General features: G+C 35.0%; 1 protein-coding gene across 1 annotated transcript; it reads right to left on the reverse strand.

The window, feature by feature from the left end:
* Nucleotides 1–2,441: 2,441 nt before the first annotated feature.
* On the reverse strand, nt 2,442–33,913 carry LOC149568372 (uncharacterized). The gene is made up of 10 exons (XM_089821315.1): nt 33,661–33,913; nt 29,674–29,745; nt 28,223–29,347; nt 27,524–28,105; nt 26,337–26,398; nt 26,076–26,162; nt 25,766–25,868; nt 14,301–14,372; nt 3,729–3,839; nt 2,442–3,546 (listed from the first exon to the last, which is right to left on the reverse strand). Exons 2-10 carry the CDS (start codon nt 29,743–29,745, stop codon nt 3,073–3,075), a joined length of 2,688 nt encoding a protein of 895 aa, XP_089677441.1. The 5' UTR covers nt 33,661–33,913; the 3' UTR covers nt 2,442–3,072.
* Between the last annotated feature and the right edge of the window lie 38,176 nt (nt 33,914–72,089).

Raw genomic sequence — 72,089 nt, forward strand, 5'->3', positions numbered from 1 at the left:
GATTCAGCCTCACCTGTGAAAGGTTCCACACTTGGAAGTTGATTCAATGTTTCACAAGGTTGCTTGGGGCTCACATTTCAAGCATGGGATGCCAACTTCTGTAATAACAATAATCTAAGGGCTTCACAATATACAATATGGAAAAGAACATAAATCCATAATATTTACTAGTAACTAGACATAATATAAATATTTTTCAACAATCAACAACAAATCTACCATTTTATTTGTAGTTGTTTGATACCTACACCCAATAGAGTATTTAAGGATAATACAATAATGCGTCTATAACAAAAATCTTTAGAAGCAAATGGCATCTTGTTGGTTTAATTTGATGAGATGAGAACACAACAAAATAAATAGCAAAATTTAGAGAAATTGAAAAAAAACAAGCTTAATATTTTGAAGATGCAATATGAACCAAATTCATAGCTCTCTAAATAATTTGCAAATTGCCATTTTTTTTCGGAAGGTTGAAAGTAACGGGTTCAATATTCAAAAAGGTGCTATCATATTGCAATCATGTAAGAATAGTTGTAACTATTTAAAAGCATCATCAAGCCTATCCTTGATAGCAAGAGGACCTATTCACAAAGAGAATATTCATCGACACAAAACTTATCCCATACTTCTTTTGCAATCCTACAATGCATTGTTTTCACATATCCAAGATCCTAGCAACCACATAGTAGGTGACATCAATCTTTACAATATTCAAGAGATACAAAATGTAGACCATTGGGACTGATTGCGCCACTTTATGATTTGATCAACTTCATAATTTCTTCATACAGTATCTATGTTCTTCAATAATGATTGAGATGCAACTCACATTATCGTTCACACATCTACTACACCTCATTCATAATGCTATCAGACTTGACACAAGTTTTTTTACTAGGAACAGACCTAGATCAAGTATATATATGAACCACCACAATAGTTTTATTTACATGTTAGCCTAGAGAGATGATTGAGATGGCAACTCACATTATCATCACACATCTACTACGTCTCATTCATTATGCTATCAAGAGTTCACACAAGTAGTTTTATTAGGAAAAAACCAGATCAAGTACATAAATGAAGTACCACAATAGTTTCATTCTCATGTCAAGCTATAGAGATTAATTCACTAGTTAATCAGCCATAAGAATAACCCTTACCCAAACATGTAATAGGCCAAGTCCAAACCCACGTGTTACTCTAGATAAGATAAGATGAGATAGATAAGATAATATTATTAATGTCCAACAAAAGACCACAACATGGGTCTATGGGTCTGGAAGCTTACACCAAGAAAAAGTAGACAAACAGAGCACCAAATGGTGTCCACAAAAGAGCAAGCACAACAAAAGAAAAAAAAAAGCAAGAGACATCATGGAAAAGATTAAGTATCCGTCCTCACAAGGAAAAGTCCAACAGCGATTGATCTGTGTGGCCACCAGAGGCCTTGTGATGACACAGTTGCATAGCCCAATGTAGACTTATTTGGTTCCTAACTGTCTTCCACGCACAATCTTTGATGAGCACATGTTACAAACTTTCGATACATCAATCCAAAGCACCAACCTTGTCAATCAACTCAAATATGCATTATGATATAAAAAAACATATTGCAACTAATCTCGTCAACATACTCCTTTTCGTTGTAGTTACATGTTGCAACTAATCTCGCCAACATAACTTTTCGTTGTAGTTCCATCACTCCATTAAAAAATCATTTTAAGTGTTGCCTTTGAAACTATATGCCACCATAAAAGCTCTTCTCCATCAATCATCTGACTAATGCTTCTCTATTTGTATATGAAATACAGGTTAAAAGGGGACACGAACATATCAATTCGTTTCACGTTACTAAAACAAAAACGAGTAAAAAGAAATGGCGTTCATCTTCAATTGATTCCTTATTTTGATGATATTAATTTTGCTTTCTCGATCAGTTTTCCTTTATTAAATGATATTCGCCTTGATTTTTCAGACGTATTGGTTTGTATAGAATGCTGAATGAAACGTTTCGCGAAATTACATCTAATATGAATTCAAAATGTATTATATACTAATATAAGGTGAAATTTGCTTTTATGCAAATATCTTTCTGTATATGCAAATATCTTTGCTCGACTCAAAAAACAAAAAATTTATTGTTTTGTAAATAAACGTATACTAATGTTTAGCATGTTTCTATTTTAAAAACTAATTTAAATTACAGTTAAAGTGACAAAGTCTATATTATAAATTAGCTGAATGCAAAACTTCTAAATATAGAAAACGAGAAATGAAAAAAACATAATATTGTTACAAGTCACAGCAGAAAACATGCAAACATGATATATGTTGGTAAAGATAAACTCAACATCAGCACTTCTATAATTCTGAAAGCCCTTTTGAGATTACCAGCAATAAGAGAAAAATGCACTCCTCCAGACCGCAAGCCAATATTCAATAATAAACAAATTTCAAAACGCATGCCAATATTCAATAATTTACACATTTAAAATCGCTATTGAACAGATATGACTACACCAATAAAAGACAAACAGATCTTTCAGAATATGACCTGCAATTGACCCTTTTGTAAAGGCCATCACAGCAAAAGCTCATCAGTGGACTAGCAGCATTCAAATGGCAGAGATCTGATATATGACCCACTGTATTATACAACGGCAAGCCACTTACCAAATCCCATGTGCCTATCTACTAATGTCCTTGGATGTATGAGAATAAGTATAGATAAATTCCAATGAGTACCAGATCTCACCAAATATGTGGTCTCAAAACTTCTCATGTATTGATTATAGCATTTATCCAGACAAGGAGACAATCTGTATACCTAGAAGAAATTGTCACTATAGAGTTACCTTCAGCTCTAGCTTAACATATTCCACTCCATCGAAACTTCTGAGACCATTGAGAAGGGTCAACGATTGGCGATCATTCCTTTGCCACTAAATGCTACGAGCAAAGGAAATGAATGTTTCTACGCTCTTTTGAAGAAAGGAACTCTTCAAAATGGTATGGGTATTAGTGCCGTTTTTATCCTTGCTGCGTTGTTCATCAATTTTGCATTTTTCAAATTTGTGCATCTTCAGTTGAATCCATATCCTGAGATTCATTCAGAACTTTGGGAATTGTATCTGTACTCATGGCAGGCACAGTGCTTTCTTTAGAAGGATATGGATCTTCCACACAACTGGTACTTACCAATTTGACACCTTCCGTTTCAAATTTTTTTAAAGAGATTTGACCTTCAGAATGATGTTTGCCTTCTGTTTTACTGAAACCGTTACAAAGCACGTGTCTTGATTCCTTCTTCAACTGGGGCCTTGGAGAGCTTGGTACCTTCTTAGACAATGAACTGCTATTTGTAGCTGGCAAAGTGTCTCTATTTCTACCTGACACATAAATATGTCTCTCTCCCAGGCCGTTGTTCTTGTTCTCTTGATCAGATACAGGCTTAAAAGTCTGCAGGGACTTGCTCAGAATTGTTCCATGGCTTGTATTCTTCCTTCCGAACCTTGGAGACTTTGCAAAAGTTGGTGGAATCTTATAACAAATATTACAAACAAAATACTGTCAGAAAATACAGCAACTAAGTACATTTAACCGTACTGATTTTTGGAAAAGGTGGTATATGCAAGAACGTTAAACTTAATATACAAAGCATCTAATAGAAGTCAAAAATATGGTGGTACATATGCAGGAATGCAAGGTCCAACAGTCTGCACCTTTTTTATTTCTGCCATGGGAGGACCTCCTTCATGATAGAAGTTAGGCATTGGAGTGGCCTTGAATTTCAAGTTCTTGCGCAATTTTTTCAATTCAGCATCCTTTTCTTCCTGCAAGAGGATTACCAAACGAAGTATATCAACAAAACGAGCACACACGGTATAAGTTACAAAAACCTGAATCAATCGAATTTTGAGCTAAGTGCTAGCACGGATACAACAAAAAGAGACCATGCCATCTATTGCAAGAGAAGGCATCACTCCCTTGCATAAACAACACAATAAATGATCCAAAAGCATCATATAAACATGAAGGTTTGTAATGTGAGGTAATGAACATGAGAAGCGTGTATATATTATTATTATGTAATACATGCACTTAATTGTACGCTAATCTGGTTGAGACTGGAATAGGTAAGGTTGCTTGGTCGCCTTTCCAACTTGTATTCCTGGTCTTTCAATTGAAATTGTTGCATCACTTTTCCTCAGGCTCTCCAGAGTTCACAGTTTGTAGAGCGAAGTGGAAGACTTTTGCGAGATGAAGTATCTCATTCTTTTAGCCGGGCATACCCTAGCCACTTTGTACTTGTCTTTTCAGGCCACAGGTGTCATTTTTCGGGTTGCTTTTTCCCCCACTCTAGAGTTTTCAGAATTAATATTTCTCCCAATTTTGTGGTGAAAGTTTTCCTTAATTATTTGCATTGAAATTATTACTATTAATTCCAGGCAATATACTGTTCATTTGATGTTAATTGAACCATAGAATAAGGCTTATAATATGCACACTTCCCACAATACTAGGGATCAACAAATTCTCTTCCATAACAACGAATTAGCAATTTAAGTAAAGGTCAAACATAAGATTAATTTCAAAGTTTCCAAAAATGACATGATTTGAAATTGAAATATTTTCGAGAGAAGAAAATTGCTTGATTTGAATAATTGTTGTGGAAACACTGTACATCTTAGATGTTCTTAAAAACTCAATTGTATGGTAGCTCTTCGAGCTTTCGGGACATAAAATAATAAATATACATATTTTCCCTGATGCTTTGTCTCTTAAAGTGCCTATTGTAATTATTAGGGCACTTATGTCTTTATGTGTGGCATTTTTGGGAAGACATGAAACCCTTTCAGGTTCAATCATTCAGATTTTGTTTCTGACTCCCTATGCCTCGAGCACCAAAGTATCCTTCCTCTCATGTCATTAATAGCAGAGAACATTGCTTTTGCTTACGTCCTATTTCCTAAATAGTCTTTGTTTGAATTCAAAGAAACCAAATGATGGTGACGCAGGCAAAGGATGAATAACTAGGGCCAAAGGCTCACCTAGCTATCCAAACCACCCTGCAAGAGTTAACACAACGGAAGCAAACATAAAGAACAACAACCAAATGAGGAAAAAGAGTGAAATACTTTTATTGATTCATCAAAACATCTTCATACATGCCCAGTTGTAAGGCCTTCTAGGTTACAGTCAATTACAAAATACATTCACATTGAAAGATCCAACTGCAAATTCGCACTTTCAGTTCTGCTCTACAATCTGCTCCCAAAAACTTGCCTAACTCTAAGCCTAAACAGTCTATATATACTTGCCAAAACGACTTAAAAATTATTCTAGAACATTACATAAGAGGAGGGCCAACCCAACAACAGTCTGGACACATCCCAAGAAAAGAACTTAACATAAATGTTGTGATTGAAAATAGATCCTGCAAGTCGGCTCGCAAAAATCACGTCCAAATACTAACACCCGACATACACTGGGTAACTCAGCACATGAAGAAACACTCAGCATACACTGGGTAACTCGACACATGAAGAGTCACTCGACATACACTGGATAACTCGACACATGAAGAAATTGCTACAGTAACTCGGCATATGAAGGAATTGCTACAGTAACTTGGCACATGAAGGACTGCTAGGTACATGAAGGAACTGCTAGGCACCAATTTGCAGAATGAACAAAAATGAGCAGGATAACAAGGCAACCCAGGATGCTCCTGCATCAAACAATCGGGGTTGAAAGAAATGATTCTCCTGAATCATTGAGATGTCACAACCTGAGCTGAATCCAACTCAAATTGAGAAATTCATGAAGCATCTTCAATAGGTCTATTCTTCCACTTCACCAAATATTCATAGTAATCTTTTCCTCTTGTGCTCTTGCCAACTCTCTGATCCAATATCTATTCAACTTCTTCAATCTGCTTCTTAGGATAATCATCTGATACAACAACTTCATCCTCTGATTCATGATACTTATACAAATCAGCAATATTGAATATAAGAGATATATCCATGTCATCAGGTAACTCAACTTCATAAGCATTACCACTGTCAAACTTCTTCAAGATCTTACAAGGTCCAAATTTCTTGATCTTCAGCTTACTGTATGTTCCAACTGAGAATCTTCTTTTCTTCAAATGAACCATCACCTCATCACCAATTTGAAAATCATTGTTTCTTCTAGACTGATCAGCATTCTCTTCATACTTCCGATTACTTTGTTCCAACCTCAACTTCACTTCCTTATGCAAAGACTCCATAAAATCAGCAAATTCTTCTCCTACAGCACTTCTCTTTTCTTCACCAGCAACTTCTCTCAAATTTGATACACCTCTAGTATGCATTCCAGTAACAATCTCAAAAGGTGTCTTCCCTATACTCCTATTCACAGTATTATTATATACAAATTCAACTTGTGTCAATATCATCTCTCAATTACTTGGCTTATTCCCAACTTAACATCTTAGCAAATTACGCAAACGTCTATTCACAACCTCTGTCTAACCATTTGTTTGTGGATGGAATGTAGAACTAAACTTCAATTAAGTACCCAACTTCTTCCACAAAGTGTTCCAAAAGTAGCCAACAAATTTACTCTCTGTCAAAAATAATACTTCTTGGTAATCCATGCAATCTCACAATCTCTTTAAAGAAAAGTTCAGCAACATGCTCAGCATCTAATGTCTTCTTACATGGTATGAAATGAGTCATCTTAGAAAATCTGTCCACTACAACAAATATGGAATCATACCCTTTCACTGTCTTAGGCAATCCAAGAACAAAATCTTACTGATGTCAATCCAAAGTTTCTCAGGAACAGTAATAGGTGCATACAAACCAGTATTTTGACTCACCCTTTTTGCAACTTGACAAACTCCACAACTCTTTACAAATTTATGAACATCCTTGTACATTTGTGGCCAATAATACTTCTCTTTCAGCAAACTCAATGTCTTATCAATTCCAAAATGTCCAACCAATCCACCACTGTGTTTTTTTTTAATCAGATTCAACCTCATAGAAATTCTAGGAATACACAACTGAATGCCTTTGAACAACATGCCTTCTTGAATGAAATACTCATCATACTTACTTATGTGATCTGTCAGATTTGGTGCTCTGCACTCTCTCCATGCCTCAAAAAAATCAGGATCAGCATCATACAACTCTTTCATTTCATCAAAACCAAGAACTTCAACCTTCATTTCAGTCAACAAAGAATGTCTTCTACTCAATGCATCAACAACTATGTTAGTAACTCCACTCTTATGCTTGATCACAAATGGTTCAACCCACTTCATGTCTCTGATTCAATTTATGTTAACTTCCCAAGTATTGTAAAGCTTAATGATCAGAATACAACACAAACTCCTTAGGAATCAAATAATGTCTCCACTTCTTCAATGCTTGAACAATGACATAAAATTCTTGATCATACACAGAATACTTACTTTTAGCATCATTCAACTTTTTACTAAAGAAAGCAACAGGCTTACCTTCTTGACTTAATACAGCTCCTATTGCATTACCACTCGCATCACATTCAACTTGAAATACTTTATTGAAATCAAGCAAAGCCAATACAAGTAATTCAGCAACTTTTTGTTTCAAAATCTCAAAACTCTTATCAGCTCCATGTGTCCACTTGAATTCCTTTTTATCTCCCCTCATTGTCTTAGTCATAGCATTACAAACAACACTGAAATTCTTTATGAACTTTCTATAAAAACTAGGCAAATCATGAAATGATCTTACCTCACCCACATTCTCAGATGTAGGCCATTCCAAAATTGCTTTAACCTTCTCAGGATCCATCTTGAATCCATCAACTAAAATCACAAATCTCAAATACACAATCTCCTCTTGTATAAAAGAACATTTTTTCAAATTAATCAGCAACTTTTCCTCTTTTAATCTTTGCAATACTTGTCTAATATGCTCAAGATGTTCTTCCTTAGTCTTACTGAATATCAGAATATCATCTAAATAAACAATCACAAACTTACCCAAAAATCTTTTCAGAACTTCATTCATCAACCTCATGAAAGTACTAGGTGCATTAGTCAAACCAAAAGGCATAACCAACCATTCATACAAACCATCTTTTGTTTTGACAGCAGTTTTTTATTCATCACCTTCTCTGATTTTGATCTGATGACAGCCACTCTTCAAATCAACCTTGGTAAAATACTTTGCTCCACTCAAACAATCCATTATGTCATCCATCCTCGGCATAGGAAACCTATATTTCACTATTATCTTGTTAATGGCTCTAGAATCAATACACATTCTCCATTCTCCATTCTTTTTAGGTGCTAATACAGCAGGTACAGCACATGGACTCAAGCTTTCTCTGATCAAACCTTTCTGCAACAACTCATGCACTTGTTTGTTAAGTTCTTCATTCTCTACAGATGTCAATCTATATGGTGCTTTGTTTGGCAAACTAGCTCCAAGAATCAGATCCATACAATGACTTATACTTCTTACCAGAGGTAAACCATCAGGAATATCATCAGCAATAATGTCTTTATACTAATTCAGCAATTCTATAATTTCTACTGGTACTCGGCTATCACTATCTATTGTCACTCGATCATTACTAGCTTCTACTGCTCAGTCATTACTACCAACACTCGGTCCTCTAGGAACTATGACAAAACAAACTTGATTCCTTTTCATTTCCTTTTCAAATTGTTTCCCATTAACCATGCAAATTTTTACAGTAGCACAATTAACCTCATCTGGACTTTCAATCAAAGGCAGAAATGTTTGTTTCTTCCCATTTACCCAAAGAGTATATTGATTCAATCTTCCATTATGTACAGCATATCTATCATATTGCCAAGGTCTACCCAACAAAATATGACAACAATCTATGGGCATAATATCACGCAAAACTTCAAAATAATGTTCAATTTTGAACTTTACAAGGCATTGCTCACTTACCAATATCTTAAGCTCATCTTTGATCCATGAAACATGATAGGGTTTGGGATCTTTCAGCCTTTGCAACTGCAACTTTGTAACCAGCTCTTCCGATGCCAAATTTGTAGAACTCCCACTATCAATGATCACTTTGCAGCATTTTTCAACCATCTTACATCTTGTCTTGAAAAGATTTCTCCTTAAAACAAGTTCCTCGTCACTTCCCTTATTACATAAGGTTCTTCTCACCATCAGATTTTCTCTAGCCTCAAGTCCACTTGGTGAACCCTCATCATCTCCTTAAATCACAGCATTTTTGTTACCTTGCCTACTTTTAGAGGATCTACATTCAAAAGATCTATGTCTCTTGTTACCACATCTGAAACAATTACCATGAAATCCACCTCTAGAATAAGAATTACCTCTTCCTCGGTAAGAACTAGTGCCTCCTCGGTAAGAACTACCACTTTTCCATTCGGTCTTGCCTTTGTCATCATTCTTCCATTCAGATTTGCCTTTATCTTGCACAGAACTTTCAGATCTGCCACCTTCACCATAAGATCTACCTCTACCTCTTTGGAATCTGCCACCTCTACCTCTTTGTCTTTGTTCATGCTTCTTTGTCAAGATCTCCTCAACTTTCAAGGCATATTGATATGCTTCTTCCACACTTTCCAACTTCACAAATCTTATTTCATCTTGTATTCCAGATCTCAATCCATTAATGTACCTTGCAATTTTCTCAACATCATCATCCACATGTCCAGATCTGATGTCCAATCTATAGAATTCCTCGGTATATTCTTTCATAGTCATGTCCTTTTGTTTCAAATTTTGCATATTTCTCAACAAGCTAACTTCGTAATCAGCAGGAAGGAATTTGTTCTTTACCTTGTTCACCATCTTTGGCCAAGTTCTGATCTTCTCCTTTCCTCTCCTTTGTCTATCAGTTTGCAAGTGCTCCGACCATAGTGATGCATGACCTTTCAACCTAATGACTGCAATCTTCACCTTTCTGTTATCAGGAGTGTTTTCATACTCGAAGAACTTCTCCATATCAGAGATCCAATCCAACATAACATTGGCATCGAATTTTTCATCATAAGGAACAACTTCTATAGTAGGCTTTGAATTTGCCCTAGACAACACTCACAACAATCTTTTCTCATCTTGATCTTCTTCAGATTCCGGATTATGGTTTGGTGCTGCTGCTTCATCGTCACTTACATCATCAAGATGTGCTCCTCTCCTCTAAGTTGTCTCCACAGCATCTAATCTGGCTGCAATTTGTCTCAACTGATCTAATATAGCATTATCAATATTATTTCCTCTACTACGAACCATCTTTACAAATCAGGTTCCTGCACGATCGTAACCCTCTGCAATTTATAGGTCAAATCCGCAGATCTACAACCCTACAACCAAATCTGAATCAGGGTTCTACACGATCCAATCTCCACAAGGATGAACCTCAAGCTCTGATACCAACTGATGCAGGCAAAGGATGAATAACTAGGGCCAATGGGTCACCCAGCTATCTAAACCACCCTACAAGAGTTAACACAATGGAAGCAAACACAAGGAACAGCAACCAAAGGAGGAAGAAGAGTGAAATACTTTTATTGATTCATCAAAACATCTTCATACATGCCCAGCTGTAAGGCCTTCTGGGTTACAGCCAATTACAAAATACATTCACATTGAAATATCCAACTACAAATTCGGACTTTCAGTTCTACTCTACAATCTGCTCCCAAAAACTTGCCTATCTCTAAGCCTAAACACTCTATATATACTTGCCAAAACGGCTTACAATGGTTTGGACACATCTCAAGAGAAGATCTTAACATAAATGTCGTGATCGAAAATAAATCTCGCAAGTTGGCTCGTAGAAATCATGTCCAAATACTGACACTCGGCATACACTGGGTAACTCGGCACATGAAGAAACACTTGGCATACACTGGGTAACTCGGCACATGAAGAGTCATTCGGCATACATTGGGTAACTCTGCACATGAAGGAATTGCTCCAATAACTCGGCACATGAAGGACTACTAGGCACATGAAGGAACTGCTAGGCACATGAAGGTCTGCTAGGCACAAATTTGCAGAATGAACAAAAATGAGCAGGATAACAAGGCAACCAAGGATGCTCCTACATCAGATGGAAGTAGACGATTAATGTGTTGGCTGATCTATTCGAATTTCAAAACAATTTTTGAATATGAGAATCCCCTATTTGTTAAATTATTTTTAATTAGTAGTTACATGTATGCATCAAATTAAATGTCCATGACTTTGATGTAGCTATGCTTTGAATCAAAAGTGGTGAAGGATGAATTAGATTTAAAACAATGGAAGATTTAACATCAAGTTAGCCACAATAAGCTGCCATATATGTAAGATTTATCCTCAAGACAATCATGATATCTGTGATATTTTGGTTTTCAATGAAGGCGTTGCGCTAGTAATAATTTAGTCAAACTATCGAAAACTTAAAACATTATTATCATCAGGTTACAAAACCCAAAGGCATTCATAATAAAGTCCCTTAGTTCCATTGTTTACTTCACAGATTTTCTGCCCCCGTGTAATTTTTTACAGTTTAAATGCCAAGTGTATCACAGCCTCTAATGAAACTTCACCTTAGAAAGCTCAAATTAATGGATTGTTCTGTCTCATACCATAGGATACCTTCAAATCACTGAGTCATTTCCATCTATTCTATTTGTATCTCTCCCTCTCTCTATACTCTAAGTTCTCTGTCCCTCTCCCTCTCCCTCTCCCTCTACCTATCTCTCTAGCCCTCTCTCGCAACTCTAATCCCTCTATCTCCCCTCTTTGTCTTGCTCTCTCCTCTACCTATCTCTTTATGCTCCCCCCTTTTCTCTTTCTTTTCTATCTATCTCTTCCCCCACCCCACTTCTACCTATCTTTATCCTGTTTCTAAATATCCACATTTATCCCTACGTCAATCCCTTCATTTCCCCTATATCTCTCTCCCTTTACCCCTCTAGCCCTCTCTCCTATCTCTAATTTCTCTCTCCCTATCTCCCCTAATTCTCTCATTCCCTCCTCTACCTAGCTCTTTATATCCCCCTCCTTTTCTTGTCACTCTCTTCTCTACCTATCTCTTTCCCTCTCCTCCACTTCTACCAATCTCTATCTCTTTCTCCACTTTCCTCTCTTATCTCCACACTAATCCCCTCCCTCAAGCCCTTTCTATTCCCTCTCTATTCCTACCACCATCTCCCTTTCTCTTCCAAAATATTTTCCTCTCCCTCTTTCTTTTTTTATATCTCTATACATTTCTCTCTATCTCTTCATCTATTTATATATCTCCCTCTCCCTCTTCCTCCTTTGTATGTCTATCACTTTACATCACCGTCTATATTTCTTTATTTAGTCCTCTTCCTCTACAATCTCTACCTCTCCCTCTTTATATTTCCTACCTCTCTCTACCTTTATCTCACCTTCTACCTCATTCCATCTCTCTATCTATTGGTCTCCCTCCACCCCCCTCGTTTCATTTTCATCTCTACCTCTATCTTCTTCACTTCATATATCTAAACATCTCTCCCTCTCCCTCTCCCTAGAAGTCTACATCTAATCTCTTATCCTCTCTAGATCTTTGTCTCTCCATATCTCTTCTTCCATCTCACCCTCTATCTTCTTCACTTCATATATCTAAACATCTCTCCCTCTCCCTCTTCCTCTCCCTAGAAATCTATATCTAATCTCCTATCCTCTTTAGATTTTTGTCTCTCCACACAAAATTATTAAATATACTATCTATCTATCTCTCTCTACTACTCGTATGAAAAATAGATGAAATTTCGATCTTACTGAACTTCCAAACCTCTTCAATGAAGTCATTGCACACCAAATTGCAATTAGTATTAACAAAATATTTGAATATATTAATAAAATTATAAATAAATTATATATAAAGATAAATATTAATTGATAACATTAAATTTAATAATCATTTATATATTAGATGATTTAAAATTTAAATTTAATAACAAGCATAATATTAAAAATATTATTAAACAAATATTAATTCCATCCTCTTTATTTCTTGAAAACTTATTTAGAAGCCATTGTATTTATTAACATGCTTATCTTTTAAATAAATCTACACAAAATAATAAAATAAGTTTATACTATAATTTTAGTATTGCTTTATTAATAATATTAATATTTAAATCAAACAGTACGCCTTTCACTAGAATTTAATTACAATGATTAAATAGAATTGATGTGATATTAAAAACTAAAATTAGTCTGAGTACATAAAATAAAATAAATTATAAATAAAGTACATAATATATAAAATATAATTATTAAATATTTAAAAATTGATTCTAATGTAGAAGTGATTTTTTAATTTAAAAGTATTTTAAACAGAATATTTAGGTATATTATTAATAATATGCATTTCTAATTCTTGTCACCTGTAAAACCAAAGACAAAAGGGAAAAGAGACACGAAATAGAGCACAACTCCGCTTGTCATACACTTACATTTCAGAGTTCTTTTCAATTAATGTATTAAAGTCTAAATATTTTATTGTTTTAAATTTTAAATATTACTTTTAATATGGTACATTCCCTAGGTTGCCCAGAATTAGTGCAAGCAAAATTCACTAGGTTGCCCAGAATTAGTGCACAACTCTGCTTGTGATTAGAATTTGGAAGAAAATTACGGTTTTTGTTACATTTTAGAGTGTTTTATCAATTAATGTATGTCTATATATTTTTATTGTTTTAAATATAAATTTGAATATGGTACATCCACTAGGTAGCCCACAACTCTGCTTAAGTTGAAGTTTTTGTTATATTTTAGAGTTTTTTCTAAGATTAATTTGAAAATAGTAACATTCACTAGATGGCCGATTAGACAACTCTGCTTGAGCTTACACTAAAAAATTAGGATTTTCAATACATTTTTAGAGGTTTTTTAATTAATGTATTAAATTCTACATATTTTATTGTTTTAAATATTAATTTGAATATGGTACATTCACAAGGTCGCGGAGAATTAGAGAACAACTCTGCTTGCGATTAGACTTTGAAAGAAAATTAAGGTATTCTTTATGTTCTAGAGTTTATTTTCCAATTAATGTATTGAATTCTACATATTTTACTGTTTTAAATATTAATTTGAATATGGTACGTTCACTTGGTTGCCTAATCTAAATGTATCAGCAGTATCATACCAATAATCAGAGGGGATGGCATCCCTGATACCCTTTGTTTTAAAGCTTTTGTAATTAATAATGTAATTGAAATATTTGTGACAACTCCTAATACTTAAGATGATAAAAATGAATCACAGGCAAACCTGTGTCTTTGCTTGCAATTGGTTCTTCTCTGCTTCCTTCGCACTGATCTTCTCTTCCAGTTTCGTATAAAACTAGCATTAAAAATAAATTATTCTGTAAGACAATTTGCATATAAATTTTCATAATCCCTCAATAAAAAATGTTAAATTAATGGAGAAAACGGTTTCCTAAATAAGCAATGACATATGATATTTATTAAAATAGCCAACACTATCTAATTAAAATAGCTTGCCTATTCCATCACTGCTCCTGTAATAAAGGATTTATTTGATTCGCAGAATGTAATGCAACATGCTTCTCCGCAAAACACCAAAAAGGTTTAGGAAGATCTTAAATTATAAAAAGGTTCAGGAAGATTTTAAAATTATCATAACGTTAAACTAGAAGGTTTATCACTTTTGTTAAATGCAAACAATGAATTTCTAGAACAAAATTTGCATGATAACATATGTTTAGTAAAACAGGGCACAAGAAATATTAGGGATGACAAATAAATTAAATAAAGAAAATATTAGTCAAAGGGCTCTTGGTCTATTGGTGAATTTGAAAGGCTCACAAAGAACCCACCAGGGGATCAAGTCTTGCTGAGTGCAAGGCCCCTGACATCTAAAAGGGATGAGGCTGGGATTGTACCCCGGGCAAATTTGGCAGAATGGATAACTCTCAGTCCTTGGTTCTTAACCAAAGAGACTAGGCGAAAAAAGCTGAATGGTGTCCATCAAAAAAAAAGAAAAAAAGAAAAAATCTCAAAAGTAAACTAAAGAAGTTTGAATTTTATTTCTATAAATTGAGGTTAAAATGTACAAATGAGCTAACAATCATAACTGAAAAATATCAAAATGACCTACTCTAACTAATGTTAATTTTTTACTAATTTTATGCAATTGAAAATATATGCACTGTGATTGAAATAAGTTCAGTCACTCTTAAGGAACTTATTCTATATACATATTTGTAAGCAAACAAAAACAAACTTGTTACATGTTGCATAATAAAAAATTTATCACAGATGGACCGACTGACATTATGAATGAGAGATTGTCCTCCTTCCCTCTTCCCCTCCTAGGTTTCCTCTACTTGCTTGCAAATGTAAATTGTAAAATGACAAAATGCTAAGTGTAAAATCATAAAATTTAAACAGAGAAGTATTTGTTGGATCCCAAATTTTCTGTTCATACTTCGACAGAGATTGTTACACTCAAGGCCAGGGATATGTTGTTCCTGAAGGTGGAAAGACCGGCCCATCAACAAAACTGAGTAACAACGGACCAATTGCAAAGAGTGGTAATTTTTTCTTCACGTGGGGCACAGCTAGACCCAAGAAAGTGTTCTACGATGTATTCTTTAATTTTAATCACAGGTGCAGATATACAAACTAAAATGACTGCAGTAGTATCCAATGTACGCCTAATCCCAAAAGATGCCACTAGATCAAGAACTAACCTACTGCTCATATAGACAACGTAAATGCTAGGAGTGGATAATCTTTGGGCTCAGGTAAACCCAAGAAGGTATTCTTAGAGGTGATCTTCAACAAAATTTAATCACAAGTGAAGATACAAACCAAAAACACTACAGTAGTATCCAATGGACACCTAGTCCTGAAAGATGACAATAGATCAAGGGACTAAACTACAGCGTATATAACCTCGATTAAGCTGATGAAATTATGCAAGACATGAATACTTAAAAATAAAATTCTAAGGCTCACTGGAGATATCCCATTGGGAATAATACTCAATAATAAAATCTATGTATGTATGTATACTCATTACAGTAAAGAAAGCTATTATACACGAAATTCAATTTATGATCGATTAAATGCTACCCAATATTTATATTAATTAACATCAAGATATCAGCAGGCTGAGTTTATTACATCCCCTTTCCTTTTTCCTTATTCTTCCCGCCAATGGTCCCTACTGGAGGACTTTACTCTGACCCTTAAATCTCGAGTTAAAAGGTGGCAACAATTGAACTTGACCAGTCATGTCTTTGCATCCCTTTATAATTATTGCTAATCCCTTTATTATATCATTGTCTATCCCATTGATATTATTCACCATGCTTGGTTAATGATTGATGTTCATCAATTTTTTATTATCGCATCTAATAATTAGTGAATCTCTGTATTGTTCTGTTAACAATGCTACATATTATCTTAAGGCAAATAGTTGTTACCGCTTTACCCAAGATAGTCAATGACATTGAACTTTTGCATGTCTACTAGTTTCCAACTACAGTCACTGATCTTAATCAAGGCCACGATATTTGGTGTTTTCATTTGTCTGTGTTGATTAAGTGTTACGTATTACACTCCACCAAAGAGGGCCTGGTTAGCATTGATAGAATCTTTGCCCCTGCATAGTCAATTTCTTTCCAAGAATCCTTCCTAGTCTTTGTTGTTTTGAATGTTCACCTAGTTGTACAGCTTCCTTGTTGGTTGGTTGTCAATGGTGTTATCTTTAAGTGATGATTCATAGTAATAAAGGATGAATGTGTCTTTCAACCCAAAATTTGAATTTTGCGTCTTGTAAAGACTTCCCAAAATTGTGATGTGGGATAGGAATACCTTGATTAGGTTTTTTAAGTAGGGGATGTGAGATAATGATAGCATGGTGTTCTTCATTTTCTACTGTTGAAAGCATATTTAAATCTACACCTTTAAGATGAACAAAGACTTGAGCAAGAAAACTCTCCAATAATAGTTGCAGGATCAAATCTAGTCATTACTGGCACATTGGGTTGTATAAGAAGGTAAACGAGAGTGAACTGCGTGAAGTGTGAAGATGTGAAATTTCAAAGGTTGGGGGTCAGGCATACCTCCTAACCCTTGCCAAAGGAAAGCAAATCATAATGCCTCACATGATTAACTCCAAAAATATTTATGAACGAAACCATGAAGAGTTGGGGATTGTTGATACCACAAAATCCATAATGCTCAGCATGCTAAAAAAAGGTAGGTGTAAACTCGCAAACCCATTAAGATACAATACCACAAATTTTGGAGATCAAAAGCCAGGTATACTTCATAGCCCATACCCAAAACAAGTATATGCAGCAAAGTGTAGAAAGTCTAGAATAAAGAATACCAAAAAACTCATATCCAGAAGAATGTGTATAAAAGCATAACTGAAATGACAACTCTAACAAATAACATACTGAGAAAAACCAGGAATCAGGGATCAATGATAACAGGAGATTCATCCCTCACGGCATGGAAGCAAAAGGATGAACATAAAAGTAACTCCAAAAGGCAACTTAGTGTAAAGTGTTGAACTGCAAAGATTTGAGGAAGAACCAAATCTCTGATGACAGAAAGTCTAGGATAAAGAATACCACAAAACCCATATCCAGAAGAATGTGTATAAAGACATAACTGAAATCACAACTGAACAAATAACATAGTGAGAAAAACCAGGAATCAGGGATCAATGATAACAGGAGATTCATCCCTAATGGCACGCAAGCAAAAGGATGAACACAAAATAACTCCAAAAGGCAACTTCGTGTAAACTGTAAAGTGTTGAACTGCAAAGATCTGAGGAAGAACCAAATCTCCAACGAGACAAAAGGGAAACTAGGCAATCAAGGAAAAGGGATGTCAGGATGAGAAACTCAAAAATTTCAGTCTTTTGAATTTAAGCAAAAATCTCCTACATAGTCTTTGAAATTTGAGCAAAAAAGCTCCATATATATGATGAGAAACTCTAAACTTCAACGTTTTACACAATCTTTGGAATTTGAGCAAAACTGAGCAGAGACAGGACAGAAAATTTATGAGGTTCTTTCAAAGGCTAGAATGGTTTTTCAAACCTTTGGCAACTTTTGAGACACAATATGCACTTGACAAATAGAGACCTATACACAGACTTTGTGGATTGGTTATGAGTGATGGACAAAATGAGTCCTAAATGCAGAGGAATTGGGACTCAAGCAAAATTTGACATTATCAAATTGAATCCCAACAAGGATTATGATAGATTAGGATGCTTTTGGGGGAAGTTGGGGGGGGGGGGGGGGGTGTGCTCTACATAGCTTTTAATATTTTAACATGGCATTCTAACAAGACAAACCCTACAAATTGTCCCAAATTTTAGGGTACGTCTCCATTTTCATAATGAATTTGGGTTGCAAAAAATATGGTGATGTTTGAAAAGTTCATGTTTAAAGAAAGGCTTGTTAATAGAACAAGCCATCAAAGAAAAGAAAAAATTGTGCCATGGCATATGGGTGCACCATAGACCTTAGTATGATTTGCCAAATTAGACAAATCTATCCTGCACATATAATTAGACTTGCAACCAGATTTCATAAGATATCCTCCAACAAATAGACAACTTACAGTAGACACTTCAAGTAATCTCTAACTACTTGAAGACTTGTATGCCGATATGCCATAAATCCAATTAATCATGTTCAGTCTTTTGAATATCATAGCTTAGGTATTACCATATTGCTTATAAAATTAATTTTTCTGCAGTAATTGTATTTCTACATTCCTTATTCATCCCTTTTTAGCGAATTTTTGGGAAGTCACAATGCAATCAAGGTCTCTGATTTTACCAATAAGGGAATGACAGTACAGAGTGTGATTGCAAGCATGCAGCATCACACCTACCAACAATATATGTACTCATGCTTTGCTTTATCTTCAGAAAACTAGCTCAGAGTCAAAACACTGAAAGACCCTCCTAAAGCACTCGTTACTTGAAAGTACTTGCGTACTCTAAGGGCATCTTCACCCATGCCTGGAAACTATCAAATAATACATCCAAACTTCACATGTCATCATTTTGCGCCAAAACATAACTCTATCACAGGTTCTTCTAAATCTATATGGTTTTGTAACAACAGCAGCGCTACATGTACCATAAATGTTGAAAGGACTCAACAAACAATTGAAACCTTAGAGAGTTGGTGGCATAGAAATTAGCTTATTCTTTAGTCCATTTGTATTTATCTGATGACCAATGCTCGACGAATAATTGTGGGACATCAGCACAACTGAGAGTAGCTGAGCTAATATATTAAATGCAACCATTTTATTGATGACATTTACGCATCCTATAAGCCTTGTATTAATTATTTGAGGCCTGGGTAGTTGTGTAGATATGAATGATTGAAAACATTTATAGTGAGCAGGTCTGAGCTCCAAGCCTCTAAGCACACACCATATTCATGCTAGGATATACCTTCCTTTCTTTTAGTGTATTGTCAGAGCAGATGTTAGGCAAGGAGAATGGTGGAGAGAAATCACCTGCCCCCTTGGCAATATGGGAGAGGGTCCCCATTACTTTTGTTATTGATGTATCGTCAATGATAAAGAAGCACCATAGCTGCACATATTTACATGGTGTGGGGTGTGAGTTTATTTCCACATATTGGTTACTTACATACCAACAGGTTAAATGTACACAGAAGAGTATGGTTATAACTTATTTACTATTTAGATGGCTGCTTACTCTTTTCTTGAAATTGTGTGTTAATTTTCTGTGGTTAAGAATATTACATATCAATCCTTGGAACCACTTGCACCCTTCATCTGAGTACTGAGGCTTCAGGATTGAAATGTGAGTGTCCTTTGGCACAGATAAAGACTACCATTAAATGCTTGAGGGTTTGGATTCCTGCATTTTAATCTAGAAATCTCCAAACAATTTAGCTTTCTTTCAGTCTCATGTTGCATTCATGGAAGCAATGGAGGTAACCTTACTCATTTGAAGGCTTGGAAAAGAAAACGAAGTTTATGGGAAATGCTCTTCAGATTTGATATGGCAGCCTCATTTGGTGTGTTTGAAGACAACTTAACACTCAATGGTTTGGATTTGTTGTGCGCTTAATTTACGAACCTCCTAATATTTTGGTTTCTTTATCAAGGCCCTCATTTTGAATTCACGGTGCCTATGGATGTATAGAAGTACAGATCTGTTAGAGAAGGTGTAGTGTCAATCAACAAAGTTCATATGAAGAAATGAATTCTACCATAATGTTTTGAGCAACTCCTTCACGTATAACTTTTCAATTTGAGCTTTAGTATACAGGGCACTAGTTGACTTGTCATTAGAGAACAGAAAGAAGAGTGACATGGTGAAAAGAATTTATGTGGAAGAATTGATCCAGAGATATTTTATAAATGATTTACCATTCTTATGAGAAATAAGATCTGAGGAAGTTATAGCATGGGGTTTCTGTTTTCTCAAGCAATGTTTCTGTAAAAGAATACATAACAGGTTTTTTTTTGTTTTCATGAAAAGGGAGGGATGGTGTTGGTCTAATATGATCACATCAAAGAAATAACCGAGACAATATGGAAATATCATCTCACGTTTTTTAATGCAAATCCACATTATTTTTTTCTTGCAGCTTAGGTCTATGGTTAGACATACTGTATCAATATTTGTTGTGCATTTATGGTGAAGCAGCACAGCATTCATCTCAGTGTTGCAAATATATTTTACAATGAATTCCAAAATTAATTGGTTCATATGTTCCAGATGTGTTTAAATGTTTTCAACTATTTATAGACCATAAAAAATATTCAATTGTATTTTGAACGATTTAGTTGATAGAGTGAATCTTGTTTTTACAATGTTTTTTTTCCTGAAACGTTTTTCCAAAGTAATTATTTTGTTATAATGTGAGTGGGCAATTATTTATTTATGATAACTTTATAGTTTGATTAGCATTGCTTTTCCCACATAGGTATATCAGCATTCTTTCTCTTCAGCAATCAGGAAAACAACATCATGCAACATGGAAGCTGTTGTTCACAAACAAAAAGGCTGATGGTATAAAACATGGACTTGGCACAAGAGAGAAGAATTTGCCAAAAGTCATAATCTAAGTTGCCGGTTTAAATTTTGGTTCGGATGCAGGTTCAACATTCGCTCAATTTTTTTTTTGGGCTGGGTTCGGGTTCATTTTGGGTTCGTCCATACAAGTTTTTTTGGTGTGTATGTGTGTGCGCGTGTGTGTGGTGCTTGTGTGTGCGTGTGTGTGTGTGAACTTATCAAATAAATTGGAGATTGAATATGAACCTGCAACTTAGCTTTTAACTACTCAACATATGAAAGCTTTAAACAATAAATTGGAAATTGAGAATATGAAGTTTTATGCAGAACTATATAAGAAACAACTCAATCTGCAATGATTGCCTGGATAAAAGCTTCTAGTACTTGCATGTTTGCCCGCCTATGCCATTTTTTGTAAATACTGAGCACGATTTGTTGTGAGTGCCTGCAATTTTCTATAAAATGAAGCCAACACTGAGCCTGCGAATCTCTGTAAGTGCCATTATTTGCTGAGCCTGTGTTGTTTTTTACTGAGCCCACTGTGTATTCTCAATGTTGTGTACTGAGAATGTGGGTGACTTTAGGTTTAAACTTTAGGACAAAAACATACTAAAACTGCGGGTGAAAGTTTAAAATATAAAAAAACATTAATAAAAAACAAAAGCTGCGTCAGCATCAGAGGAAAGTCAGTCCAAATTTGCCAATCAGAGAACTGCAATTCCCACTTGTTCGGATAAATCCAAATTCAGTAAAAGTCGCCTCCGATTCGACCAGGGTCCTACGTGACTTTTACAGCGAATTTTGCAGTTAAAATGTGAATTCAACACAAATTCGAACCAAATTTGAATGTCATGTGAATCAACTTTCAAATTTGGCAGTCCACTAGTGAATACAGTAACTTGGGTTATAATCAAGGCATTGGATGGTTAAATCTTTATGGCAGAGGTATTGACCATGCCCTAAGCAGTGACAAATTGGATAAGTGCTCTATTGCAAAAGCACTAAACTTGCCCTAAGGGGGAAACATGCACATAACTATTTGATGCTGAATTGAACAATGTATCATTTGGAAGCAAGTATGATTTAAGTTCCATCTAAAAGGTGCACATTACAAACTGGGGTTTCTTTGAGGAAGATTGAGATGTAGAACATTGGTGAGGCATGCTTGAGGACTATTAGGTTGGAATAACATAGAAGGAATTAGCTTGCACCAACAAAGAATCTACAAGGTTTTTGAGACTTTCAATTTCCATATATTGTGCAGAACACCAAATCATCAAACTACCACTTAATATAATTGCATCAAACATCTATTTCATGTTTGCATAGACGAAGGTGCACAATGGGTTACTATATCCTTAAGGATGTATATAAACCATAGTGAGACAATCAATAACGCAAAAGTGCACACAAAGTAAAAATCACATAAAATCTGGATAAGTTTATATGATCACCCTGTACATACAACACATCAATAGGTGGATCTAAACCCATAAATCCTACTTACAACCCTTACTGGATTCATCTGACCCGCAGTTAATTGAGGGGGAGCCCATAGCTATGTATTATGCAGCTTCAATTAAATACAATCATGTGAAATGATGAGAGATATATTCACTGCTCCATGAGTTCATGTAGCCAAAATTGAAAAAACCCGCCCAACATTTCCACTGGCTTAAGTGGATGGCCTTCCCTCCAACCATACGCCTTATCTTCACATTTGACTTTTACTGGATCTATTTTTTGAATTTCCAATGGGAGGTAATTCAGTAACCAGAAAATTTGAAGATAACAGCGGTAATGAGAAGAGAATAATCTGAGGGCAGGGAGAGGTACTGATTATTAAAATTCTAAATTAGATTGAAGTTAAAAGGACAGACTGAACCTTTATCCTGGAGAAGTACAGGAGAAGTATAGTGTTTGGGTTATGTGTGTTTCATGTCTCTGTTTTGTTACCCTTTCCATCAGAAAATTTTATTTCACTTCTATGAGACATATTTTGGAGTTTTGCATCTTTAACAGTTCATATTCCTGTTCTCATAACAGTTCTTTTTTCTCTATAGAATAATGAACTCAATACTTGGAAAAGAAATGTAGATAACTAAATCAATTCACAAGGAATTGAACATGCACCAAAAAATATTCATCCTAGGATTTGTTGGACAATATAAATAAGGAATTCAAGCTGACATGAAAATATTGAAAAATGACCAAGTAGATCCGGTAATTGATCTAAGCGTTTGTCAAGGGATAGATGTAAAGTCTTTAATGGTGCCGCTGACATGGCTCCTGGTGAAGATACAGTAGCGAGATAATGTCTAGACATCCAAACTATGAGCTTCAATAATAGGAAAGTTTTACATTAAGATTTTTTAAGCTGAAGAGATAGTGATCTAATTCTTTAATTTTTATTTCTGTTTCATATCCTACATTTTTTAATATCTTGTTGTAGTTGTTTGAGACAACTTTTAGTGTTTCAATTTTGCAGCTTTGGTGTTCTTGACTTATGGTGGTTCTACTTTTAGTTTTTACACTAAATTGATGATATTCACAAATTAAATTAAATTCAAAATAACAACAGCAGTTGAAAAGAGATCCAATGGACGTGCAGAGAACAATATTGGCAAAGACAGGAAAGGGTAAATGGATACGAATGAGAAGTACCAATGACATGGGAAATCAGTCAACATTGAGTAGGCTTGGCAAGATGTAAGAAAATTTGGAGTTGCTGAAGCAATATATGCCTTCAGTGTTGAGTAAGTTCAACCTGACATACAAAAATTTGAAAAGATCATTTAAAAGCTAAGTTACAGGATGTGCCTCCTGCAGTCTGGATGCAGCTGTGTAAATTCAACCCGACATACAAAAATTTGAAAAGATCATTTAAGAGATAAGTTGTGGTATGTGTCTCCTGCAGTCTGAATATGGGTGCGTCTGGATGCGGATGTGTCTGTGGATATGGCTTATTTGAAAATTTTTAAACTATCAATTGGAATTGAAAAAAAGAATGGCATTTGGCATTGATTAATGATGAAGTGTCATCCTATCAAATGAATTAGTTTTACAATTCTGTATATTTTGTTATTTTTTTGTATATATATGTTTTTATATTTCTTTACATACACGCACGCACGTACCCAAATGCATCCAAACCCCCAAACAAAATCCACACATCCACGTACCAGGTTCTCATACCCACATCCAAATTGTTAACTTAGTTACAAAGCCTTCAGTGTTACAGCTAAAAGTAAAATAAAATAGACGTTGTCTAAAATCTATATTATAAAATAGCAAGCTATTCTCTAACAAACTGAAGTTTGAATTTGAATACTTTGTTAAGCTAAAGTTATAAATCAGATGGTTGGGGCACATGGAGGGAAGCATTTGACGTTGGAGAACCAATAATGATCTGGTTCTCTGGACCTTGATTTTCAGTTTAATACTTTTGGTTTCCAAGAATTCTTTGTTTCAGCTTCATTCTTACTAGCCTTAATGTGCTTTTATTTTTTCTGATTAATAGGATGAAATTTACTAGATAAGAAAACTGATGATATTTTTGTATCCAAGAAGATATGAAGAACTAAAAGGCCAACAGCTTAAACAATTTCAGATAAGGTCCCAAAAAAACTATATATAGAAAGCAGTTTATGAAAGAGTGAAAATATGATACCTTGTAATGGCATAGGTGTAGAAAAGCTATCCTTATAGAAGCAAAGATACGGTTCCCTGAGTTTGTGGACTTTGTAGGAGGTGTAGTTCAAATATTGGCACTCTAAGTTTGCTACTTGGCTTAGGGATTCTATTTAGATGAAAGGTTGCTGTGCATTCTATGAGATTATTTCAAGAAGATGTAAAACTTGTTTAAACCTGTCATTTGAAATATCAGGTAAGAAGGATTTGAACTTTTGAAATATCCCATGGTTTACAAGCTCAAACTATAATTTCCCACTATCATGCAACTAGTTGCAAATTTTAGGTGAAAGCGGGCTAAACAGTCTAAGCTTGGAAAAATACATCTGCCTCCGCCACAATTACCAACAACTAGGACTAAGAGATTTTAATTTTCTACAATGCTCCCCGACTCTCATTATATTTGAAAAAATCAGAAGGTGTTAAGGAAAGCTCCAAAAGACACACTAATCAACATACTCACCTCAAGATGATTTGCATTAAAGTTCTATAATTCATCTTAAACATCTCTACCATTGCAGAATGCTGCCAAATACAACAGATTGAAAAAAAAAAAAATTCGGTGAAAAAATATATAAGTGATAAAAAAGGTTAACTAAGAACTTCTTGTTGGAATATATGTACACTTTGCAGAGGACGCTAAATATGGAAAATTACAAGCAATCAGCCATGGTCTTCAAACAGTTTTGATTGGTAAATAAGGAGAATGTCAAGATAAAATCATTTATGTTAAAATAAGTCTGACAAACTAGACGTGGATACTATTATAGAGAAGGTATTCCTCTTTCCAGTTCCCATATGTGGCTTTGTGCTACTATCAGTGGTTTAAAAGAAGAAATGCACAGAGGACAAAGATCATAACATCAAATTACAAAGAAAACATTAAATACAAGTTCTACTACACGGCTACACTGCTAAGGATTTCAAGTTTTTCTGTACTAGAGGTTAGACCTTACTACATTGCACTCAGGATGCCTTACCTCTTGTCTCTTTACCGCTCTTTCATTACTTTTGAAGCTAAAGGTTGTTCCTCCCGCATTAGGGCTTGGTTTTAGCTTGACAATACCAGGAGAAGAGCCGCACCTGAGGTATAGACAACTCATTTTTTTAATATCAACTCTGCCATAGAAGGGATTATATGCACATGGATCTTATGACTGCAATCATAAAATCATCTTTTGAACTTATAAACATAGCCATAACACCACCGCATTTGAATTTTCAAACTACTTTCGACTTGCGCAGAAAATAGATAAAGAAAAAGTCAAAAAGATTTTAAATGGGTATTACTCTGATATAGTTGAGCACCCTTGGTCTTTAGCCTGCTTCTCTTTACTACGATTGTTCAATACAGGAATTTTCGGTACCCTGAGAGACCTGTTCTTGATTCAAAACAGAATTTCACCAAAACTTCAGCTAATTTTCCTGAAACAAAGAAACCTAAATATATCTTGTGATTTTAAAGAAAGAGTATTTGATATTGGATTAATGCAATATGATTTTTTCACATGCAACAAATTGTTCATTTCATGAGTGTTAGCATAGGATTACCTTCCTTCTTCCAAACAACAGTCCTTTGTAACAGGTACTTTTGACACTTTAATAGAAGAGGCCTGAAGAAGCATGTTACTTATCATTAACAACACATAAAAAACATTTTACTGACACGTGAATATTTGAGTATTCTTAAATCTCAACTGTAAAGCTCTGTATTTCAAGGCCTTATACTTACTAATGTATATACAAACAAGTTCATACTGCACATATTATGTACAAGCATTCAATTAAATCACCCTCAGCTTTCAATTAATTTATGAATGTAGACGCTTATCACAGTTTCAAAATGAATGATTCAAAATTTAAAATCAATGCCAGAATCAGTAATAGCCTATGTTCCCCCGAGTTTCCGGTACGAGGACGGCAAGGGACGGCGGGACGGGTTTCCGGGACAGCAAATTTTTTTGGTGATTTTGGGGACCGGGGGGGACGGCAAACGGGGACGGCTATATATAAATAGGGAAATTTTAAAATATACATTGAAATTTGCAAATATACATGTCATTCATATGAAACTAAGCACAATGCATGTCATTTAAACACTATAAAACCATAACATATAACATTTGAATGCCATCTAGGAAATAATATCCAATTTCAGTACACAATTGTCAAAATGCATATCAATATCAGTGAACAATATCATAATGATAAACATGATAAATCTGAATATGCCTAAAGCTATACGCCAAAAGGCTAGAGGGCTGCCATAAAGTATTAAGTATCAATGTATCATAATCATGTTGATGTTCAACATAAAAAACATAACATAGAAAAATGAAGCAGACTGCTGCTCCTATTCTGCCTCTACCGGATTTGGAGGGGTGGGGCCCACCTCGGCGACCTAGTAAGGAACCTTAAAATTATTTTTTAATATTCACTTTTTAATTTTTTTGCATTTTAAAAAAAAAAAAAAAAAAATTTGGAGACTGCTGGCCATACCCAGTACGGTTGGGTGACGTCTAGGCGTCCCCTTTTCGTACCGGGGACGGCCTTTTTTTCCCAGCCGTCCCCAAGTTTCGGGGATGTCCCCTAGTAATTTGCCCTTTTTAGAGACGGCTAGGGGACGTCCCGTCCCCCCGTCCCTGAAATGCCGAGTTTTAGGCCGGGTACGCGTCCCCGGGGAACATAGGTAATAGCTAATAAAACAACAGTGAAAAGATTACATATTCATTTTATACCTCGGTTTTCCCATTTCTTGGAAAGTTTATTCTATTTTGAAGAACCTTTTCAGCTGTCTTTAAATTTTCATTATCCCTATTATTTTCAAATTTTGAAGCTCTTTTGTCTGTCGCAAGAGAAAATGGTCGAGGAACAGTAAAATTTGATTGTGATGCTCTCAAATTTGGCAGCTTATTCCCAGAATTAGTAGATCTATCTCCCTCTGGCTTATCTCCTCCACTCTTGTTACCATTCAACACAACAATGGTTTCTGTTTTTGGCAAGGTCTTCGGGATAGCCTTTCCTGAGGTTGAGGTTGTTGACCCAGGTGAAAGCCCAGTTTGCGACTTTCGAGGTGTGAAATTTCCTGAGGTCACTCGAGATGGAATCTGACTTCTTGAGATTTGAGATGCAGAATTTCCTGAGATATGCCCAGCCGCAATCTGGCTTTTTGACACCCGAGATGTTGAATTTCCGGTTGGCCTCAACCCAGATAAAACTTGGCTTTTTGATATCTGATGTGAATTTCTCACAACCTCCTTCATTGCAGAGTGTGGTTTATGATGCTTTGTTATCTTCGGCCCGCAAGAAGCAACAGACTCCTGAAAATCAGGTAATAAATAAACCATAAAGCTTTATACAAATGACACCTATATTCATGAATATAAGCAGAATTCATTAAGTAACGACCTGTGGACTTGCAGATGCATAGGCCTTACCTTAGGAGTAGACTCTTTTGACTGTTTTAGTTTCTTTGAAACTACATTAGCATGTATAGAAACTATCTTCTTCTCCTCAATTTCTTCCAAGACCCCAACACTTCTTTCTATTTCCTGGATATCATGTTCTTTTGGTTCAGAAATCCCTACTTCTGTTGCTCCACTTAGTAACAAAGGTTTGGGGTCAAATGTCATTTCATTCCCAGCTCCTTTAGAAGCAGCATTCTTCTCCTCAACTTCCTCTGAGATCCCATCTGTTCTTTCTATTTCTCCAAAATGATGTTTTACTGGTTTAGCTATTCCAGTTTCTGTCACTGCAGTCAGTATCACAACATCATTTTGGCTTTCAAACACAACTCTATCACTGTCTTCCTGTACTTGTGTCTCATTCTTCAAAGATAGATCCTCACCAAGCAATTCTTCATGCTGGAAGTCATCCAATAGTTGTGAGTGAACAAGCTGGTTTGCCTCTTCTCCAATTTCTTCATTAGCAATCACACTGTCATATGTTGCAATCATGCCAGAAGATGAACACATTCTGCCAGGAACATGCAATATATTATCACAGTCTACAAAGTTGCCATCACTTTCTTGTTTACAAGCATGTAAAACAGATTGTTCATGATTATAAGCAATTGAGGAGTCATCAAAATCAACAATGTTAGTAACAATAGCCTCCTCATCTGGCTGTTCAGAAGCCTGAAAATATGTAGAATTGTCATTACTGGGGTTTTCACTAATGATGCCATTTTCTTCAAGAGTTTGCAAACTAGTGACATCTTCATAAAAATGATGGTCGTGCCTTTCATTGGAGCTGTTAATTTTATCCTCACAATGAAAATCTGGCTGCTCATTCCCTTGCAATGCTTGATGAGATGCTTCCTGTGAAGCTTTTTGAGCAAGCTCCTCCTGTTCTTGCAAAGCCTTCTGGGCTGCAATTCTCTTGTAGTACGCTTCAAAGTATGCTTTCTTCTTGGCAACTGAGCCTGGTGCTGAGCATCTTTGCACCTCCTCTAGACATCTATTCTGTGAAAAGGATGACCATTTCTCCCATGCTAGTGACTCAACAGAAAATCTACCAAATGAGATTGAACCATGATCAAGCAGCTGGGAGGCAGGCTCTGTCTGTCATTGTCACATTAACTGAATCAGAACATTATTGGTGCTGCAGCGATCTAAATTACAACTGAAAAAATTATCACTATAAGTCGTAATGTGTGATTCAGAAATTCTCAATTAGACTGACAAATCAAATAATAGTAGCAGTATATAGTGTGGTGAAAATTTCTATTCATCTTATTGTCAATTACATGACAATACATTTCTCATTCTTAGACAGCACTAAGTCATTAGAATACAAAATAAAACAAATTATGATAATGCATTCCCAATTAATTTATGATGATAGGCATAAAGTTGTTGTGTTGTGTCCAAGTCAAAGACAAGCCTACCTGGATATCACTTTGATCAGAGAGATTCTCTGCAGATAGCTCACAATAAACTTGTCCCATATCAGTCACCATCTGCAAATTCACAAATGAACTTAATACAGCCATATGGTATAAAAAATAATTTCCACTACAAATAGATGTCTGCTCCTAACTCTGATTATTTAATGAAAAGATAAGATGAAACTATTTTAAGACACGAGATCAATATAATGATTCTCTTGTCAGAATCTCTCACAGACAAGACACAAACACATTCTGGACAAAAGACACAAAGACATTCTATTTCACCGTCCTTATTAAAGAAAGAAGATTAACAAGATCACAAAAAGATAATTCTTCAGATTTTTCCTCTTAACTATCATCTTTTTATTTGACGATCCTTCTTTAAACTGCAAGTGTGCGAGACCAATATGGTCAGGCTTAGACATGAAGACTGACATGTTACCCAGATTTGTAATTTTGAATTCTAAACATTGAGATGAATGCAAGAGCAAAAGCACTCATCCTTGACTTATTATTTTAGTACTATTTTAACTTTATCCTTCTGTGTGATATTACTCTTGAATGTCCCTAGTTGTTGAAAGTCCAAGGAGCTAATCTCCAAAAAAGCAATTTTCTTCATTCTATTCATCATATGATAAGAAATAAGAATTGCCTACTAAACAACAGAACACTATAACAAATAACCTGAATAAGATACTGAATTTAATTTGGGCAAGGCTAACTCCCAATTTTACAAAAAAGAAGTGGGGCCAAATTATCTAGCAATACTGGAGTGTACTCAATAAATATACAACATTTATATCTGGCAGAATGGTTTCTGATTCAGGGAGCTTCACAATTTGCTGCGACCTTTTAGTTAACCAAGATAACCAATCAATTAGTTTTGCTTATTATTATACTTCAGATTCTACTGTCAGTGCAGCACAGTTGATCGCAATCCTAGCCAAATTCACTCTCTGTTGAGTTAGAAAGATAACGATAATGAACTTGAAATATATATGTGTAGATATAATGCAATCATTTTAATAACTGTGATGACACTCATTGTACTAACTGTGATGATATTTCACTTTCATATCTAATTGAAATTACATGTAATCTTCTCAAAATTTTAAAATCATGTGAGATTTAATAATCTCTTACAGTGCAATCAAATTTTTCTTATTAATTTATCAAGATTGCATATTCCATGATAAATTATATTACTGAAGAGTAATCTATGGCAAATTACTCACCTCAGTACAGTGTCTACAAATTACAATTGAAAATTGAAGAAAAGTTTAGGAAGACCAGAATCTAGATTAGTTACCATGATATCTTTATAATTTATCTAGTTTATTATAGATTAGGATGATGTCCCTCCGGAATCTGTTGATAACTGTTGGGCAAATGTGCAACTGTTAAAGACGAATTCATATTTTTATTAACTCTATTAAAGGATGTTTGTGAGAAGAACATTTTTTTTAAATTTGTGAATTGCAGACTTCTTAACTATTGCAGGGGCTTACTTTCAGTTTAGACATTGCAACCCAGGAACACCTAATTCACCAAATTCAACCAGGACTTTTACCCAGCATTATTTCTCACAGTACACCGAGCCAAGCATTAGATGCAGTATTTTACTTAATATCACACACTTTCGTTTTTTTCAGGAAGTGGAGAATGGAGCTTTCCTATGTGATACGAAACAGTTCATTCCATTTGGACATGAGTTGACCATTATAGCTGTAATGCAAGCATGCCAATTTTATGTTTATAGTGGTCCTCACAGATATCTACTTATGATATGACTATTGCCCAGCTACCTGAAAATCTGTTCAAGACCAAGCCACTAAATCTACCGACTACTAAGACGTAACTGTGATACACAAATTAGCTGTTTATTAGGTTCATTCAAATTAAAAGAAACAGCCAACAAAACTCCACCATCTCTAATATCATGAGCTTTCATTGGTTGGCTATATTACATTGGTCCGGTAAATTCCTATGATTAAATAATCAATAATGTCGCATGTTGAAAATCCACCTATTTCATCAAATACTACAAATTTTCCGAACTGAAAAAAACTCGGTGCAAATTAACTGCCTCTATATCTCAAATATATGCATATTTTCAGTATAAGCATGCTTGCTTATAATATAGTACTGTGTAGATGGCTCCTACTACAACATTTGGTGTGTGGAAGATCTGATGTAATCCAAAGATTAAAAAAGGCAAGGAAGATATCCAAAACTCTAAAAATTGCAGGGCTAATTGATTGACAGGAAGTTTTATACGAAAAAAGGCGTTGGTAATATGTCTCATTGTCTGAACAATATTAAAAAATGTGTGATTTTGAAATAGTTTCTAAAAATGCCCTATCAGACTTTCCAATTTTTTCTCAATTAAGAGATGCTTTTTAGATTTTTCTACATCAGAGGATGTTTTCAAAGATAATATCCAAACTCCAACTCAAAAATCACAGGGCTGAATCGATCAACAGGAAATTTTATACAAAGAGGAAGGTGCTGGAAATTTGTTTCATCTCTAAGCGATTCAAAAAAAAATGTGAATTTGAAATAATTTCTAAAAATGCACTCACGGACTCCCTGAATTTTTTTCAATCAAGAGATCTAAATCAAAGGGTATTTCTATAATTTACAAAAGATGTTTTTATATTGCTTTCAATTACAGACGGCCAAATGCTAAAGGGAAAGAGAGACAAAATCTGCAGACTTGTCAATAAAACTTTGGGGATTACTGAAAAAAAGGGGGAAAAAAGGAAAAGTTGGCCTTTTACAGGATGTATTTTGTAGCCATGAATATAAGAATGATTTCCGAAAAATGGTTACTAATAAATAGTATATTTTGAAAAATATTTTTCTTCGATATGAACTCATAATTCCCGTACATGATCTTATCAAAAGGTTTGGGACCAAAGACTAAAAATGACTCCGTATTTTCCTCGGCAGCATAGGCTGAGAAAAAATTGTCATCCGACCTGCATGGAATCGTCATTTTACCTATCTGGCCTTTACATATAATCCTACAACAATCTTTACTTGATTCTATGTAGCAATATTCAAGTAGGTTACACTGACCTTAGGCGTCAATACTCGAGAAGGTTAGCTTTCCGTTGTTCCTTACCTTAACCTAATGCACCAAAACCCCACCAGCACCCAAGCCTCGAGAGGCTAGCCACATTGCAGAATAATGTCCCTTCAATATACATAAATCTACGGCAAACGGTGCACATCTAGAACTACAGATTCACTTGCAGCCGGCATCGTAAGCTATCGACATATCAAAAGAAACCGTCAGGATCTGTTGTTTTGGAGTCAGAAACACTTCTAAGCGGCGAAAGTCATTTTGCAAACGTCTCTCAAAGACTATGCATGATGCTCAAACATTCAAATTGACCCTACGACTGGCTGTCACCTTACAAAGTAAATGGCATGACCCTTAAAAAGCTGCGACGGCGAGCTTGGAATAAGAAAACATTCACTAGAAACATGCCTCAATCAAGAAACATGCCTCAATCAAGGAACGAAGTGAACTAGAAGGCACAGAATTTAACCAATAGCTTACCTAAAGCTTTAAATGCTTCACTTTCCTGGTAAAGATCAGATTCCATTCGCAACTTCTTGATAAAAGAAAAACTCGTAATTCAAAACGAGGTAGCAAAAACAGGAAGATGTGGAGGAAATTCATTACAACGAAAAATATACATTTGAACTGTGAACTGTGAACAGATCAGATTCATTTGTAATTTCAATGATAGTAATGTTGTTCAAGGCGTGTTAAGCACATCAAAATGTAGTGAAAACTTTAAAGATCAGAGAAAAGCTTATATTTAAACTGTAAACTATGAACTGTGACCATTTTCATGGAGAGTGAGATGTTTCAAAATATAAACATCCAAGAAACAACTCCGAAAAAAGATCCGATACAGAAAAGGAAAAAGAAAAGAAAAGAAAAGTGTTGATGAAAGATACATTTCGTACCTGAGGTCTCGAGCTCAAGCCTCGCCGAGGCCAAAAACTGAAGGCGATCTATAGAAATGGCTGCTAAGATTACACAGTGATTTGGCTTCCGTTGTAGATTATAACGAAGCGTAAGATTATAACAAAGCGTTTAATCGGCCTCTGCTTTTTCTAGTTTTTGTCTCTTCTATCTATCTGACACCGTACAGAAGGCGGAGGGAAATGCACGTCGCTTTTCAAGGAAATCAAATGCGGCCGTTCCGTCAATTCACGTCAAAAATTTCCTTCTCTCTTTTTCTTTCTTTTAACGTTCTCTCGGCGCTTCACATTACCGCCAGCACATGCTGAGTACACGTGTCAGTTATTTGTGGTGACGGTGTTCTTGTACACGTCAGATCAAATGGGTGTAGAGTCACGCTTTGCTGAGCTGTACATAATTTTGACTTATCACCATATTTCCACTGTTTTTCCAAAATAATTTGTCCTTTGCATGGTACGCATGTGAGTGGCGAATTATTATTTCATGAATTTTGAAAAGGACATAATTTTCCTAAGTCATGCACAGTGGAAATATAAGACGGGAATTATTATTATTAAATGAGGCGTTAATTTCTGAAACGTTCAAAAATAAAAGTATAATAATGTAAAGCTGTCAATTTTTCAGAGTTCTTTCTACTTTTAAATTCTGTCATTTTCTTTAAAATCTAGTTTTAAATTTAATGGCTTGTTGAAATTGACGCTTAATTCTAGGTTGTTTATTTGAAAAAGAAAATAGAAAGTTAGTTCCTTGATTTCAAACTTTGATGGGTTTTATATTAGTATTTATATTTTTAATTAATATTAATATTTGGATAGTGATGTTATTTAATATTATTATTGTTTTTTAAATGATATTATAATCTTTTCATTATGCTCATAGTCATTTTTTTTAATCAAGAATAGTTTTTTTTGTCTTACAAGGAGAGATTGATATGTGGATAGTCATTTATTTAATATAATCGTTTGAAAAAAAATGATATTTTAATCCTTTCATTGATGGTCATAGTAATTTTTGGTCTGCATAATAGCTTTTTCTTACGAGTAGACTATGATGATGATGATATGTGTTTTTTATGCATAATAGTAATCTTGTTCACATGGTTATCACAACAATGTTTGTTTTACATCTTGTTTTCATTTCTACCTCAGAAATTTAAAATGTTTACTATTTTATTGAGTTTTTTTAATATTTTATTATTACCGCTTTTGAATTTTATAATAATTTTTTGTTATAAATTACTATTTTTTGGGTTTTTTTTATTAAACATAAATAATTATGTCTATGGCAAATTATTCAAAGTTTATGAATGTTGAAATTGATATTGTATTTTTTCAATTATTGAAATAGATAATTTATTATTTTATATATACATAATTTCAGGAAAATTGTAATTGGATCATAACTTCATCCATGATATTAAGATTAAGACATTTATATTTTATTTGTAAACTAATATTTTTTTTAAAAAATTATATAGATATACCAGTTAATTACTTTCATGTATCTATATATCTTAATTTTGTTATTTTCATCTTCCTTAACCATTCTTATTAAAATAGATTTGTGTCAATGAGCCCTTGCTCTACTAGTGAAGTTGAATGGCTCACAAAGAGCCCACCAAGGAATCAAGGATCAAGTCTTGCTAAGCGCAAGGCTCTCACACCATAAGGGATGAGGTCAGGATCGTGCCCCAAGTGATTTTGATAGTGTGGATGTCCCTTGGTCTTTGGCTCTAAGTCGAAGAGGTTTCAAGCATGAGATTACCCATATCAGGTTCCTAAATCATTTTAGTGGTGGCCTTGGTTAGTAGCTCGCGCCTCACTAGGTTGCCTTGCAGGTCTAAACCCTCCATCAAAAAAAAATTTAATATAAAAAATTGTGAAATTTATGTATATGCTACTTGATATTTTTGGTAGGGGAAATAGACTTTGAGTATTGTCATGTAAACAAGTGAAGTAAGGACTAGCATTCTACACACATGTCACATATGTAAGATATCGAAAGAGTGAGAAATCAAACATTAAAGTCAATAACACAAGAACCAAGTCAAATGACATTAACATGCAATTCAATTCATATTTAAACATTTCCAATGAAAAAATTACTACTAAATCATTTAGAAGTAATTCAATCAGCTTGTCGAATGAACATAATCAAGCATAATGATATCATGAAACATAATAAGAGATGAGGTGTTAACCATCTTGTCAAAACACCACTAGTACATCAATAAAAGGTGAAAATAGTTTAATTACATTAAAGAGATGTCGACCTACTCATCAACTTCAAGTACATCATCATTATAAATCAAGTACAACTACAAATTACATCAAGTGATACAACAAACTATAGAGTTTGAATCATGAATATGTGAGATAGAAATATTGTGTCAGACATTGTCTCCTTCAGCCATTAGACATATATCCATCTATTGTGCTCAAGATGAGAATGTGGTTTAGGTGCTTTTACCACCCAACTACATAGTGGTCAGCTCCCACGATGCTCAACATGTCACATTGAGCATGTGTCAACCTTACCTAAGAAGCCTGGTAACTCAAAACAAGTGGATTATATGGATTCAATGCAACTGTGTGGCTAGTATAAATTACATATGACTATGTGGACTAAACATTAATGTTGTAGGAAGTTGGTACATAAATTGAAATATACATAGATAAATGTACACATAAAGCTTTGGCCAAATAAATTTTAACCAGTTTGTACTAGAAGGTAGGTCCATACATAAAAGAAATTGCTTTTGTCCTTTCTTGATGTGTCCACATTTAGCACCCTTACAAATAAAATTATTCGCATAATTAATTAATTATAATTACACTTAAGATAATGCATTGCATAGTATTTTGCATTATAGACACCTAGGAATTTGCATTATATTTTAGCATGTAATATAGGAGAATTCCACTTTACATGGTGATAATTGTTATCTCATATCCACATTATGAATGAGATCCACCTTTAATGATCTTATCACATTTTCATCCTTGCATTGTACAATGGAGGATAGTCCACCTTTAGTGGACATGTGATGTCACCTTGTGTGATTGATAGGTTTTGAAGTAGAAGAGGTACCTATAGAACTTCCATATTTGTTAAATGAATTTCTAGATATTGTATCTAATAGCATACCTGATGGATTACCACCAATGAGGAAGATCAGTCTCCAGATGGACTTGATTCTAGGAGCTAGTTTTCCAAATAAGGCAATGCATAGAATGACAACATCAAAAAGTGAAGAGTTGAAAATAAACAAGTACAAGAGTCGTTGTAGAAAGGTTTGATTCAAGAAAGTTTAAGCCCATGTGTTGTACTAGCAATATTGGCACCAAATAAAAATGAGGAATAGAGGATGTGTACAAATTCTTGGGCTATCAACAAGATCACAATCAAGTACAAATTTATATTGCCAAGGATGGATGATATTATGTATTGTTTGAGGAGAGTTGCATGCTTCACTAAGATAGATCTAAAGAGTAGAAATCATCATATTCAGATCAGAGAAGGAGATGAATGAAAGACTTTCTTCAAGACAAGGGAATGATTGTATGAGTGATTAGCCATACCTTTTTTAGTTAACTAATGCTCTTAGCACTTTTGTGTAGCTCATGAACGAGGTACTGAAGGAATTTATGGGCAATTTTGTCATGCATATTCATAGGGTGTTTGAGAAGGTGAGGGTAGAACAATTGTTGATTAATTTGAAGAAGTGCAGTTTTATGAAGAAGGAATTAGTGCACCTGGGATTTGTAGTTTCAATAGAAGGTATAAAAATGGGCCCTAAGAAAGTGAAGCCTATACTTGAATGGCCTACTCCAAGGAGTGCTACTGAGGTTTGATCTTTTCATGGTATCGTTAGTTTCTACATAAAGTTTATCAAAACTTTTAGTAGTATCTATGGACCCTTGACTGAAACAATGAAAGGGGGTAGGAAAGAGTTAAAGTGGATTGTAGGAGTAGATAAGAATTTTAATTTGTTGAAACAAAAAGTTACAGATCAACCTGTTTTAGCACTTCCATATTTTAAGAAGGTGTTTGAAGTATAATGTGATGGTAGTGGTATTGCAATAGGAGCTATTTTGAGCTAAGAAGGTAGACCTATTGTTTATTTCAATGGAAAGTTGAATTACATGAAAAGAAAATACTATGTTAATGATCAAGAAATTTGTTACACTTTAGGCATTGAAGAAGTGGAGACATTATCTTCTTCCTAAGGAGCTTGTTTTCTATGTTGATCATCAAGCTTTGAAATATTTGAATAGTCAAGGAAAATTAAAGTGGAGACATTTGAAGTGGGTTGAGTTTTTGGAGAGTTACACATTTTTTTTGAAACACATGAGTGGGAAGTCTAATAGGGTTGGAAATGCTCTTAAGAGAAGACAAGTTTTATTGGTGCAGATACAAATTGAGGTGGTTGGGTTCAAGGAACTCACAAGTTTGTATTCAAAGAATCTTGATTTTGGTAAAGCTTGAAACTCTTGTACAAAACCTATTACACTTAATAGGACAAAAGGGTTAGATTTCATAATCCAGGATGGTATGTTGTTCAAAGGAAGTTAGTTGTGCATTCCAAGAAGTTCTATGAGGGAGAATCTCATCGAGGAGATACATAGTAGAGGGTTGGATGGATATTTTGGTGGAGATAAAATTATTGCTTTGGTTAATGAGAATTACTACTAGCCACATTGTAACAAAATGTCAATAAATTTGTACAGAGTTGCAGAGTATGTTAAATGGTTAAAAGAGTGAAGTAGAATATAGGGTTGCATCGACCATTACCTATACCTGAATGTCAACATGGATTTCATTCTTATTTTACCAAGGACTCAGTGAAGGCATGATTTAATTTTTGTGTTGGTTGACAAGTTTTTAAAGATGACACATTTCATTCTTTGTAAGAAGACTAATGATGTTGTTCATGTAGTAGAGTTTTTTTAGAGAAGTGGTGAGACTACATGGTCTACCAGAGAGTGTAGTTTTAGATCGAGATACCAAGTTTGTTGGGTATTTATGGCATACATTATGGAAGAAGTCAAAGATATATTTGAAGTTCATCTCATCACATCATCCACAAATTGATGGGTAGACAAACATGGTGAATAGGAGTTTGGATAACTTGTTAAGATGGTTGGTTGGAGATAAGCCAAAAGGTTGGGATTTGATTTTACCATTGGTGGAATTTGCATATAATAATTATATCAATAGGAGTACTTGTAAATCACCATTCCAAATTATATACAAGAATAGTCCTAGAAATGATTTTGAATTGAGGAAGTTGGGTAAAGGAGAGATAAATTGTGTTGGGGCTAGGGATTTTCTAGAACTTTTGAAGAACATCCACGAGGAGGTGAGGAAGGATATTAGCAAGATGAATACATAATACAAGGCTAAGGCAAATGAGAAAATGAGGTATAAGGAATTTCAAGTTGGGGATGAAGTCATGGTTCATTTGAAGAAGGAGCATTTTCCAATGAGAACATATAAAAGCTAAAAATGAAGAAGCTTGACCATGAAAATTCTGAAAAGACATGATTCTGGAAATGCCTATGAAGTAAAGTAACATGTTGAACTGCATATTTCTCTGGTACTTAACATTTTAGATCTAATAGAGCATCATGAAAGAGGTGATGGAGATGATTTCACAAAAGCATAGTCGAGTACTCCAATAACTAGTTCACCTGCAAAGGAGATTGAGGAGATACTAGACACTCGTTTTGGCAAAAGTACAAGGAACAAAACATATTAAGAATATCTAGTCAAATGGAAATGGAGACCTATAGAAGATTCATCATGTCTGACAAGGGAGGAGGTTTACCATCTTGGTTTTCCTCTAAAGACCTGAGACGTGATAGGGTCACTTCTCAAATTACCTTAGGTGTCTGATGTAGGAGTATCATGGGTGTAAGAACAATCTTGCATCATCGAAAAAAAAATTATTTATGTCTCTTGAATAAGGGTTGTCTCAATACAGAGTTTATATTTGTGGGAGCTTTCTATTTAGTAAGTTGGTCATACAAGCTTGGAATGTTCTAATTTTAGAGGTGAAGGTTTATCTTGGATATATCAACCTCTTAGTTGAGGTTCATTATTATATCATGAGTATCCATTAAGTTATTATGGATTTTTGGTATGAAATTTTCATATAAAAACTTTGACCTTAGTTTTGAAGGCCTTAGAGGCCCTGGATGAGGGTTGAAACTCGACTGACTACAGCTTGCACTATCAAGCACTATAGAACAAAAGATGTCATAATAACCAATTGACTCAATTGTTCGTAAGTTGTGGTCTTTGGAAGTTGGGCTACTCGATAATCCCAAAATAAAGTTTATGATTATGTTGAGTTGACTCTATATGTAATTTTAGGGTTGGTCAACCTCAAGGTTTAGCGATAAATGTCTAGAACCTTCTCAAGCGGTGGAAATTACCTATATAAGGAAGGCATGTAGGTTATCTAAGATAGTTTTGGGTGATAGTTGGTAACTCTATCTTGCAAATTGTCCATGTGGGTTTGCATATTATATTTCAAAATTCTATAATTTCATATTTGTGAAGATAATAAGAAGCCAATGTTTTATTCTCACAAATTGTTGTTGTTTATGTATTTCTATTTTGTGTTTGTGGTATTAAGGGGAGCACCCGTCATTCACCTACTTATCTCCTTCTTATCATGCACTGCTTATATATTTAGGCACATCTACATTATATACATCTATTATTCATTATCGTTTGATTATTGATCACTATTGAATCCATTCAATTGTTTAATCATGTATCATGTTGTCTCTCCTTTGTTATTCATTAGGCTTCTAGATCTTGACATTTTCTTTCATTACCTTAAGCTAATCCTTATAAAAATAACTCTTATGAAAGAGAGAAAAATCAAACCATATCACATGCATCCCTTGATTTCAAGAAAACATAATTCTCTCCTACTAATGTTAACTTTTGAAATAATCTACTAAGCATGAAGCATACAAAAGGTAAGAAGTTTGCAAACTTGAAAATATTAGAATGTATATCAGATCATGTGAGAGTATCCAACTTCAATAATCCTAACATACTACCCATTTGTTTACTAAGACATTCTCAATCATTAAAAAACATATATCCAAACTTCATAATTTGATAATAGGGTTAACAATAAGTGTATACTCATGCATTTATAATACATAACTCCATGCTCTAATAACCATGGCAAATTTGTTTTCACCTTCCTCGATATTATATCATAAGTAGAAGAAATCAAATATCCCTTTCTCAATATTTTATCATAAGTAGAAGAAATCAAACATTCATATGAATATTTAGTTTCTCTACCATCTCGTAGGAAACAACATTGCAAAAGAAACATCAAATATGCAATTAGACACATTTTATTAGCCTATGAATTTGACTGCTGTATTTTTTGTACTATAAAAGAAGGTCTTGATATTGTGATCATTTTCTTCTAAACTCTTTTATTTAAGTTATGAATCTTTAATAACTATATAACACAATTCTCATTGGCCCACTGAATATTATGGAGATAACCCACTATTACACATAATTTATTGTATTCAATGAAATGCATTTTTACATTCAATTACAACTTTCACATTAGTGTCCTCATTTAAAGGAATAACATCTCTCCAACATACTTTCAGCGATGGTTGGTATCACAAGAATTTATAATAAACAAGGGAAATAATGTATGGATAATGATCATGACACTTGGTCTTTTTTTAGTAATATAAATTCCATGATTACAAAGAGGGTGGAGGGGTGTTGGGGGAGCATGAATCAGTAATTTACCAAATCAATAGTGGTAACAGGTTAACCTAATGAGGGAAATATACTAAGATAACTTGTACGATTTGTAAGATTAGATTCTGAGTAGGATCATAGGAATTTTATAATAACCTTTCTATTATGACCCTATAGATTCTTTGGTCACCTTGTTCCAAGGTGTGTAACACCAACCACAATTATATTAACGTAAATAGGAGGACTCCAATAATTTAGTAAAATGAAGTCTACAAATAATTTTAAGAAGGGTTGAATGACCACCATTTTTCCATCTCCCCTTAGTAACCTTAGTACGGTTGTATTGTGCTTGCAATGTGAAAAATATTGTTTAGTAACGTGAAAATTGTTAAGTTGCACAAATTTTTACTTTTGTTCCTTATTTAGATTTTGGTTACTTTTCTTGTTATTATCAATAATGTATAATTTAAAAGTTGGGCTACTTAGCCAAATTGCATTTTGTTGGTTCTGTTTTTCCTCAGTGGCATGTCTTATTGGTTTCAATTGTGGTTTTACTATTGTGGCCACACTTGAATTCTCTTTTGGTTATAAAATTATCTATCTTTTTATCTTTGGATCTAAGTTTACTTTTGAGGCATTTCCAAATGGAAATTGTTGGCTAGTGTGTTGTAATGTGATTTATGCAAACAACCATAATAACCCATCATACAAGGAGTAGAGCATGGGAGAAATGTGTTACTATATTTAGATTTGGGGGTCCATAGATGAGAACCCATTGTAATCACTCTTTCTTATACTTCAATACATTGGGATTTCAGGATCGTCAACATGTGTGATTACTTGAAATTAAGAAATTATGTAAAGAGATAATATTTACCACTACCCTATAATTATTGGAGTTACTTGTTCCATTTTATTATATTTTCCCCAGAGATTTTTAAAATATCCAATCAATGAACCTATATCTCCATCAAGTATGGACATGCATAGGATTAGTCGAGTATAGATAAGAACCTATGGATAAGGAGTACCTTCTAAAATCTTAGCTGACTTCCAAGAGGAAGTCAAAAGCAAGGAGGGAGGATATAAGACCCATCATATTTCGCATTTAGTAAATTCTAGACTTTAAGAATGTGTTCTTCGTTAGAGGACTAGATAGGTTGAGTATGTTGGGTGTAAGGGTCATTTGAGAGATTATCAATGGCCTTCTCTCAAAATATTGTCATGAAATTGTGTAATTAAACTTATTATCAATGTGTTCTTTAGAGGATTGTTCTAAATTGTATATGTAAACAATATCATGATGAGAAGTGCTTGTTTAAAAACTTAATGATAGGTGTTAAAAGTGAATTATTGAGCTTTGATTGTTAGATTTTGTATATTTTATTGTTTAAACATAATTGACATGTAAATTGTGTTTGAAAGTAATTGAATCGTGAATTGATGTATTATGTTTTGCATTAAACATTGTAAATAGAAATAAATGTGAAACATGTAGATTTTAAGTTATGTGAATTCAATTATGAGATATCGCAAATTCAATCTTACTTGTTGATCATTCTTACTATGTTATGATTTCCATGTGAAGCTATTAATCATGTTAATACATGCCCATGTCTTTCGGCTTATGATTTATATATCATAATTGTTAATGGAAAGAAATTAGAATTCTACATTTCACATTTGATTTCCTACGTTGGTGTACATGGATTAACTCTATAGTTGTGATAAGTAGGAATGACCGTGATGAATTATGTTTTACAATATAGGTTAGAGAAAGTCTATAAAATGTGAAATATGTAATGTAATGTAATGTGATTGATTTTAGATATGGCATATGCAAATGTACATGTTATTTTATCATGGATATAAGAATTTATGGGTTTAATGTTTATGTTACCTTGTATATTGATTTCATGTATACCTTGTATTGGACTATTGATATCTTGCACGAGAGTACACATAGTATAACCATGGACATATGGAGAATCTTTGCTAGGTGATTTGTTCTGATATCCTTGTGAATTCAAGGTTGGCCCTAAGGAGGGACACAACCTAATCATAATTGTATTTTTATTGTGAAAATTATGTTTGAGTGAATCATGTAATTTGTTGATTAAAATTGTGAGTATCCACATAACATGCCTACTGTTTATAAAAGTGATGTGTTTAATGTGGTGTTAATTGACAAATGTGTTGTGATGGGCATGCCAAGTGGAATGGATAGGTAGGATGACCTTTGAGTAACCATGTCGATACCCTAGGTAAGATTTCTCGTTTAGTGACCTAAGAAGATTTTCCCCATCACTCATTTTTTAAGGTCAACTCTTGGTGGAATTTTAGGGGGTAAAAAGTGACTTTAGGGGGTAGTTTAGGCTAAAATTGTCTTTCCCCATGGGTGTACCATGGGTTGGGGGTATTTCTAGGTTATTTCAACTTCCTAAAGACCAATTATGACTTTTCAAAAATACTTAAGAAGAGAGTGATGACCTAGGAGATATTAAAAGGAGTCTTTTATCAAACCAAGGGAAAATCCACCTCATGATGGGTGGTAGGTGGGAGTGGTTGAGATCCTTCTTAGAGGATATTTGGAATTCTATGATAACATATTTAGGTAGGGATCCTAGGACCCCTAAGGACATATTATATATATTATAATAGTGTGAAAGGGGTCATATGATACCCTATGACCCCTTTCAACCTATTCTATGATTACATATGTATGTAGGGGTCCTAGGACCCCTACACACATATTATATATATTCTAATCATTTAAAAGGGGTCGCATGATACCCTATGATCCCTTTCGCCCATTTCATGAAAACATATATCCCTAGGGGTCCTACAAGCCCTAGGAGTTCATACGTTGTCATGAAATGAGTTGAAAGGGTTCATAGGGTACCTTATGACCCATTTCGACCCATTCTATGACAATATATGTCCCTAAGGAGTCATAGGACCCCCAAGAGTTCATATGTTGTCATGAAATGGGTCAAAAGGGGTCATAGTGTACCATATGACCCCTTTATACTAAAGGTCATATTATATATATTTCGATTGGTCAAAAGCGGTCATAGGGCCATTTTGATCCATTATACGATAATATATGTCTGTAGCAGTCGTAGGACCCCTAGGAGTTCATATGTTGTCATGAAATCGGTTAAAAGGGGACATGAGGTACCCTATGACCCCTTTCAACCCATTATATGATAACATATGTCCCTAAGGGTCTTAGGACCCCTAGGGACATATTATATATATTCTAATAATTTGAAAGGGGTCATAGGATACCCTATGAGCCATTTTTCCCATTTCATGACAACATACATCCCTTCCTACGAGCCCTAGGATTCCATGCGTTGTCATAAAATGAGTTGAAAGGGGTCATTGAGTACAATATGACCCATTTCGACCCATTATATAATAAAATATGTCCTTAGGAGTCATAAGACCCTTAAGAGTTCATATGTTGTCATGAAATGGGTTGAAAGGGGTCATAGGGTATCATATGACCCCTTTATACTCAAGGGCATATTATTTCCCCTTATTGTGTACACCTTAAGTCAATATAGGTGGTGTAAGGGGTACTAATGGGTTCTAATATTTGATAATGACCTCTTAGGACACACCACATCCCTTAAGGATGCAAAAGACACCAAAATATGGTCCTAGAATGTTTAACATACTCAAAGGGCTCTTAATGTGCCATAATTGGTTCTACGACCTATTGCAATGAGTTGTAAAGTTATGGGATAGAAAGAGGGAGAGGGGGAGAGAGAGGGATGGTATAGGAATAGGGAGAGGGAGAGAGAGAGGGATGAGATTGGAAGAGGAAGAGGGATAGGGGAAAAGGTGGAGAGAGAGTGTGAGAGATAGACAAGAAGGGAGAGAAATTTGCATTTATATAATGCAATTATATGATCGCACTATATGAAAACACACAAAATGGTAATAAGGAGTTTTGTTGTTGAGTTAGGCCCACATTCTCTATTTTGTGTTACTTTTATGATAAGAACACACTTTTCATGGTGTTAGAAGTCACAAAAACACCAAAATCAATCATTTACCTTGACTATTTCAATTGGCGAGGAGGGGCTAGAAATTGTTATTCCAAATAGCTTGGTCGATAGTATGTCTACCAACCTAAAACTATGCCTGGTTGGCCTATTTGTGGCCTTCCTCCCATTGATTGAGATGGTTAGGAAGTTGGTAGGTTAGAAGTGGAAGGTGAAAGGGGGTGTGGCTATTTCAGCAATGTCTAGGGGGGTCTTTTGCTTCAAGTTTATAGTGGAGGAAGATATGGCAATGGTTCTAGCTGGGTCATGGTACTATGGAAAGTATAGTCTGATGGTGGCTAAATGGCACCTTGGTTTAGACCTGACAAAAGAATTGAATAGGCTGGCTCCTATCTAGGTCAGACTCTTGGGCCTCCCCCTAGAGTTTTGGGATGAAAGGGTCCTTAAGTCAATTGGGAACTCCTTTGGACACTTTGTTGTTGCAGACATTGTTATACTTCAAAAGTCTAGAATGATTTTCACAAGGTTTAGTGTGAATGTAGTGATTGGTGTTGCATTACTTGAATCGATTGTGTTGAGCTCTAGGTGGGGGAAAGAAGGTTCAACCTATTGTCTATGAGAATGCAAGGCTTTTCTACCAAAATTGTTCAACATTTGGGCATCTATTTGTTGACTGCAAAACAACTGATAAGCCTCTTGGGAAGGGAGAAGAGAAGGTGAGGGATAAAAAAGAAAAGGATTCTCTGAAGGAAAATGAGGAGGAAGAGGTTGGAGGAAAGGTGATTAAGGAAGTAATACCTCTGGAGGATCCAGGCAAGGGTAATGAGGAGGTGAATTTGGCACCCTTTGAGGAAAACATAAGTGTAATGGAACTAGTTGAGGTCTTAGAGAAGACTTTGGAGCTAGGTGGTTCATCTAGAATGGTGGAGGAAGGTGAGATTGTTGATATTAATGAGGGAGATCCTTTCCCCTTCTTACAAGGAATTGAGGATCTTCTAAAAAACCCCATGAGAAATATGGTGATTGAGGAGGTGTGTGGGGGTTTGGAGGATAAATGTAAAGAGATTTTAGAAGTTAAGGAGAATGACTTGGAAGAAAAAGACATGATGTGTGCTTAGTTGGTGTAAAGATTTTCCCTTGGCTACCAAGTTGATGGATAATGAACTACCTCTACTTCCCCGCTCAGGGAAGAGGAGGGAAAATGGTAAACCCAGAGAAGATAGACTAGAGTATAAAAGAAACTTGAAGGGGGAAGGAGATGAGGCTGGATATGGGGAATTCAACGAAGCAAAATGGAAGAATGAAGCAGATGGCAAGGGAGGTGGCTAGTGGTAGGAAACCTAACCTGGAGTCTATGGCCAAGGGTATAAAATGATATTCTTTCATGGAATATGAGGGGGTTGAACAACCCTTAGAAGAAGTCTGCACTTAAGCAACAACTGTCTAATACAAGGATTGATATCCTTCTGATTCAAGAAGTCAAAATGATAATGGCTAACCTTGACAGTATTGCGAGTTATATTTGGTAGGGGCCAATTATTGTTATAGTGAAGTAGAGGGAGTGTCAGGAGGTGTGGATACCTTTTGGAACCCTAGTGTTGGCAAAGGGAATCTCATCCATAGTTCTAAAATTACCTTATTGCAGAGCATAGGAAAGATGAGGAGACCTAGAATGTAATCAATGTGTATGCCTCAAACTCAAGGCAAGGAATACATTGGCTCTAGGAGGAGTTGTCTAATTTTTTATCCCATTCCAAGAACACTTTCTTCATGGGTGATTTTAAATCCCCATTGTATCTCTCTGAGAAGGCTAGAGGAGTGGTGGATTTTACTGATAATATGAAGGATTTGGTTGAGTTCATAAACAAAAATGACTTGATGGATATGGAGATGAGAGGCATCAAGTTTTCTTGGTCTGATAATAGGAAGGGGGTTGACCTTATTCAAGTCAAACTAGACAGACTCCTTATCTTGGTTGGCTGGGTTGGGCTGACTTCTTCTGCTCTCATGTAGTTACCTAGGACAGTCTTAGATCACGCCCCTATCATTTTTAATTGGAAAGAGGTGTTGCAAGGGGCCCAAGACCTTTTATATATGAAATTATGTGGCAATATCATATTGACTTTAAAACTCAAGTTGAGGAGTGGTGGGGTATAAATGTTGAAGGAATTGCTATGTTCAGGCTCTCTGCTAAACTTGACAATGTGAGAAGGAATGTTTCATCATGGAAAAAGAGTTACTTTGGAGATATCTTTAAGACAAGAAGGAGGTGGAAGGGAAATTGGAGGAGCTCCAAAACGTGATGGGGGAGGGCTTGGCTTCAGAAGACATGATTCTTGAAGATGAAAATTTTAGGAGGGTGTGGAAGGACACTACGATAAGCGAGGAAACATTCTAGAAGCAAAGATCAAGAGTCTTATGGCTGAAGTTGGGAGATAGAAATATGATATTTTTTCACAGATCAATCTCTAACCTTAAAAGGAGAAACACTATTGATGTTGAGATGAATGATAGTAATATAAAGTTAACAAAAACAAAGGATATTGGAAGTTGGGCTAGCAACTATTTCAAAAATTATTATAAGGAGGAGCATAGGGCCTTCAATAAGGAGGATAGGAAATGGTTGATTGACTCCATGCCTAATGTGATCTCAATGGAGGAGAATGACGAGCTGACACAATTGGTCACTAAGGAGGAAGTATTTAGAGCTATTTTCTCTATGAAAGCTTACAATTCCCCAAGCCATAATGGTTTCCCCTGACCTTCTTTCAACACTTTTGGGAGGTGATAAAGATTGATTTGGTTAGAGTTTCGCGTGACTTCTTCAAGATTGGGAAGTTACTCAAGTGAATTAATAAAATGTTCATAGTTCATGTCCCAAAAATTAAGGACCCAGGGGCTCTTTCTAATTTTAGACCTATTAGGCTATGTAACACTACCTATAAGATCTTCTCTAAGATAATGGTGAATTTTCTAAAGTCGCTTCTACAAAAATTTATTGGGAAAACCCAGAATGGGTTTGTCACAGGCCACCAGATACTTGATGTTGCTATAACTACTCATGAGGTGCTACACTCAATAGAGAAGAGTGGTAATCTGGGTATGGCTTTAAAGTTAGATATTTCGAAATCTTATGACATGATTAGTTGGACTGTTCTGTATGAAGTCATGATGAAAGTTGGTTTTAGTTAGGGAGTTGTTAAAATGATTAGATTGATTGTTGAAACTATTAACTACGCGGTGCTAGTGAATGTATTGCCCTAGGGAAACTTCAATGGGGAAAGGGGCCTAAGACAAGGGGACCCTATTTCTCCTTACCTGTTCATCATGGTCGTTGAACTGCTAGGAAGAGCATTATTGAGAAAGGTGGAAGGAGGAGAGATTAAAGGCATTAAACCTACTACCTCACTCCTAGTGGAGATAATACAATAGTTTATGGTATAGACATTCAAAAATGGTTCACGTCTATAGTTGAATCATGTTTTCATACTAACTCATCCCAATCTCTCATTTCACTAATACTAATCTTTTGGACAACTTGATTATATCTCAATAATATCCTCCATTATTCATATCCCCTTTCGCATCATTTGTAGATCATCATTGGAATCATATCAAATCAACCCAGAATCACCCCAAATCTACCTAGACTCAGTCCTAATTAATCTAGATCATGTCAGATATCCCAAATCAATCATCATATGTCCAATCCTAGGCATTTTTGTGGCTTTTAGTGTTTAAGAAACCTATCAACCTATAAAACATATCAATTCGACCTTAGTATTGTCATGGCTCTCAATGCTAGGTCAAAAATATCATTTTTGTCATCTAATCATTGACATTGTCAAGTCCCTTAGTGTTAGATCATGACAACATCAAACCATTTTAATAACATTGACAATGTTTGTCGATGTTATTATGATCAACCATATTAGTCCATCTCGATCTTGTAGTGTTTATGATATTAGTTAAATGTTACGTGTCCTTAGTCCATGTCATGTGTCCTTGGCATGTTATCAATTTTAATTAATCAATCAATTTGACCATGGCTTTGGTCTACACATCATCATTTGAGTTGATCCACATTTTCATCAAAGGATATTATCACACTTATCTAATCAAATTGGCCAATCATCTACTAATTTTCTCTATAGGATTAAATAACCCATGATTTAATCCTATATCATTTCAATCATTTTTCATCTCACGTTACTAGTTGCTCTTTCTAATTAACCTTTTCAATTAATTGATATTTATTAATTAATTGATTCATCTTCACAAGCAATGGGAATTCACAATTTCCTAAGTTCCATTTTCCACTCATAATTTCCAAATTCCTAATTTCCAGTTATGTGGATATATAGATTTTTAACTCAAATATTAACATAATCTTGACATCATTGTGATACATGGACATCTTACATCATGGATTCTTCATCTACATTTGGCTAAGATTTTCATTATCCATATATTCTTATTCCTTACACATATCTATATCTGGTGTCCATTGTCATGGATTCTTGGCTTTAAGTGGCTTTGAGGTGTCACATGACGTGTCATAGATCCTCCACCATTTTTAGCCATGTTTGATTTCCAAGCATCATAAAATCCTACATTTGGTATCTTGTGTCATATGTGTATGGATTCTCAAATGAATCTTTTGCCAAGTCGCATATCCAAGGTGACAAGTCCAATGCTCTCATCTTGCGTGTTGATTATAAATTGATTGTTCTTCCTCTCATTTTCAATCCTAACTTCTTAGTCTCTTGATGCTTCAAATTACTTCTTCTAGTACTCTCATATCATTATCATTAGCATAGAGTTTCACTTCCTAATTGTGCACATTATAGGCAATTGGAGCTACATCATATGGAGAAGAAAGAAGGACATGGGAGCTACGAATGAAAGAGGGGGTTTTAACTTTGTGTTGCTTTCTTTGTTTATTTGGCTTTCATGGTAGACTAGAGGGTATCAATGTATGTTTATTGAGTTTGTGATTTGCTCATAGTATGTTATATATTAGCCTATTTTTTGGTCCTACACATGAATGATACCTTCTTGAGTGGGGACTCTTCAGTGGCAAAAGCTAAAGCATGGAAGCATGTCTTGGAGATCTATGTAGTCAACGTGGATCAAAAAATTAACTTGAATAAAAGTAAGGTGTTCTCCTTCAACACTGAGCCAAATATCTAGAGAAGAGTGCTAAATATCCCAGGTTGCAATACTACCTCTCTTCCTGATATGTAAATGGGGCTCCCATTGACTGTTAAAGAGGTCAGAAATCACTTTTGAAATTTTATTATGGAAAATATGTAAAAGAAGTTGATTAGGTGGAAGGATAAAACTTTGAGTAGTGTGGGTAAGCTCCAACATTTGACTTCCTCCCTTTAAGGTATCCTGATTTACTTCCTATCCTTGTTCAAAATTGCTCAGGTTATGGTAGAGTAACTGGAGAAAATCCAAAGAAACTTCCTTTGGTCGAGGGGGGGAGAAGAACATAATGAGTTTGGTGAGTTGGGATATTATGTGTCGACCAAAAAATCAATGTGGTTCTAGTATTATAAAAATTACTGACTTGAGTAATGCTCTTCTCACTAAGATTGGTTGGAAACTAGTGAAGGATGAGGCTAACTGGTGTAAGATCCTAAAAGCTAAGTATTTGGGGAACTTGAATTTTATTCACTATATCTAGAGAAATAACCTTCCTACGGGGTCCAATATTTGGGGTAACATCTTAAAAAATATAATTTTACTTAGGGAAGGAGTGAGGTGGCTGGTGGGAGAGGGTAGCCAAGTTAATTTTTGGGAGGGTACTTGGTTAACTGGGAAACCTTTGGTTTGAATGAAGTTTGGTATTCTTAGAGACCATCTCTAGCTATAGGTGGGAAATAAGGTGATGGATTTCTTTGGACTAGGCAGGAGGTGGAAAAAGATACAGTTGCAATAGGGTTATTTAGATGGTGGAAATCTAGTGGAGGAACTAGAAGAGCTCCTCAAAGGTTATAGAATTCTGGGGGTGGCACAGGTTGACACCTTCATTTAGAAGGCAACCTCATTTGAGGATTTTTCTATCAATTTTTCTTATAGGATTATTTTTTAGAAATATATGGAGCCTAATTACTAGAGGAGAATTTGGTTTAGCCACCTAATCCTCAAGGTCAATATTATTTGGTGGGTATCCATGCATGGGAAGATCCTTACCATAGATAACCTAAGGAAAAGGGGATTCCAATTACCTAACAGATGATGTTTATGTAAAGGCAAGGAAGAAAGTATCTCCCATCTATTCTTAGAGTGTAGCTTTTCTATTAACATCTATGGTAGGTTGTTACAAAAGTTGGAGATGGTTTGGGTTTTTGATAAGGGGATTGATCAATTTACTAAGACTTGGAAATGTCTGTTCCTCCACACCCTCCTTATCCAAATGTGGAAAGTGATCCCCCCATGTCTACTAGGGTATTTGGAAGGAGAGAAACAATAAGGCCTTTAGAAATGAAGAGAGAAGTGAGGAGATTGTTACAGGGTTCATATTCAAGCTAATTATTGAGAATATGAAGAATTACATGTGGAGGAAACTGACGGTTCCCCCCACTATGATTGAACAAAGAATTGGTAGGAACTGGAATCTTGATGAAGGATTCATGGAGGTTGACAAATCCAAGCAACTTGCAATAAGAAGGATGAGATGGATCTCCCTAAGGAGAGATGGTGCAATGAAAAAGTAGGGTTTGGCTAGAGGGGGTATGGTTAGAGATAGTGATGGTAGAATGTTGTTAACCTATTCTGGTAATCTAAGGAAAGTCTCAAATAATGTTGTAGAGGCAATGGTGCTCCTTTGGGGCTTGAAAATGGTTATTAGTGTGGGATGGGAGAATGTGGAGATTGAAGGTGATTCCAAAATAATTATTAAAATACTGAAAGGCAACATTAAAGATGAATGGACAATCAAAAGGGTGATAGAAGAAATATGGCATTTATTAACCATCCTAAAAATATTTGAGCTACAACATGTTTTTTAGGAGGCTAATGCAGTGGCAGATGAGATGGAAGTGTTAGGTCTGAGAGTGCATGGCTTACGTTGCTAGAAAGAAATTGGAGTGTTACCAAATTTGGTAAGACTTTTAGTGAATAAAGATAAAATCCCATGATTGGGTATAGTTGGAGAGATTTTATGGATCTTAGTGACAACTTAGTGCTGAGTGGATTGATGGGACCAAGTCACTATTAATAGATCGCACGCAATGATGAAATAGGTACTTCCAATAATAAATTCACATGGTTCAAAAGGGAAAGTATATCAAAGTATAATTTGTGTGCATTTTTTATGATTTTATTGTTCATATCTTTGTACTTGATGCAAAGTAATAATTCAAATTTCAAAAGGCTTCAGCTTCTTAGGGATGATGAAAACAAGTGGAATTGGGGTAAGGATACTCGACACGTGATAACTAATCCAAGAAGTGACACAGGTATTCATGGCAATAAAGGATTTTACAAGTACTTAGTGCAACTCATATTTTGCATAAGTGTGATGATATTTTTAATATTCGCCTCTGGTTGAGAGTTTTGAAAGAAGTGAGAATTCTGGTGAAGGTTGTAGCTATGGAGGGAAATCTTTTGCATATTGAGCCTTCAATGATTAAGGATAGTGCCCATAAACCCCTAATTTGGTACAAGCTTAAAGAGGGGGGGTTGGTACCATTCATGGAGGTGCTGAATGGTTTTGATGAAAGTTGTTCTCCACAATTTGTTAATTCCTAGAAGGATAGAAAGGTAAATGTTCATGGTATTATATTTCAGGTTTCTAAGGAAATTATTTCCTTGGCAACAGGCCTTGTGATGAAAGGGATAAAGTGACAAAAGGTGACTAGGGTTGTGGATGAAGCTAGCCTAAATCACTTCTTTCAAGAGGGTGAAGAACCCATTCGCCATCATGGAGGGTTTTTGCGGGAAAAGCTTTTGAAGCCCTACAATGAAGTTTGCTTGGTGCTGATGAAATATCTAACCCTAGAAGGGAGGTATGGTGTTTGCTACTATTACCATTTTCCTCTCCTAAATCACTTCTATCATCATGATTATACTTCTATTTTGTTCTTCCTATTATATGAATTAGTTGATATGGTTTCTGATGTTAATGAGAAGATGAAAAAGGGGGTTAATTATACAATCCTCCACCAGGGGTTGATGTCCCATCTTTACTAATTCCATTTGGCCCTATTACCCCTAGGATTGTGGAGGTTGATATCTTGATTCTCCATAACTCCCACCCCCACCATACCCCACTAAGAATTACTAGCTCTAGAGCCCTTACCCCTAACCTTCACCAAGTGGGTCCCCTGAAGAGAGGAAGATTCCCCCTGGTAAAAAAGTGAAATCAAAGAAAGGGAAGGAGAAGGAGATGGAGGACTCAGATGATGAGGTGAGAGGGGGAAGGAGAAGATCTAGAAGAATAGTGAAAATTAATGTTAAAAGGAAGATGAGGTCCACTGCTTTGCAGGAGAAGGATTTAGATTCTGAAGAGATGAACCACCCCAAACAAAGAGTAAAACATAAGATGTTGAACTATGGTTTGGGGAACGAGGAGGAGAAGGAGGTGGAAATTTTGGACTCTTTAATGTCTTGCTCGAGTGTTGAGATTAAGGAAAGAAAAGAGATGACCCACGTCTTTGCTTTTATTACCATGGGTTGTGTAGACCTCACATGGGACTAGTTCCTAGGTATGGTCAAAAGAGCCCTCTCCCCTATCATGATGTCTTCTCTGGCCAAGGTAATACCTAAAGAAAAGATGATCTCTAACCTCCTAGTTTTGTAGAAAATTGGCAAGAACGTGGTGAATGGTAATTCGAGTGGAAAGTTGGAGGTTCTCGTGGAGACTCTTAAGTTGGTTGACAAAGATTTGAGGGAGAGAGTGCATGCCCTGGAGGAAAGGGTAAGACTTTTGGAAAAATTCACCATCAAGGTGACACACGTGATGACTACTACTTTGCACTTGCTAAAGGATAACCAAGAGGGGGACTTGACTCATGAGGACTCCATAATACTATTTGATTTCCTGGCAGAGGACTAGGCCAACATCCTCCTTAAAGAGAAGGATGTGAAGAAGACCAATTATGGCTTTCTCCCCTTGATCTTTTTGTGTTTAATGGCTTGTTGGTTCTTGGACTTAGTATGTTTTAAGTTTTTTCAGTCTTTTTTTATAATCTTTTTCCTATTAAGTAGTACTGTTTTAGGTAATATTAGTAGGATGCTTGGCAGACTTTTTTATAACAATCCTTCGATTGATGTTTTTGCTTTGATTAGTAGTAGTAGGGGATAATTTTTTTTGGTGGTAATCTACTGGTTGTAGGCTAGTTTGACTTTTGTAAGGGCCAAACCCTTGTTTTGGCTACTTTATTATCCAATAACATCACAACATATTTGAGGTTAGTGCCTAATAATTTAAATGTTCAATGTGATTATAGAGATCATTTTTGTTTTTATTTGAAAAGTTTTAATATATTGTTCATAAAAAATATTTTAGTTTGTATGTTTGAATGATTTGATATTTATAAATCATTGTAATTTGTATATTTCAACTAATAGTCATGTAGAATTCACCATCATGTCAAGGAAGAAACCAAAAATTAAAAAAATGGAAGAGAAGAAGAGAGAATTGGCAAATAAAAAGGATAAAATGAGAGTATTATGTGAACAAAGAAAATTATAAGCCACTAATGACAATTTATCTTTGGAACAAATGAGAGAAAGAAACAAAGATTTCGAATTGGAGAGGCAAAGAGAATGAATGTGACTCTTAGGCTCAACTAAACAATTGAATTCTAATGGTACACCATCTTCCAATATTGGAGCCACAACACCATCCCATGTTGAAGAGACATCTTGTTCTACGTTTGACAATATACACGCTCCATCATGTCATGTTGAAGGCACAACATCAACATACCAAGTAGGTGATATTCCTTCTTTTGCACCTTATTGCCAAGGCAAAACATCTTGGAACCTTGAAGGTACACAACTCACCCAAAATGATGTTGATGTTTATAATGTTGAGTCCATTGAAGATATTAGAACACCTCCAACAATTCGTTATAAAAAGCCAAGATATTTGATTGATATTGATACTAACATTCTACAATCAATGCTTGACAAGATTTCAAAGTGTACTTGTCAAAGAATAGTTATTTGAATATGGAGATTATTTTTTGAAGAATTCAATATGATAGGAAAATATCAATTATTTGTTGAAAAGATGAAGAATTTAAAATTTAAACCCGTTATGAAGATTCTTGGACTAAGAACAATGGATGAGTCAAAAGAAAAAAACATTGTAAAGAATATAATGAGTGCATATGACAAAGTGGGTAGTAAATCATGCACCAAAGATAGTAATATCACAAGATGTGTACTTACATCAACATTAGTAAGTGCCAAAATGAAGAAAGATTGATTCATTTGAAACACAAGGAAATCATTGGAGATACATAGAGATACTCTAATGAAAGCTATTGAAAGGCATGAAAGTGTGGATGATCTAACTGAAAATGAGTTATAGAAATTATAGAGATTCAAGTTTTAATTTTGCCATAGTACTAAGTGGCTCATAACATATAGCCACACCTATAGTCCTAATCCCCATTGACATTTGATAAACAAGTAATTACAAAAAGGGCATTAACACCCACTAAAAAACCAGTCCCTTACAGAGTATTTAAACATATTATCTAAAGGATAATAAACACAACAAAATTAGAAACCTGGAACTAATGAAAAAGCTTTGGTTTCTATCACTTAAACCACTTATCTGCATCTGGCTTGGTGAAGTTTGGAATTCCATATTTGCCCCCATAGCTCACACCTCATCCTTTCGTTTGGGTCCTTGTGGGCACTTCTTTCATGTTGAAGGTATGCAATTCTCCTCCTCTAGTGACATGTCCATCCATACACTAGCCACTATAGCCTCCCCTAAAGTAGTCCTTCCATCCTTTGCCATCTAACATCTCAATAAATCCACTGGCTTCCTCATGCTCTTGCGTGGAGTCAATTTCATGAAACCCCTCTAAGCCTCATGCTCATACCATGCCATTTCCTCCAAAAATGTGACCATCTCTCTCTAATCTCTCTCTACTTTTGGAAAATACACCCCTTGTGGAGATGCAAAAGACCAAATAACAAGAGGTTGGACTACAGTTTCACCCCCACTAATCATCTGCCATAGATCCTGCCCCATATCCAAGATGGCACCAAGCACCACTTTGTTAATTACCTCATCAATCTCCAACAACCATTGTGAATCCATACAAGCAACCGTAGCCTAATGCACTTCTTTGTCGATTCACCAAATAGCAAATCCAATGCTATAAAGAGAGACACAATATCTAGATTGGACCTATGCCTACAATAAGTGTCCAAGTATTTCGGCCCAAAAACCTAAAAAATACCAGTCATAAATTTCTTGTCCTCAAATAGGAAAATGTTCTTCATTCTTCTCACTGATATCTTTCCTTCATACAATTGTGTTTTATTGTCTACTTCCAATGCAAAATTGGTCTCCATCTTAGGTTTCCAAATAGAGTTCTCTGTTGGTATTGAAACCAGTCCACCTTTAATCAATTCATCAAAATCTTTGGAAGCCCAAACTTTGAAGAGTGCTTCATTATGATTACAAAGACACTGCCATGTGAAAGGAGTTGCCCCTTTATGAATTCCCTTCATTTTGACAACTAAATCCCAAAATTAAAAGAAGTGCAAACTAAATCCCAAAATTAAAAGAAGTGCACACACAATGGGTGGGAAAGTTTATTCATAAAGACTATTTCAAATCCCATACCCCTTACTCCAAATTGAGGTGCCTAAGGTCTTTGAATATGTCATATTGATTCCCCGAGGAACCATCCACTCCCAAGTTTGCCAACTTGTTGGCCTCCTGATAGATGTGAGTAATCTTGAAGTCTTCAAACTCCTTCAAAAGACATTTAATCTAGCCTATGTATTTATCAAGGTGTCATGACTCCAATTTCCCTTTCTTGATACCATTTATGATAATCTCTAAATATCCTTCCAAATGCACTCTACTTATACCAAGCTTGATTCCTCAAACAAGAGCTTCTTTGGTTGCTTCACATTCTTCCATATTATTGGTGTCGTCCCTTAGACGTTTAGCCACAAAAGCTAAGATGTTTCCCTTGTGGTCCCATGCTATGCACCTACATCCCAATGGGTCTGAGTTTCCTCGAGCAACCCCATCAAAATTTATCTTAATCCATCCCTCCTCTAGTGGTTTCCAACTACACTTCTTTCTTCTATGAGAAGGATCAACCCTTGAAAGCCCATTAACAGGTTGAAACTTAATTGTTGGAAATTGTTTTGCATCCTAGAATCTTGCCTTGTATAAGGAGAATCTTGATGATTTATTGAAGAAGTCACAAATGAGATAAATTCTATAATAGCTCGTACTAGTCTCTTCCCAAATCAAAAACTATCTTCCTCCTTTTCCTAAAAAATTCTCCTATTTTGCTCCTTCCACAACTCCCAAAGCATCATCATCGGGATGAAATTCCACACCATTCCAAAGGTATTTCCTTTTTAAGCTCCAACCATGCTTCCAATCATTCCTTCACAATTTCTATCATTGGGATTGCCCATTCCAACTTTAACCTCACAATTATCCATGCCTTTTGGGCAAAGCTTCAATGTAACAAGAGATGGTCAATCATTTCTTTAGCTTCCCTACAAAGATGGCACCTAAATGGTCCCTAAAATCCCATCCTTAATAATTTTTCTCCAATTAAAATTTTCCCATTTCCTACTAATTAGGTGAAAGCACCCACTTTTCAAAAATAATCTTGGTCACAACACATGTTTTGTTCCCAGATCACCTTGTTATGCATTCCTTCCAACAACTTATAGAAAACTTTTACTGAATATTGTCCACTTTTAAATCTACACCAGACTAGCTAATCCATTGAGTTTGAACAGAGTAAAGCTCTATTGTTTAGATTTTGTGTCATCTTCTCTAGATCCTCATTATTAAGGGTGAGGGAAGAGACCTTTTTCCATTTCCCAAGCATACCATTTATTGTACTCTTCCCATCAATGTAATCTTAGACTTTGGATCCTCAATATTGTTGTGTTGCTTCAGTTCAACTTTGGGACACCCCAATACTGTCTCATTTTTGACCTTCATCCCATGAATCCTTCCAAAAATCAACCTTTGCGCCATCACTAATCTTCCATGTTAGATGATTGGTTATTACCTCCCTACAATTCATTATGAAATTCTAGATTATTAAGCCATACAAAGGATCCACATTAGTTAGATTATGCTCATTCTCCATGCTATCTAGATACTTTTCTCTAGAATCTTGACCCAATGCTGATTACAAAAAGTGTACATCTGCTAAACTAGTTTGGCTCCAAGAGCTGTATTTAATAGCAACCAATCTCAAACACCACCCCTACCTCTTCCTCTTGGCTGACACACCTTCAACCAAGCCATTAATGACATCTTACCTCTCTCCTGCAATCCATTCCATACAAATTTTGGCATTCTATGTTGAATCAGTAAGATCTCTTTCTTAGGAATTTTAAAACAAGACATGGTGTAGATTTGCAAAGCTAATATGACCAAATAGAGCATTACAATCCTTCCCACCAAAGTTAACACCTATCCTTTCCAACTATCCATTCTCTTCATACAACCATCCACCAATTTTTTTCATATAGTGCCCTTTCCCACTCCTTCAAGCAATAGTGTGCCTAGGAATTTGCATGGAAGCTTCCCTATCCTCACATTGAAAAATTTTACAATAATCCTCTATGAACCCTATTCCATATTGAAAAATTAGATTTCAAATTTATCCCAATTCACTGACTACCCCGAAGCCAAACTATAATCATCTAAAACATTCTTCATCACTTTAGCCTCCTCCATTAATGCCACATCAACAAAATAAGTGTCATTTGGGAATTGAGAATGAGTGGTTACATCTATCCCATTTGTAATTAGGATTCACTTCCATAAATTCAGATCTCTCTTCTTTGAGATTAATCTTCCCAAATCCTCCACCAAGAGAATGGGTAAAAATGGAGAAATTGGGTCCCTTGTTTAATACCCTGATTAGTACAAAAGAAGCCTTCGGGACTACCATTCACTAAAACTAAGGCTCTGAAATCCAAAATCATACTCTTAATCCATTTCAACCATCTTTCCCCAAACCCAAATTTTTGTAACACTGTTATAAGAAAATCCCTGTCAACTTTGTTGCATGCTTTATGGATATCAAATTTTATTAGCATTTTTTGTTCCTTACTTTTCATGGCTATGTGTATTGCTTCATGAGCAACAATGATGTCATCCACTATGTTGTGATTGGGCATGAAACCACTCTGCTTTAGGGATATGATAGAATCTAACAATGCTTTTGTCCTATTTATAACTATCTGGGTAATAATTTTATATATTGTATTACAAAGAGAAATAGGCCTAAAGTCATCATACCTTGATGGTTGCACTTTCTTTGGATTGAGTGCTTTTAACGTAGTCTTGAAGTCCTAGATAAATCCTACCCTCCTTGACTCCTCCACTATTGTTAGTAGTTCACCCTTAAGAAGCTTCCAATTTTTTTGAAAGAGGAATGCTTGGAAACCCTCAGGCCTTGAAACCTTTTCTCCTCCCAATCTAAACATTGTAGCCTTTAGTTCACTCATCTTAATTGTCTCCATTAGCATCCTATTATCCTCAGCAGAAACAATGTAGAAATAACTCCCAAGACCTTTTCGTTTGATTCTTTGCTATCTACCTGTTCCCCACTCCATAACTCTAAAAAAAATTGACTATCAGTTTGTTGATGTTGTCCACATCTTCCAAAAGCACCCCATCTTTATCCTCAATTAAAAGAATATGATTCACATTGCAACTAATCTTCATAGAGTTATGGAAAAACTTCGTATTCATATCCCCAACCCTCAACCTATTCTCTCTCAATTTTTGTTTAAAGAAAACTTCCTCCTTCATGAAAACTTATGTATAACTTGCCCATCAAATCTTGTTTAATTTGAAAATCTACTTCATCTATCCCTTGATCCATTAATTTTTTGTTCAAAGTAGCCAAGTCAGCCTCTAAATCTTCTTTGATTTTGAAAATATTCCCAAAGTGGAATTAGTTCCATTTCTTAAGTTTTTGCTTAAGGTATCTCAGTTTTGAGAAGAACTAAAAGGTTGCATTACCATTAACTAACCATGCATTGGTCCACCAAACCACCACTCTTTCCTTAAACCCTTCTTCCCCAAATCACATAATTTCAAATTTAAAAGGACACCTAAGGGGAATGCCATCTTGTTGTACCACTAGAGACACCAGGAAATGATCAGAGCCTAAGAATCCTGGTACTCTCCCTTCGAAGGCTACCAGTGAAGTTTGCAAGTCTCTTGCCAAGAAGATTATGTCCAACTTCCCTACAATATGAGAGAAACCCTTCCTCTAATTAGTCCACATGAAAAGACCCCCTTTTTCTAAAACTATTCACAACTAGTTGTCTAGCACAAATTGTTGAAAATCAATTTGTATTGTCAAGGTAGATGAAGCAATAGGAATTGAAAATTAGACACCCCCTCTTTTATCTGCAAAGTAAAGAGTGGCATTGAAATCTCTTGCTATCATTCTTATTTCACCCCCCAAGGTAGCTAGAAAGAGTGAAATGTCCTCCCATACTAATTTCTTCTCATCTAATTTTGTGGGTCCATACACATTTGTCGAAACTCCCGAGAACTTAACAATATATATGAAGAAAAACAAAAAGATTACCAATTCCTCTTTTATATTAGAAGCTCACCTTTAAGAACTCTTAGATTTTAGAAAATACCATGATCTCCTGAGGCCCTTGCTACCTCTACAAAGAATCTAGACCACATCTCTATTACTCCTAAAACCTTAGTTGCTTAATTTCCATCTTTGTTTCATGAATGCAAACTACTTCTATTTTTGCCTAATCAAGAGCTCTCTTGATCAGATGCCATTTGCCAGGAGTGTTGCAACCCTTGTCATTCCACACAACTAACTTCATGGCTTCCTAGTAGAGACAATGTCCCTCTCAGATCTCAATCAAGTCTAGTCATTCACATTTTTGTCATCCTCCAACAATCTCTAAATCAATTTCCTTCCCCTAAATTTCTAGGGTTTGTCCTAAGACTTGACCTCCTTCACCTCCATCTGTGTGATAGTACATTTTTTTGTGAGCCCAATCCCATCTTGTTCAACTAAAGAGTCTTCTTCTAAAATCTCTTCTATTTATAGAATACCTACCAAATACAGAACCATCAGCCTTGGGGGAGATTCAAATATGTTTATACACCCTTTCTCTCCTTTAGGTTGCACAAGTAATCTTGAATCCATTGTATCCACACACTTATTCTAGTCTATAATAAGAGTGTTATCCTCTTCAATCCTAGGCTCTACTTGCCTACCCTCCAATTCCCTTCTAAGTTCTTCCACTTCAGCCTCAACTATAGCCCCCATTTGATAGTCTTGATATACACCAAAAGTGGAATCCCCTTCTATAAATATTTTTCCTAAGGTTCTAGTCCTGAAGCTTCCTACCTCTCCCTGAGGCTTCAAAACTACCTTTGTCATCTCAAACTCATTGCTTCTCCCATCATTTATCCCATCACTCATAGGGCAAAAAGGGGGGTTTGATGTGCTTGGATCACTAATATTGATCATTTCCTTCGAGACTACCACCACCTTTTCCTTCCCCTTGTTTTGTATCGTGTAGTCTTCAGCCGAATGACCCCATTCCTTACAAGCTTTTCAAAGAATTATTTCTTCCTAAATCTCTATTTCCTACCACCAATAGCCTTCTATTGTTTGAAGTTCTATTGCTTGTGGAAGTAATGGATGAGGTTTCCATAATATGTTGATCCTTGCATACTGACTGAAATCTTGATTTTCTATTGCTTCATCTACCTTGACAAACTTCCCTAGTTTGTCCCATATCATCTTAATAATTTATGTATTCTATTATTTGTATGGTAGGTTATACAACTTGATCCATGTTGGTACCTCCTTCACCATGGCCTATTTGGGGTTAAAGTTAGGGACCCAATCCTTGATGTAGAAGCCAACTCTGTCCATCAAGAAGGACCCATTATGCATTACTCTTATTTTGTCCTAATTTGACTCCATAATGATAATAAAAAACCCATTTTAAAGGTTTTGATTGATACTTTTGGCCCCTAATAGTCATTTACCCACTTTCTCATCCTGGGTAATGATGGTCATCTGCCTCCCCACTTCATGAAGAAATCCCTATCCCTCAACATACTAACCATTGATTTCCAATCATCCATGTCAATCTGGATATCAATTGCCTTTAAATCCATTGTCATTGATATGTCCTTCATAAGAGTGACGAGGGTCATAGGGTGAACATTTTGTTGTATCACCCATTTTCTATTAGTACATGTTGTGTTTACTTGGGTATTCCCATTGTCATTCCTTTAAACTATGGCAACTTCTCATTCCTATGCTTCACTCCTCCCCTATTTCAATCTAAAAAACCTCCTCATTTCATAGTCTGGTTGCATAGTGGCTTTCGGGCTGCCTCAAACCATTCCAAGCTTCCCTCCCATCATGCCATTACTACCTATAACTGTTCTCATGAAACCATGGTCTTCTCCTTTACTCTTCCATATATCCTAATCTTTTACTAGCCTATGAATTTAACTATTGTATTTTTTTGTACTATAAAAAAGGTCTTGATATTGTGATCGTTTTCTTCTAAACTCTTTTATTTAAGTTATGAATCCTTAATTTGTACTAGTCTTTACACTAGAAAACTATATAACACAATTCTCACTGGCCCACTAAATATTATGGAGATCCCCCACTATTACACATAGTTTACCATATTCAATGAAATGCATTTTTACATTCAATTACAACTTTCACATTAGTGTCCTTATTTAAAGGAATACCATCTCTCCAACATACTTTGAGTGATGGTTGGTATCGCAAGAATTTATAATAAAGAGGGTAAATAATGTGTGGATAATGATCATGATAATGTGTGTAAATATATATATTTAGTTATCATTCAAACACATTCATTAACTAGTAACAAATAATGAAACAAATGAAACCTTCCACACATGCAACACAAGAACACCAATGTTTTATCATGCAAACCTTTCGTCAGAGGAAAAAACCATGGTGGGAATTAGTACCCATAATTATTTGCAATTTTTTGAAGTATGAGAGTTGAAGGCCTAGCCTTTTTATAGTCATTATAAATGCCCTAATTGAAGGAGATCCTACTAGGAGTCATTTAGTTAAGGGGTTGACCTTTAGTCCTAATAGGAGCTTTAACATTTTCCACGTAACCTGGTTAAGGGATTCATAACTCTAATTAAAGATCCACCTAGTTAAAGGATTTAGACTCTAATTAAAGATTCATCAAGTTAAGGGATTTCAACTTCAAACCTATTAGGATCCTCCTCACCCTATTAGGAGTGACCCAGTTAAGGTATTTTCTTGGAGAACCTATTAGGATTCAACAAGTACAATGATATAAGAATAACACTACTTATTTGCCTATATATATCTAATTAAATATAATATTTTCTCTCTTATAGACTATCCAAACCTTTCTTCTCAACTAGACATGACATTCATGACCTACAACTTCACAAATTCATCAAATTGATTATAAATACATTTTCCATTGGTTAGGTTGGAAACTGGATTAAAAAAATTATTTCCTTTGAATGTCACTTTCTATTTCATCTTAAACCACCAAAATATATTACTAAACCCTAATTAATCATTTACAAATATTTCTCAACCTCTAAATACAATCACACATCAATTTGGTCAAGAACAATTAAACCTTTTTACTCTTTCCAACACACTTCCATGACTTCAAGAAATTTGATCATCATAATTTATGTGAGGTAATCCTAGCATTAGAAATCAATCTAATATGTCAATATGATATGTATATCATGAAAATATTAACTATAACTAGCTAAAACATCACTAGTTTAGATCTAACATCAACTATATTTAATAATTTGTCAACTCTTCATAGAACAAGCTTTAATCCACTGAAACTATGTCTTTTGGTACACAAATCACATTGTGATCACAACAATAGTCTCATAGCTTAGTCAAGATAATGCAAAATGAACTGTGACACTACAATCCACACAAATTTGATAAACCAATCAAATCATTCACCATCTATCACCATGTATTATTTTGGTTCCTTTGTCAATCTTCAATCGATCATAAATCTCTCTAGATATTGTGCTGTCATGTGTAATCCAACATACACACGTTGATACATCTCTAAGTCTCCCTTAGAGTTGTACACTTTACTTCCTCTCCAACTCCTACTACAACATTGGATTTAAGTACTTCAACACTTAGTATCTCATTTAGTGCATTGTCATTCAACATAATACTAAGTTAACATCAATGATAACCCAAAAACTAATCTCCTAGGTTGATGCAAGAACATCTTGGGTCTTTGAGCAATCTTGCATCAACCAAAAGTATTTTTGGTTTTCTATACCAGCTAGTTGTTTTCAAAGTAGTCATTGTTACTTTTGGTTTCTTGTTGTGCATGGTTGATATCATGCTCAGGACTTATCCTAGATCCTTTTCCTAAGTGCACAAGTTCTTAGGTTTCATATTTCTTATTTTTTGTGTCATTCTTTGCGGTCTTTATTTTCATGTTGTTTTCATCTAGTGAGGTGTGTTGTTTTGATTGGTGTAGTTTCCTATGCTTACATGACATCTTATGCAATTGGGAGCCAACTCCTAACACATGTGTGGACCTATCTTTAAGTGTGCATGACTTAATGTTGTCATTTTATTGGATTTTGTTTTACTCTTCCATGACTAAACCTATATTATAAATAAATGCTTGACTAGCCAACTTGTGGCTTAGCTGGCTATAAAAAAGCTTGGTTAGGGGCATTCTTAGAGAGAGAGACTAGAAGATAGAAGATATGACCTTGGACTCTAAATTATAATTCTTATTCTAGATAAGGCCACAACCTAGAAGGCCTCATAGTTGAGCATGTTGTTGTTTTGTATGCCAAGTTAAATAATTATACCTATGAATATGTTGCATTTGGCCTTGTGTTCTTTGTGGTTTATTTGATCTTATGTATAGCTTCCATGTGTAACTATGAGTAGGGGAGTGTTGGTAAGTTTAATTTGAGTTTATTTCCCTCTTATTCCTCCCATCCACCTTCTCCAAGCATTAGGCAGTATCATTGCATAGTTCTTTCTTGAGGCTTGGATTTTGGAGAACCTTGTTGAATTTGGTTATATGGTGATAGCTTTGAAATATGACTTATAACTTGCAGAAGGTTACGATCTTGTTGGAACTATTATCAAAATGGTTTGAGGTAGAGGAAATGTTGACAATTCTATTATGGATATGTTGAGACAAATTGCAATGAGACTTGACATTGTTGAGACAATGGAAAGAAGAGGTGTACATTTTGAAGATGTTTGTGATGATGAAGAAGCAACACCTAATCCTAACCTTGAACTTGAGATTGAACAAGATGAAGAAAATCTTTTAAGATTTTTTTCAAGGGCCAACTCTAGACCTATTGTTTAAGTTTCTTTCTATGATGGAAGACTTGAGATTGATGCAGTATTGGATTGGATTATGAGATAGATAAAAACTTTAAGTATGAAAGCACTATTGATAACAAGAAGGTCAAGATAGAAGTCACAAAGTTGAAAGGTCATTTTTAACTTTGGTGGGATAATTTTCAAACTGAGAGATAAAAGAGGGTAAAATAAAAGATCAAGATATGGGCAAAGATGATTGGAAAGATAAAGAAGAAGTTTCTCCCTATAGATTACAAAGTTAATTTGTTAAGGAAAATGAAAAATTTGGGGCAAAAAAACACGAGTGTGAAATACTATACTAAATAATTTTACAAGTTGGATATCAAATTTAAACATGTGGATGATGAAGGTGAGAAAGTGGCTAGGTAGTTTAATGGTTTGAGGACATTAATTCAAGATGAGATCGGCTATGTTAAGATGGAGAGTGTGGAAGAAACATATTAGTACACTCTAAAGGCTAAAGAAAGACTAACAAAGAGACATCATCAAAGACAAAGAGGAAGACATGGTAGATTTCAAAGAAGTAAAGGCATAACATATGCAAAAAGTAGAAAATTTCATAGTGCAATGCAAGATAAAGGAAAATTAGAATGAAAGGAAAAAAACTACTAGTAAAAGAGGTAATTACACTAGAGGTAGCTATAGTGGTTACTCTAGGAATAATAATGATGGGAAAAGAGAAGAAAGATCTTGGTTTAAAGGTACTTGTTATAAGTGTGGTGAAGAAGCACATAGAGCTTTTGAATATACTAACTCTGGAAAGAAGATTGGAGGTAATAGTAGAAGCACTTTGCTTGTGAAGAAGTTGTTGAAATACTTAATGAACCTAAAAAGGGTGGGAATCTGATGTTGAGAAGGATCTTTTGGAATGAAGAAGTTGATGGAGAAACTATTTTAAGAAATAGTTTGTTCAAAACTAGATGTTAGATTGCCAAAAAATGTTGCAAAGTTTTGATAATTTGGCATCTAAATAGTCAATTAACAAATTACAGTTGCAAAGATTGAGACATCCTAAGACTTATCATGTTTACTGGATCTAAAAGGAGCATAAACTACTTATAAGTGAACAATATTTGAAACAAAGGATTGTAGATTTGCCTACACTTTCTTTCCTAATTTCTATAGAGTTTTTCAAGTTGAATGTAATGCTAGTGGATGTGTTATAGGAGCTATTTTGAGTCAAGAAGGAATACATGTAGCTTTTGTTGAAAGTAGATTGATACAAGTATAAGAATGTATTTCGATCATTGTTTTCTCACTGATGTCAAACTTCTTACTTGCTGGAAAGATAATTGCTTAGATGATTTGAGTAGCATCATTTATTTGATTGATGAAGAGGATTTGATCAAATGAGGTAATAATAGTACCTAGAGGAAAGGTTGAGTTATGATATGGAAAAGGAGTACAAAGATCAGTTAAGATAGTGATATTATATTGTATTGATTATCTACTTAAGGTTGCAAAGGATGGATACATTGATCAAATTTAAAATAACAAGTAAAATGCATTATGTCTGCAAAGCTTAACAATTTGCACAGTAGGTGCCAAGAAAAGTTAGTGTAAGCTGAACATAAAATCAGTAGGAGCCAAGAAAAGTCAAGTTTTAGTGTATGCTAAGTGATATAGTGAAAGCCAGGTAAAATTTAGTTGATGCTGAGCACCAGTAAACTTTAGTTTGCGCTGAGTGATTTGATAGTGGATGTTGAGCAATGTAGTATGTGCCAAGCATTAGAAGCAAGTTAATGCTGAGTGTTAGCATTATGAGAAAGATCATGAATTTGATGAATATGAGTTGACAAGTTTGATTTCTTGGATTGTGTGAACAACGTGGAAGATAAGCTTGATGAGTTGGTGTCACAGAATTCAAGATGAACCATTTTGAGGTGAATTCAAAGAGAATTAAAGGAGAAGTTTCTAGAAGGGAATGAAATGAAAAGATGGGTAGATCCATTGAATCCTACCTAATTGTACCTAACTCTAAAATGGACAATGGAGGATGAACAACAAAATATCTAATTTCTCTTTATAAGGGGATACAAGGCATGAAACAAAAGTTGACATGTGCGAGAACCCAAGAAAGACAAGGAGTCTAGGGTAATGTTTTATATGGTGCTAAACTATAGAGTTTGCAATTGGCATGCAAAGTAAGAAGACTTAAGGGTGTGGATGCTTGAAGGGTGGACAAGCTATCAAAGCTAAAGTATGTGAAAGCCAAGTAGAATGGAGTATTCAAATAGAGATCTATAATCTGCAAAGTGAGTTGTAAGTTGTTACTAGATTAAGCCTTATTGTTACTTTCTAATCATTGTATCAATTTAGGGTAAATCCTTTGGATTAAGGTTGACCTAACAATCATTTCTAAATCCTTTAATCTGGTGACATTCCAAGTGAATGATCTAAAGTCCTCTAACAATGCTCACTCCTAATAGGGTGATTGAAATCCTCTAACTAGGTCACATTTAACAGTGTGTATTGCAACCTTTGATAGGGTTGGCCTTTCACAGGGCATCACTTCAGAAGAGTGAGAATTAGTAGCATGTTACTGCTAGTTTTTCCCAAATTGAGTTTCCACGTAAAATCATTGTGTCAAATGTGTTATTGAATTTGTTATGTTTCATGCTTACATTTCAACAAAGTTTATTTGATAGTACCCTACAAGTTTAAGAGATTGCATAATCTAATGGATGCATGCATGATGAATATGTTTTATAGATATGGGTTCACTAAACTGTGAAAAGTTTTATTTGTACATTTGGACCTTGGATAACCTATTCACTCCCCTCTTAGTTATTTTAAAGAATTCCAACAATTGGTTAGATCCATCTACTTGAGAGGACTAGTTTGAAGGTACTAGAAGCAAAAGATCAAGATGTAAAAAAGAGAGGCACCCAAGCTTAATAGAGACAACTTCCCTACATGGAAAATTTTAATGAAGCTACACCTAGGAAGTCTTGGAGATCATGCAAAATCTACCATCACCATAGAGCATGTTGATCCTGCTAGAGCACTAACTACTGAAGATCTGAAAAAAGAAGTAAAAACACAATCATAAAATGTTGGAGATTGCCTCTACCCTAATCTATGCCAAATTTGATGACATCAAGGGTGGTGATAGTGCAAAGAAAGTGTGGGATGCTCTTCACACTATTTATGGAGGAGACACAAATGTTCTAAGAGCCAAATCTAAAAGTCTTAGAGGTAAGTTTGGTGATATGAGAATGCAAGAAGGTGAGAATGTTGCTTAATACTGCTCTCGGATAAAAGATGTTAATGCAATAAGAGGAGCTAATGGTAAGATGGATTATGAGACTGTACTAAGCAAAGTTTTGAGAACATTGTTGCCCATTTATGCTATAAGAGATTCTATAATATAATAACTAAGATGCATACCAGGTTCTAATCTGACTCTTGAAAGTCTAGTAGGTAGGCTCACTGCTTTTGAGCTATCTAATTTTGATAATTTCAAATTTGACAATGTTGAATCTTCTTTCAAAACCAAGCTATCATTGAAGGAACCTAATGAGAAGAAGAAGAAAAAGGTAAAATATGTTTCCAGTGACAGTGATACATATAAGAAAGATGTAGAACAACTTGAAGCACTACTAGCAAGGAGATTTCATAGAGGTAAAGAAAAATTCAAAGGTAAGCTACCTATCATGTGTTTCAATTGCAATGAGGGTGGTCATATTGTTTCTAGATGCCCAAAGAAGAAAAATTATAGAGGTGGAGACAAGTACAAGAGTAGAAGAGATTAAGACAGCAAAGATTACAAAAACAAATGCAAGAAGTCTTGCTACATTGTTGAAAAAGAAAGTAAAGATGGATCTGATGATCATGATGATGAAGTGATATATGTTGCAATGAAGGATGATTTTGATGAGGACGAGGCAACTACACTAGTGTCCTATGTGAATGAGAATGACAGATGGATCATTGTTAGTAGGTGTTCACATCACATGACTGAAGATAAAAGTAATTTCATTACCTTGAATTCTTATGATGGAAATAGTGTAAGATTTGGTAATGATGCACCCTATCTGATAAAAGGAAAAGATTCTATCAAACTCACAAAAAATATTTTATGTGATAATGCTTATTATGTTGAAGGACTTAACTATAATTTGATGAGTGTATCACAACTGAATAGTTTAGGTTGTAAGGTTGAGTTTGAGAACAAGATTGCTAAGATATATGATATTTATGGAAAACTAATTGGAAAAGGTGATCAAACTAAAGGTAATCTATTCTACCTTGATGTGGATAATGCTACTTGTTTAGTTGTAGAATTTAATGATGTGTGGTTGTGGCACAAGAGGTTATGTCATGTTAATTTCAATAACTTGGTTAGTATCAGTAACATGAGAAGAGTAAGAGGTTTTCCTAAGTTTAAGAAACTTGACAATTTAATTTGCAAGCAATGTCAGTTAGGCAACAAAATAACAAAGTCAAGTTTTAAGAGTAAGACTCATACCTCTAAAAGAATATTAGAGATTGTTCATATTGACTTGTGTGGACCAATTGATATGGAAAGCTACAAAGGTGATAAGTACATTATGCTATTTGTTGATGACTATTCTAGAATGATGACAATTATATTTTTGAAAAAGAAATCTGATGCTTTCCAAATGTTTAAGTGGTACTTCAAAAGAGTTGAAAAGAAATAGGTAAAAATCTAAAATGTTTGAGATCTGATAGAGGAGGAGACCTTATATCAAATGATTTTGAGATGTTTTGTAATAACAGAGGAATCAAAAGATAGACATCTACTCCTAGAACCCCTCTACAAAATATAATTGCTAAAAGTAGGAACAAATTTTTAATGGACTATGGTAGAACATTCATGATGGAGAAGAATGTTGCTTTGAAATATTGGAGAGAAGCTGTAAGTACAATTGTCTATACCTTGAACTGTGCAGAATCAAGAAAGGTACTCATTCAACACCTTTTGAACTATGGTATGGATACTCACCCAATGTAAAATATTTTAAAGTATTTGGAAGCAAGTGTTATATTTTCAAAGATTTTAGTGATGGTAAATTTAATGCAAAAAGTGAAGAAGGTATATTCCTTGGCTATTCCATAAGAAGTAAAGCTTATAAGTGTTTAAATACTAACATTAACAAGGTTGTGGAAAGTGCAAATGTGAAATTTGATAAATATATAGAAGTACATGAGGATGAACCTATCAAGGAACCAAAGGAGTACAAATCATTTGTATATTTTTATGAAGGTATGCTTGCTGATGAAGATGTTGTAAATCAGGTTGCAAATCAATAGCAAATTTCAGTGGCTATCGAGTTACATTAAGAAACTGAGCTACATTCAAGTGTCGAGTTACAAAATGAAGTTGAGGCACATTTTGATTCTAAGATTAGTGTACATGAAAGAGATGTTGAACTGCCTAATAGAAATGTATGCAGTGATTCAAAAGTTGAGAGACCAAATAAGGAAAATAGAGAAGAACCAAGATTGTCAAAGTATGTCAAGAGACATCACCCTGTAGCACAAATCATTGGAGATAAAAATGCTAGACCAATGACCAAGTTGAAAATGATACATGTTTTCTTAGCATCTTTGAACCTAAAATGGTGAAAGATGCCTCAGAAGATGTGGACTAGAGTAAAGCCATGAAAGAAGAGATAGAACAAAGTGAGAAAAATAAGACATGGACTCTAGTTCCTAGACCAGAAGACAAAAATGTGATTACCACCAAGTGGGTGTATAGAAACAAGTTAGATGAAAATGGTGAAGTCGCAAGGAACAAGGCAATATTAGTTTGTAAAAGATATGGACAAGAAGAAGGGATAGACTATGGAGAAACATTCACTCTTGTTGCGAGATTGGAAGGAGTAAGAACTCTACTTGCTTACTCTACATACAAAAGTTTCAAAGTTTATCAAATAGATATTAAGTCTACATTTCTGAATGGTATATTAGAAGTGGAGGTTTATATAGAACAATCAGAAGGATTATTGATGCTAATAACAA

This window comes from Cupressus sempervirens, chromosome 3, assembly GCF_028749045.1.
Source record: "Cupressus sempervirens isolate cs-2001-9-10 chromosome 3, ASM2874904v1, whole genome shotgun sequence".
Classification (NCBI taxonomy): domain Eukaryota; kingdom Viridiplantae; phylum Streptophyta; class Pinopsida; order Cupressales; family Cupressaceae; genus Cupressus; species Cupressus sempervirens.

Excerpts from the sequence above, each read along its gene's own strand:
- LOC149568372 (XM_089821315.1), bottom strand. The coding sequence starts at position 29,745 with ATGGTGACTGATATGGGACAAGTTTATTGTGAGCTATCTGCAGAGAAT. Across the intron at positions 14,373-25,765 it reads GAGCGGTAAAGAGACAAGAG|TTTTATACGAAACTGGAAGA; the intron begins GTAAGGCATCCT and ends TTTTAATGCTAG. Across the intron at positions 3,840-14,300 it reads AATTGCAAGCAAAGACACAG|GAAGAAAAGGATGCTGAATT; the intron begins GTTTGCCTGTGA and ends ATCCTCTTGCAG.